General features: G+C 48.3%; 3 protein-coding genes across 6 annotated transcripts; 2 read left to right on the top strand and 1 right to left on the bottom strand.

Annotated features, from left to right (window-relative positions):
- Positions 1-5,290: 5,290 nt before the first annotated feature.
- On the top strand, positions 5,291-6,214 carry LOC311308793 (dexamethasone-induced Ras-related protein 1-like; the record flags this gene model as incomplete). The annotated part of the gene is made up of 2 exons (XM_084437839.1): positions 5,291-5,564; positions 5,688-6,214. Exons 1-2 carry the CDS (start codon positions 5,294-5,296, stop codon positions 6,212-6,214), a joined length of 798 nt encoding a protein of 265 aa, XP_084293965.1. The 5' UTR covers positions 5,291-5,293.
- A 17,284-nt stretch (positions 6,215-23,498) lies between these two features.
- LOC311308960 (ubiquitin carboxyl-terminal hydrolase 22-like) lies at positions 23,499-56,471 on the top strand. 4 transcript variants are annotated; one of them, XM_084438068.1, is made up of 14 exons: positions 23,499-23,832; positions 24,863-24,895; positions 42,129-42,261; positions 44,081-44,194; positions 44,306-44,407; positions 46,552-46,718; positions 48,227-48,386; positions 49,386-49,491; positions 50,646-50,804; positions 52,939-53,065; positions 54,508-54,599; positions 55,056-55,118; positions 55,524-55,673; positions 55,866-56,471. In XM_084438068.1, exons 1-14 carry the CDS (start codon positions 23,713-23,715, stop codon positions 55,906-55,908), a joined length of 1,569 nt encoding a protein of 522 aa, XP_084294194.1. In that variant the 5' UTR covers positions 23,499-23,712; the 3' UTR covers positions 55,909-56,471. The 4 variants fall into 4 exon arrangements, with proteins under 4 accessions (XP_084294194.1, XP_084294192.1, XP_084294191.1 ...); XM_084438067.1 differs by lacking the exon at positions 23,499-23,832 and adding an exon at positions 24,683-24,742; XM_084438066.1 differs by lacking the exon at positions 24,863-24,895.
- A 6,303-nt stretch (positions 56,472-62,774) lies between these two features.
- On the bottom strand, positions 62,775-63,881 carry LOC311308583 (somatostatin receptor type 2-like; the record flags this gene model as incomplete). The annotated part of the gene is made up of 1 exon (XM_084437562.1): positions 62,775-63,881. The coding sequence occupies one exon, from the start codon at positions 63,879-63,881 to the stop codon at positions 62,775-62,777; it is 1,107 nt and encodes a 368-aa protein (XP_084293688.1).
- Positions 63,882-71,910: the final 8,029 nt, after the last annotated feature.

Raw genomic sequence — 71,910 nt, 5'->3', positions numbered from 1 at the left:
AATGAATGGCTCCTATATTGAAGGACCCTTCATTCTATAACTCCCTCCTGGATACATTGGTGGGCTGTATCCAATTAACCCACTTCCCCAAGTTTCCAATGCGTGATCCAATTCATGCTTGATTTGGACAACAGCACAATGAAGCACGAAACTAGACGTTGAAGGTGAAGGGTATGGGGATGTGTGTGTGTGTGTGTGTGTGTGTGTGTGTGTGTGTGCTTGAATGGTCTGAAAATAGTTGATGTGATGAGGCCAAAGCTCTGTCTGAAGGTTGACAAAGAGTGTGTGTGTGTGTGTGTGTGTGTGTGTGTGTGTGTGTGTGTGTGTGTGTGTGTGTGCTTGAATGGTCTGAAAATAGTTGATGTGATGAGGCCAAAGCTCCGTCTGAAGGTTGACAAAGAGTGTATTATCACTATATCATCAAACAACCAATCAATCAAACATTATCTTTAGGACTTTACACAGAGGCAACACAATGCACTTCACAGAAGGGGGGGGGGGTACTGATCGTGACACTCATTTTCCAGAGAAAAAACAGTTCACTCATGTCATTTGAGTCAATATAGTAGAGCTGTAAAAAATAATACCAGTGTACGTGTCTGAACCTAACTGAATATCACTCCTCTCTCCATGTATTCTCCTTGTTTTGAGAGTCACAGAATGACAGTTGTAAATTTTTTACGTTAAATTGTAACATTAAAAAAACAGTCAGCAGCGCAGTGATACTTTTACAGATGATTTATCATCAATATCAGCACGGCTCAGAATGTCTCTCGACGAATGACAGTGCACGGTCGGAACTATCTGTTGTATAAACCCAGGTGGTGAAGTAAGCGGTGCAGGTTTATAAGCAATCTCTACTGCCCCCTGCTGGCCTGCAACTGTATTTGCTACTCCTGATTGGTCTAAATCTCATGCTATGAACGGACACTCACACAGAAGGACGGACACAGATGGCACGTATAAAAGCACATATAGAAAAGCACATATACAGTACGTGGTGGAGAATGGCCAAAAAAATATAACACTTGGCTGAGTAATAGGCCTACTCATCCTAGACTAACTAAATTCTGAAGCTCTTTATCTGGGGTACCAAACCTGACACATGACGTCATTCCAATCAGAACTGCCCAACAGAATTGGTTCTGTGTATACTACAAGAAATGGGTCAAGGGCTTGAGATCAATACAAGCTTTAGCAGAAACAACGCAACCAATGGAACATTCACAGTAACATGATGTGTTATCTTTGTGACAGCCTGACACAAAACAACATTGCTGACCGAAGAGCAAAATACAGCAACACATGCTATTTTCTCTTTTCCACCATGTCCATAACCAGTACAGTTTGTTTGACCCTTGTTCCTGACCTAGCACTTACACAAAATGGGACTTTTAAAACATTGTGTTTTCTACTGAAAATAAAAACCTTTGAAGCCACACATTGGGATGCTATTGCTTTCATGTGTCATATGTTGGTGTGTGTGTGTCATATTTACTATGGCAGAAAGAAAGCTTGATGTACACATACCAAATTGTCTATGTTGATCAGCGATGACCGGGGAACAAAGAGATCCGATCAACCAGAAGCTTTGTGCTGTGGAGAAAATGGCAAATCTCCACCAGTAGACCTCCTACTCACCACTACGTTTTTTGTTTTGTTTACGTGAGGTAATAGTACCGCCATTGTTTCTTGAAAGAATCTAATTTGACCCTGATCTCCAATACATTCCACGGAATGGGCATTTTCTACTCTCTTCTTGTCTCTTGATAAGATTATTGTACACTTATCTGCGTTAGTTGGTGTGATAAATCCCCATTGAACCGACAGAGCTATCCCCCTGAGCTGGAAATCACCCAGGAGGACCTTGAGGAGGGAGTCCTGTGCTCTTTTTTTAAGTGACCTTTTCCTTCAAAATAGGCCAACGGTTGCTTAGGACATGTAGTGTTGTAATACTCGAGACCGGTCTTGGTCTCGAGACCACTTTTTGAAGGTCTCGGTCTCGGAATCAACCGCATTTTTACTCGGTCTCGGCCTCGGACACAGGACTGGTCAAGACCACAACTGTGGGGATGCCTGTGCATTGTGTAATTTATTTGTTAACATCATTACTGTGTTTGGATGTAAAACTCCCCGATTCAAATGCAACGAAAATGGCAAATCTCCACTAGTAGACCTTCTACTCACCATTGTGTTTTTTGTTTTGTTTACGTGAGGTAATAGTACCGCCATTGTTTCTTGAAAGAATCTAATTTGACCCTGATCTCCAATACATTCCACGGAATGGGCATTTTCTACTCTCTTCTTGTCTCTTGATAAGATTATTGTACACTTATCTGCGTTAGTTGGTGTGATAAATCCCCATTGAACCGACAGAGCTATCCCCCTGAGCTGGAAATCACCCAGGAGGACCTTGAGGAGGGAGTCCTGTTCTCTTTTTTTAAGTGACCTTTTCCTTCAAAATAGGCCAACGGTTGCTTAGGACATGTAGTGTTGTAATACTCGAGACCGGTCTTGGTCTCGAGACCACTTTTTGAAGGTCTCGGTCTCGGAATCAACCGCATTTTTACTCGGTCTCGGCCTCGGACACAGGACTGGTCAAGACCACAACTGTGGGGATGCCTGTGCATTGTCTAATTTATTTTTTAACATCATTACTGTGTTTGGATGTAAAACTCCCCGATTCAAATGCAACCAATAACCTGTCACTAATTTGAAAAAAATTAACGGTTGTGTCATCAACCCGCCTCCCGCGCTCAGTCTAATAAAGTGACTGAGGATGAATTCATCCATCATAACATTTGGCTACGTAAATCACAAGGAATTTTTGTGCAAATCTGCACTAAGAAAAAAGCACAGAGCAGTGTGTAAATACTGTGATGCTACACTTACAAAGACTGCTGGGACCATGTCCACTTTAATTGTGTGTGTGGGTATTCTTCACTTGATAAAGAAGAGTGTGTGGTTTGTTGGTTGTGCTGGGTGTGTTTTGCCACAAACAAAATATTTTAGGGTCACCAAAATCCTAGGCCTCTGGCCTGGTCTTGGTCTTGACTTGGTCTCGCCCAGTCTTGTTCTTGTTCTTGACTCGTTGTCAACCCCTAAAAGTCTTGTCTTGGTCTCAATATACTCTGGTCTTGGTCTTGACTTGGTCTCGGGTTAGATGGTCTTGACTACAACACTAAGCACCTGCAAATTAACTTGACAAACACACAGCTCTGCTTTTATGAATCACTAGCTCTTAATAAATATTACTCTGCTGTTGGCTCCACTTCAGTTCACACATCAGAAGAACACTAGTGAGCTGTATACAGAGAACCTCGTCTCTGAGATGTTCTTCAGTCTAACATGCTGGTCTACATCCAGATAATCACACGGCAGTATATATTTGACATGAATGTGAAATGGCACACACATGGTTAATGTCCTATCAAAACAAGGGGAATGACCCAGAGTATTCATGTCATATCATATCATATTGGTCAGTACGGTGAACAGGTGAGGCCTCACTCACAAGCAGCTGGGACCTAACCTGTGGGCTCAGCGCTGTTCTCATTTGTGACCAGGTGTGAATGTGCAGAGATCCTCTAATCTCCTGTCCTCTCTGTCCCGGGGATGGTCATCGCGACGCCTCGCTAAAGAAGCTTGTGGCACGTGTCCCTGTATGCATCACAACACAGTGATTGAATAACTGACCAATGATCGTGGCCTTTGCCCCGCTCCAGCCCGTCGTGGTTACACAAACCGTAGTCTCATCCTATCCCACACACACACACACACACACACACACACACACACACACACACACACACACACACACACACATACACACACACACACACACACACACACACACACACACACAAAAACAAGACAGACACACACACAGACAGGCAGAGCTGTGTCCCAGGTAGGGAGGTGACACAGAGGCAATGACTGGTTAGTGAGTAAAATTGTCAAATGGATTCTGAGTCACTGATGCCCGGCTCTATCTTTAGATGTCTGTTCGGTGCTTGGATCCACACACAGGGTGGTCAATACTCATCAGATTGCAGGCTCTGAGGTAGTGGAAAGATACTCAGCACTAAGTTTCACTGTGACCTCAGTTCACTATAGAACCCCCTCACCCACCGGATGGGTTTCGATGAGTGGAAACAGAACCTGAGCCCAGCCAGTCTCCATCAATCAACCTGGTCTCCATCTACCCAGACTGTGAAGAGTATCTATTCATTCTTATGCACCCAGGCTGTACATAATCTTTTTTTTTCCTTTCATCATACCTCCCTCTCTACCCTTGCCCCAGTACTTCCAGCCATGCTCAAGTCAAAATAGTGTAAAATGAACAACAAAATAGAGTCAAGGTAATGATAGCATCAAACAACAACAACAATGCAGAAAAAAAATATTTAGAAGAAAATACATGAATAAAAGTACATGCGTTAATTCTGATGAAATCCAAGCGTTCCACACCTCTGTTCTGGTGCAGAGAAATACAGTCTCAACAGGCAGCTGAAGCTTGTAAGTGTGTCAAAGCGCCCTCCCGCGGTGGGAAGTGTCATAGCGCCCTTCCCACGCTCCCGTGGAGGCGCTGATGCAGACTGACTGCGAATACTGCTGGCTTCAGAAACTGACGACCGGTGCATGCATGTTACTTTAAAACTGTCACGAGACGTTTGAGAGTTTAAGCCTATATGAATGTCAGCATATTGTATTAGTAGCCTATTTTTGGGTGCACAAGCTCCTCACCATCATCATCACCACAACAATCAACAACAATATTGCCCTTAATTGGCTTAGTTAATTCCAAAGGTTACACATGCACAGAAAAGAATTACAAGGAAACAAAGGACTAAAAATGAATTCCCTCGCCCTTGCCTTTATTAATTTCAAAACACGCACGCAATTCACAAGCGAATAAGAAAAATATAAAGTTTGAGCTCCAAATGTGCCTATGCATGTGCAAATAATATTTTACGCATGCCACAAATGGGGTACGTTTTTGAAAACACATTTAAGTTCCCATCAGAAAAAGCATTAGGATTATTCATCACTTGCTCTAGGGTCCGGACAGGCTGACGCAAAATCAAGACCGCATATTCTAATTAGAAGACTTTCTCTCCAAACCCGATACGTAAAAGGATGACGCGCTGGGTAGGAGTGGTCACCGTTGGTCATATAAATATATCCAGCCGTCCCTTGGTTAGTCAGAGCAACTAGTGGGAACCGAACAGGAGCTATACTCAGTATCTATCTCGCTATCGCACAGTAGGCTACCCTTCCTCCTGGTGCAAGCATGATCAAGAAAATGTCTCCTTCCGAGAACGAGTTTGACATCCCGGCCAAGAATTGCCACAGGATGGTAATCCTGGGCTCCACAAAAGTTGGCAAGACAGCCATCATCTCCCGGTTTCTGAACGAGAGATTCGATGACCAATACACACCAACAATTGAGGACTTTCATAGAAAATTCTACAGCATCAAAGGAGATGTGTACCAGTTGGACATTTTGGACACCTCTGGGAACCACCCCTTCCCCGCAATGAGGAGACTTTCTATTCTTACTGGTAAGTTGCAGTAGCCATAGCCTATAGCAATGCATATAATATATCCTGTATCGATCTCACGCACTTATGAATGCATATGCAATATCGGTCGTGGTATTGACTGCCTTTCCTTTCTCTTTTCAGGTGATGTGTTCATCTTGGTGTTTAGCCTCGACAACAGAGATTCATTCCATGAGGTGCAGCGCTTGAAGCGGCAAATTTACGAGACCAAGTCCTGCCTCAAAAACAAGACCAAGGAGAACGTGGACGTCCCGCTGGTCATATGCGGCAACAAGTGTGACCACGAGTTTTACCGGGAGGTTCAGGTGGAGGAGATCGAGCAGCTCGTCGCCGGAGACGAGCAGTGCGCCTACTTTGAGATCTCGGCTAAACGGAACACTAATGTCGACCAAATGTTTCAGACTCTCTTTACCATGGCCAAACTGCCCAACGAGATGAGCCCGGACCGTCACCGTAAAGTTTCTCTGCAGTACTGTGAAGTACTCCACCGAAAGTCGTTCAGAAGTAAGAAGTTAAAAGACGGACACGCGTACGGGATTGTGGCACCTTTTGCACGGCGACCAAGCGTGCACAGTGACTTGATGTACATTAAAGAGAAAGCTATCGGTGGCAGCCAAAGCAAAGAGAAAGACAGGTGTACCATCTGCTGAGGAGCCTAATGTGCAGGACACTTGCTATGAGATGTGCTACAAGCGACGGGGAGTGAATCCAACACTGGCGTCTTGTTCTGAAGCTAACAATCCTGAAACATTCATGAGTTGTGCCAGCGCTTTTACGGAGCACGGACAGAGATCAGGGTAGCCTACTACCTGGCGCTGTGGCTCCAGAGAACTTGCAGAGATGTGTTCTCGTCAATGTTGTAGGTTGGCCTATAATCTGCCTCTACTGAATGAAACATGTAGCTTGCCAACGAGATGGCACTTTGTGGACGCGTTTACATTTTTGCTATTTTTCTATACGGGACAGAACTTGAATGACGTGGTGCATTATGAACAAATCTGATGAATGTATATTTATTCTTCTTTGTGAATAGTCACTTTTTTAAAGGAAAATACGAATGGAGAAAATAAAAATGATTGAAAAGTATAAACCTGTTTGATCTTTTTTTCAATGATTAGCTGACAATTACATTAATCATTTAGCAGATGCTTTTATCCAAAGCGACTTACAATATGTATTGCATATATCGTAGGTAGCCTAGTCAGTGCAGGCTAATAGGCTACTCTCCAGAACTCTCACTTGTTTAGAGGTGAGATACACTAAGAGCATAATCTAGTGAAGCCCAAGTGCAAGGAAAGCAAAATATAAATAGCCAACAATAGGTGCTAACAAACTCTGAAAATAACACCTAGCACATCCAATGAATTATTGCAAAAACACGATATCACACCTCAAATCAAGATTGGCAGATGCTTTAGATGTAGCCTGAAACTAATCAGTTACTGACATTAATGGAACAGTGCCTATGCAATATTTTACATTAGGGTTAGCTTTGACTGTTTAAATTAGGCCAATAACTTATCTATGGAGTTACAAATTGACCCTCTAATGAAAAACAAACTTGATCTCTGCAGACCTTATTTTATTTTTTTACACAAAAAGTAGAAAAGGGACACAAAACGATAAATAGCTATAAAAGAGCCGGCCGCTGATTTAATAGCCTATGTTAGGCTATAAAATGAAGTCCGCATTGCTGGTATTGCTTTTCATTTGACAATGCCAAATGATTGGTAAATTCACAAGCTTGAAGATGCAGAATTCCATAATTGAACCATTTAAATAAATCAATATGAACTTGGACGTTTTCGCGAAACGAGGCTCATTTAGCCTAAGTGTTCATCAACATTCGTCATTCCTTGTGGAAATAAAAACCACCCCCAACCCGCCTGTCTGAGTCTTCCCAGCAGTCCGTTCAAGTCTTTCACGATGCTTTGGGTACGTCAAACATACACAGGCTCTTGTACTTCTGTAACAACTGGTTCTTGGTGCGAACTTGCTCCCTCAGAGTCGCAAGCTGCTGCTGCTGCTCTCCTGGGCTGGTGTCTATTCCGGGCATGGTAGAGATCTGCTCCCGCGCCTCTTGGATCTTTACCTTGAGCTTGGCCAGTTCTTGATGCACATCCTGGCTATCTTTGTCCATGCTTATGGGATAGACGGAGAAACAGGCATGATATTCAGCTGTAGGAGAAATAGCCTAAGAGTAGACTGCCGTCTCATATGTCCATATGGTTATTATAGCTAGCATATTACGATACCTAACCCACACTAGCTGGCAAGCTAGCTGTGTCGAATCATGTCTGCATAAGTAAAACACAACGGCCCACGGCCAGTAACTTTAAATATACTAAAAACATTATACAAATACACGTATATCCGAACCTTACCATTTTATAATGTCATGAACTAAAGGCAGTAAAGAGCAATCCTCGCTTTCCTTCTCTCTCTTTGTTTGCGCCACCGCCATCACTGTCGCACTGTATGAACCGGCGCTTACAAAACACGTCATCAAGTCAGGATGCTGAGGAGAATGGTCAATTTTCAGATTTAATTTTCACTAGGATAACAGACATATAAAACATTTGGATGAGCATTTCCGTTTTTATATATTGTTAAAGCCTTTTTAATCTAACTGAATTCCAGTGTCAAACATTTAGACTTATAAGTGACTGAACAAGGCTTTGTGACACCAAATGCACAATGCCTGAGAATAATTGCATATTGCAGTCACAATACAATCATATCCCAGCCCATATCACTTTATGAGCTTTATCCTTTATGCGAAGAAAGCATATTCCTCATCAAATCACTATAGAAACCATCAGTAGCCTTATTTGAACACAGATGTGTGAGCCATGTCTGCATCCCCCTACCGTTCTCTTTGCTCTCATGCAGACTGGTCCCCGAGCCGGCCTGTGCAAACACAGCCTGGGTGAAAATGTGCAAGTTGAGCATGAATATATAGGCTAATGCTGTGCAACCATCCACCAATGTTTACAGTTTGGATTGGTGTAAGTGTTATATTGAGGTCATGCGAGTGAAGGTGCACTCAAGCCTGCAAATATAAAGATGAATGTTGTCATTTATTAAAGAAACAAGCGATAAAAGGGAAAAAAAGAGACGGGCGCGTGTGTGTCTGGCATAGAGTTACGTCAGACCCCTCTCTTCACGCCGTGTGTCTCTGGAGAGCTGTTGGAGTAAGATACCAGACATGACCCGGTAACCTTATCATTATTGCACCTCTTGCTCTTACCGAGTACATATACAATTGCAACACTATTTGTGACCAATATTAGCCTACCTGCGTTCACCTATCTGCACCCACTCACATCCTCCTAGACCTTACCCTCTGCGGTCAGGTCAACGTGACAAACTTATCTTCAGGCCCATTCCAAGCCTAACAATTGTTGAATAATGCTCTAATCATATGTTTGATGATTGATAACAAGGGGTGGTATTGTTACAGCATCAGCTGGTTTGTGGTTAGCAAATGTAGTGTTCCTTTTTTCGGCATCTGCGTATGAGGATGATTATGGGTGTGAACACCCAAGCTAAGTGGTAAAAGATAGGTTTGCCAAAAGAAATACATCTTGCTCCATGATTATGGATAAGATAACTTTTTTTTTCCAATCCCATCTTTATGGTGAGGTATTTTGGTTGCACTGGAAAAAAAACTATTTTTACATTGACTATTCTGCATTTAAAGTAATCATCAATCATCATTTATGGATGGACTTGGCTTGGTAAAAACCTGATATACCCGATATCATCTGCTAACTGTGTCACCATCATTAGTCTGTACAAACCTATAGAGAGATCTGGACAAGCACTTGTTAAGCCACAGGTGTACCGCAGGTGGGCAGTCGTATGGGATCATTATTTTGTCCTGGCATAATCTCTCAGTATTCTCTTCATCCTGCCTGACCCATATCTGTAGAACTGCCTGCTCTAATTAGCACAGGGAAAAGATCACACACACACACACACACACACACACACACACACACACACACACACACACACACACACACACACACATACACACACACACACACACACACACACACACACACACTCTCTCTCTCTCTTACATACACACAGACTCACATACACACACACTCACACACAGACACACACTCACATACACCTGCTGGGGGTTATAGAGAGCAGGCCTCATACAGTACACACATACAGTACACACAAACACACTCACACACACACACACACACACACACTAATGCACATAGACACTCACACACTCACATACACCTGCAGGGGGTTATAGAGAGCAGGCCTCATTAGCCATTCTCTGCACCATAATATAGGAGCAGTAAGTGTACAAAGATTACAATAACATGTCTCTGCCTGATTCAGACTGTATGTTGACATACTGTATTTCTATAATTTCAACTGAGCAATTTTGAGATTGTATGATGGTATGATTTCTCTCTCTCTCTCTCTCTCTCTCTCTCTCTCTCACACACACACACACACACACACACACACACACACACACACACAAATACACACACACACGCACACACACACACACACACACTGACCTAGATGTGATCGTGCATGGCATTTTGTTATCCAAGATGCATTTTGTTCATCAATGTTACTGGGACGTGTGACACCACTATAACCCTGCAGTGCAGAGTGTAGAAAGAGTAAAATTATATAATTATATCATTATATAACATTATGATATCCGCGATATATGCGCACACGCGCACACACACACACACACACACACACACGCATGCACGCAAGCACACACACAGATTCCCACTGTGACCCATATTTTAGGATGCATGGCATTACAGTATGTTACACAAGATGCATTCTGTACATCAATTTTATCGGAAACTTTGACACCTTATAACTGGGTCACAGAATTCTCTCTCTACCTCCACATACGGTCATTGCACAAAGGCATAGCCAACACTCATTGGATTTATTATTTCATAAAGAACTGAAAGGATTTGACCTAATCTCTAACCTTGCACACATGTCTGAATTAACCCATTTACTGGTCTTAAATGGGCCCAGGAAGTGTACAGTCTAACGTCCAGATCAAGAATCTGAAGCACAGTTAGAATAGAAACGTGTCACAAATTGACAATAACATACTGGAAGAACACAATATAATTCTCATAGCTTATACCTTTCTGATTAAAATGAACTTAATTAAATTGTCATTTAGAATCACGGCTACAGTATGTGGCAATGTTCCTTCAGTGCACCTCAGTGCATTCAGGGAATGTGCCAAACCCTCTCTCTACTGTACAGTAGGTCGTCCTCGGACATGCCCTCCGTTGGCGCTTCCATCCCGATCCTCCAACTTTCCGCTCCTGCATCCTTCTTAAGTACGTCCATGTACGTACAGTATGTCCATGTATGTTATTGTGGGACGCCCTCGTGATCGATGCCCGTGTGTCGGCTCTCACAGTTTACTGGCTGGGCGTTCCTGATGTCTCTGGCAGTGACCAGACAGCCTCATTGTCCTGGCTGCTATTTTCTCACTCACCGTTGGTGACCCCCCCCCCCCCCCCACCCCACCGTACAGATCCTTATTGGTAACATGCTCATTCTTATACCGCGCGCGACATTCTGGTGTAGCACCCATCTAGGGACTTCTGCAGGGTAGGCTTCAGGGTCCAGCATTCACATGAGAACAGACTCTACCGTCGTGTTGAAGAGGCTGAGTTTGATTTGTCGGGTTCCACACACCGGCCATGCTGTTCAAAGCCTTCCACGCAAGCCCCTTCCTCACTTTGAGGTTTTGCTTGGATGAGTTGACCCATGGGCCCAGATATTTGACGTCATTGACTTCCTTCAGAGCAGTGCCTCCTGTTGTTGTTAGTGGTGGATGGTCCGAGTGAATATTGTAGACTTCCTCGGTTTTCTTGGCATTTAGCCAAAGGCCAACCATGGCACACTCTGTCTCCATTCTGGACAGGACTTCCTGTGCTTGCTCTACGTAGTCGGAGAGCAGGCTGATGTCATCCGCGAAGTCCAATTATGTTAGAACTACAGCTGGGTGTCATCTCGACCCTGTGCACATGGTCTCTATGGCCCGGCGTAGATAAAGAGGGACACTGTTGGTATCTTCATAATTTTGGAGTTCACTCCCATTGTCCGGGAATACCCTCTCGTGTTTTTGCTTCAAAGAATGACTGAAAATGTATATGTCCATGGTATACAGTATATAGCTTGGTTTTGATCTTGAGAGTCTGTCTGTTTATCTTTTAATTCCAACACAGCAGTTTTTACTTGGTGTAGTTACCTGTGATAGACACTGACTATGGTATTACAATAAAACTGTGTTTGTAAGATTGAGTAAATGGTTAATTAAATATAGTTAATACATAATCTATTAACTATCAGGGAACATCTCACTAGTACTGTAGATATTTTTGTCATCTGAGTATCTGGTTGTGTTTTCCAGGCTGTGTTGATGGACAACACATGAGCTGTCATCAGTTTGCTTACTGTAGTCCTATCACATAAACTTAATGAAATCCCTAGTCAGCTGTGAATCATTTACAGTATGAAAGGTAGGCTACAGCTTTTCATTAATGACACCTCCGCTGTGATCTGCGTAGAGGGTTGAATCAGACAGAACTGAATATAGCAGTGTTTTTCTTATCTCTATGGTTCTAGCATTTTTTCATAAAATCTCTGATATTCATAAAATCTATTTTACTACTACAAAATCAGACCTGGAGGACGTGAAGTGCAGACAAGAGGACATTTGAGAGAATTAAAAGGCAAATGTTTAGTGAATATACACCTGCAAACATGATCCATATCAATCACCAAGGCTGTTGTTGTGACATTATGTACAGTAATATGTCTCATGAGTCGGGAAGGATTTCTAAATGCACTCGTCGGGGGAATTCCGACCCCCTGGTTTAAGGGCTGCAGTGGCCTGTGGAAATGCGTAGGAAGCCGAGTGAAACGGAACGTCCTGTCACAGAGCCCAGATGCTGCGCGTGACGTCTGTCAAACTACTGGAATCAAGGCAGCGTCTCGAAGCCTGGACTTGGCTGCGTGAGTGAGCAGAGAGAGTTATAACCAAGCCACTTAAGGTCAATTTGAGGTGCTTGTCTGTTACAGCAGCTTCACTTAAAGGAGTAGTAAAGGGGAAATCATGTTTAACCCTGTTTTAAGGTTACTTATGATCATATATAATGGTTCAGATCAAAATGTTTCAAAAACTAGCACTTTTAAGAAAGTCTGATAATTGCTCTACCACCTTTTAGGTCATACAATGGATGTGGGTGGGCAGCGTGAAAAATCATTAAAAAACATTTTAAACATGTTAAACTCTCGATTTCAAAGACAAGAAGCTCACCGAGGGGGTAATTGGTGTCTGTTGGTCTTCTGACATCAAATTCGCCGCAAAGTATGAATCCTGTAGGGTTTTATTGATCATTTTATGAAATCCATTGACTTGTATTGAAGCGACCGTTGTGTGTAGATCAATCCGCAGAGGGGATTCAGGAAGCGGAACTACTTCAAGGCATTGCGCGAGATCGGAATCAGTTCAAGCGGAAGTTTACACACGTGTGTGCTGCGACTAAATAGTTATATGCTAAATATTTTTAAAAAGTCTTTCCAGATGAACTAGAATCTTACTTTATGGCAAATTATATGTCAGAACGCCAACTAACACCTCGGTGAGTTTCTTGTCTTTGAAATTGAGAGTTTAACATGTTTTTTGAATGATTTTTCACGGTGCCCACCCACATCCATTGTATGACCAAAACGGTGGTAGAGCAATTATCAGACTTTCTCAAAAGTGCTAGTTTTGTCAACGTTTTGATCTGAACCATTGTATATGATCATAAGTAACATTAAAACAGGACTAAACATGATTTCCCCTTTACTACTCCTTTAAAAGTTGACACCAGTCCCTATTTCTTATTCCCTGTGCGGTGAAGGCAGGAAAGTGGATCGTGAAAATGCATCTCGGCGCTTTTCTCAGCATGTCCCCTCAAACATCCTGGCTTAGTGTCGAGGTGCTGTACGGTAGCTCATCCCTCAACACAATCCCTCGACACTCCCAAGCGTGGGAGTTGACCCAGGACGCAGAGGGTCGCAGAGAGCTGCGTTCTCTCACCATACCCCAGGGGGTCTTCGGTTCCAGCGCGTACATAACAGCCCAGTTCACAGGGGAAGCCTCCCCTCCCTACAGTAGCTAGCCCCTCTGCCCCCCCCCCTTGTGCCTCTCTCTCGGCTGCGTCCAATCACAGGGGCCGCTCACTCGCCAGTGGTCGCCCTCAAACTCCTCCCTCTCTGCAGCCGTGGAAGTGAGGCGCGCAGTCAGCGCTGGTAATGTGGTGTGACTGTGATAGCAGCTCTTAGTGTTGTGAGGAAAACATCACGAGAAACTTCTGTCATATTGTACCATCCCACCACAAAAGAAAGTGTTGATTGCTTTGATGATGTGGGACCGTCGTGGTCCAGTAATACCCACCCTGTGTTTAACTACTTTTCTTCCAAGTAAAATGACTCACTCCCTAAACTGCCTTCAAGACGTCAGCTGGAGACTTTCTGTGTTTGTGTGCGCAGAAGGAGTAAAACCCATTTGATTGTGGGGAGCAATGGAAATACATTTAGCCTTGTTGAAAATGGTCGTCGCATGACACACACACACGCACAAAACAAACCGCAAGCAAAAGAGCCAATAAAACGACAGCTGTCCATATGATTAGCTTTGAAACCGGCTGCCCGGTCGGGATGCGTGTGATGGCGCCTGCCTACTGATGGGTTATTGAATTGGAGCAGGCGTCTGTGTTGGGGGCCAGGCTGTCGTGTGCACAATCAGCTGGGTATGCCCCCCTGGGTCCGCTATAGCACATGATTCAGACCAATAGCCCACCATGACCCCAAACCGCATTTTTCCATCATTTTACCACCGACACCTTTGTGGGAACACAATCTGCATGACAATGTCCCTCCACTCTGATATGGTAGACCTGTGTGCGTGACGCTGATTTACATGTCTGTATTTTCGTTGACGTTCATTGATAAGTGGACTCTTTTTGAAAGCGCACACGTCTATTGCCTAAGGCATTCAGCGGGTCTGCATCAACTTTACATCCGTAATAGCAGAAATGTTCCTTTGTTTTTACGAGTCAGTTGATTAATCGCGCCAATATCCATATGTCTATGCGTTTTCATAATGGGTCGTTTTATTGTTCCATGTAGAAGCGGTTGGTGAGTTCATCCAGTGGAATCCATAACCGCACGTCCCACTTAATGGACCCTCATTCTCAGCCGTTTACCTAAGCTGTCGCTCTGGATTCACTGTTCAGAGAAAAAACTAATTGTTAAGAGAAGCTGGTTTGCCATGGTGTGATTGACCGCGGTCCTCTGGTTCTAGCTAGTTTCATTCTTTGTCTCTTCCTCCCCCCAGGCTGGGCACTTGGAGCTACAGTAAGTAGCAGAACAGTCCTATTAGTATGAAAGAACATCCTTTCATCTGACACAGAATTAGGCCTACTGCTTCCAGCACACATCCATTCAATTTGAATAATATTTTACCACAAAACGAATCTGTCAAGGAATTTGAATGTGCTCATTCATTATACACAGGGTCATTTACATTATGAAACACTGTCTCCTGGAGTTTTCAGTTACTGGGTGACTGGTACCACAGTTCAGTGTTCAGGACTTTGAGATCAGGGGAGCACCGGCTGCCTCTCCTCCGCCATCTGCTCCTCGTTCCTGCAAAGTGACCCCTCCTCTGTACCCCCTCCGTCTTCCCCTCCTCCCGTCCAGCCCTCCTTCCCTACCCCCTACCCCCCTACCCCGGCTCCTCCCGCTCTCCCCCATGTTCCCACGACCTGGCTGCCCGGTGTGTCTCCAAGTCCAGCCTCGTGTCTGTCCCCAACCCTGTCCCCAACCCCCCTCCCTGATCCCCAGCCCTCAGACACCTGCCTCTCAGAGGCTGAGGGAGGGGAGAGGCCAGAGGGGGGAGGACGATCAGCTGTGGTGGTTCATTGTCAAGTTGTGTGCTGCGCATATGGAGGGGAGGTCCAGGGTATGTCATAGCTCTGGTGCCTCACTTCATCTTGGCCAGTTTGGTCTCACGTCTACTACTTCAAGGTTTGGTTGAAGGGCGTGAGAGAAGGGCCATGTAGAGGAAAACTGTACCTGGGATGGCAGTTTGCAAAACTAGAGCGAGATTTATGCCCAAAGCAAGTCACAACACCTCTCAATTAAATTTCCTCACACATAGATGACCACAACAAACCGGTTTTAACCAGAGAGATGGAAAGCATATCATCTTGTGGAGAAGGTTGCTTTTCCTTGGAACAGAGTCGCTAGCAGCAAGCTGTGCAGGCCAGCGGGCTTCAAACAAAATAGTGTTTGTGGAGTAACCTTCCATTTTCACTGGGCTCTCCGACTTCAGAGACGCTGTCTGGGAGGTGCGTCACGTCGTCCACATGGTGACGTGTGTGTGTGTGTGTGTGAGAGAGAGAGAGACAGACAGACAGACAGACAGACAGACAGACAGACAGACAGAGAGAGAGAGACAGACAGACAGAGAGAGAGAGAGAGAGAGAGAGAGAGAGAGACCAGTTTGAACAGAAACTATTCCAGTGGACTCTGGTTAAAGTTTCTCTTTGTTATAACAGATGTTGGGAGGTCAGTCATGTAATCATTGAAAACAATGGTAAAATGACGTGTGCGAATGTGCCAACCTTGGGTTGTCGAGCACAAAGAGTATAGGAAGAATTATTATATTTATATGATTCATATATTATTATTCTCACTGGATCATGCTTTAATATTCACACCAGTGACAGCAAAATAACCAACTGTTCAGTCTTGATGACTCGGTTTCAAAACACTGCAATAATTCTAAGACAACCTTATTCCCTGAGGGAATAATATATCTCCATAGTATATCTCCACTTTTATTCAGCCAATGCTGTGATATTCAGTGACATTCAGTTTCATATCAAAGCTGAGCAACAGGCTAGGACACACAATAAGTCCAATTGTCCTTGAGGCACTAAGGCAGGTCGCTATTATGACCTTAGAAGAAAAACGTGATATTTAGAGGAGAGATGAGGGTATCTTCTTCTATGGATCAGCATTCTGAATCAATAACACACCACATTCAACAATTACAATGACTTGTTGTGAGTTGTACTTTCAACCTTTCAGTAAAAAGTGGGTCTCTCATTCATCTGTAGACACATTCCACATCGACTGGCTGCGACGTATTTCACACATCAACTGGCTGTGAAGGCTACGAGACCAAAGAAACATTCCAAATAAATGTCTCAACTGTGCAGAACTATGTTCAAGTGAAACGTTGATAGTATGCACAAACAACTCTGCAGTAGGAGCCGGGTTCCATCTAAACAAATTGTCCTCACGACTCCCCCCTGACCCCTTGTCCATATGGGGACTTGGTGACCTTGATTCGGTCCCTTTGTCTTTCTTCATCATTTGCTAGAGGGCACTGATGTATGCCGTTGAAGCTGTCGATCACGGATGTTTGTATCTCAAATTCCTCAGAACCAATGTTGATTGGCAAGATCGCTTTCCGTTTAATACGTTTAAACGTTTCTCTATTGAGAGTATCCAGACTGATTTGCGATTAACAACATGAGCTCGCGACATCCGGATGGTCTCACCAGGCTAGTTTTATTCCCTACTGGCAATCTTTTCCTACTGGCAAGTGTTCAAAATAAGCACAGGGATTTCCAGCTTTGTTTAGCAAAGCCAAGGGCAACGATATGTCCCAGAGACTCTTTCCTTTTTTTACAAAACCTTGAACAACAACAAGTTACACAACATGCGTCCCAAGAGTAAAACTTTGATGTTTTAATCTGTATTTATTTTTTCAGCCTGGGTGCTGTGCAGGCTCTCTGAGCCCAACCCTTTCATATATTCCAAGGAGACATTGCAGCTCATATCAATTCGCTTCAGTCATCGTCTCACATCTTATCAACCACACATCCAAGTCACACGTATTTCTGTGGCCTTGTGGTCATTTCTGTGCCAGGAGAATGAACAGTTTGTGTATGTGTGTGTGCGCGTGTGCATGTGTGTGTGTGCATGTGTATGTTAGTGTTTTTGTGTATGAGAGAGATAGAGTGTGTGTGTGTGTGTTTACTCCTCAGCCTCCATGTACACTGTGCCCCGTGGAGAGGGCTCCTATGACCTGCTCCATCGATGACTCACCCCCTCTTCCACCCACAATGGCACTGCCCCTTAAATTATACATCCAATAAGTAAGCTAGCATACAGGTCGACAGATACACTGATTGGACCCTAAGTAATGAGTATGCATTGTTAATGAGTTGTGCAAAGATGTGACTGGCTCTCAACAACAAAGACGGTGCCATACCAGCGTTGCTAGAATCCACCATCTTGTGAAAGCTGTGACTAATACCCATCCAGATGGTATGAAAGCCTAACCCTCCAAACACTGGCTTATGTGTTGATCTCTAACTAACCGAATGTGTTGCGTTACCTATCAACCCAAGCACAGCACCAGCTACGTGACATGCAGACAACTTTCATATGGGCGTGGCACTACTAGCGTGCATCCGGTTATTACCAATGGACGAGCTCGATCCTGGGTATCCTGAATAAATTAATAATGCAATTAAATCGTGTTTATTTGTCACGTGATAAGGGTTCCATGTACAATGCAATACACAGTCCTTAATACCATTGTTTAATCTACGCCTATATTACTGCACACTTTACAGATCTGCCTTTTGATTTGGAGGGGAGCCAATGACTAGTCGCTCAGACAGTGTCCTTGCCTGTGACGGCCTCAGGCCTTGTCTTACTGACGGCCGACGGCTCAAGGCTCTTCTCTCAAGGATATGTGCACTCACCAGACCTCTGCTTGGGTGTATAAATAGATGCTGTTTTGTCTGCCTGTGACTCGAGGCCGGGAGGTTATCGCTGCCACGATCGCTACCCCGAAGCCTGGCACGATTAACGCGATGGGCGTGGCTGTGGCTCAGGAGGTAGAGCGGGTCGTCCAATGATCGTAGGGTCGGCGGTTCGAATCCCGCCTCCTCCTGTCCACATGTCGAAGTGTCCTTGGGCAAGACACTGAACCCCAAATTGCTCCCAATGAGCAGGCTAGCACCTTGCATGGCAGCTGCCGTGAATGTGTGTGTGAATGGGTGAATGAGAGGCCAATGGGTAACTACAGTATATACAGTAAGTGTAATCCATTTGCCATGTACATGCGGGGAGATAGGCCTATATCCTATGATCTTTCAGTGCTCTCACAATTTACTGTGACACTTAAAGGTGATATAGACCCCTTTACCGCCCCGTTTTACCCTTGGCTCTCTGCTTTCTCTCTCCCCACCTCTGCTTTGCGGCATTCTCTATGAGCCTGTTCTGCTAAGTGCTTACTGTACTTTGTTATATGATTCACTTAAATATAATATTAGAGATTTCAGGGATAGCTAACACATAATGGCCTACCATGTAAGCAACTTCTCTGTAACTATTTGTGCACTCTACTGTTAGTCGCGTCTCTTATGAAGTATTTAGCCCATGTTTACTGCACTGTTTATGACCTTAGCCAATAGACAAACATTTTCCAGGAGCTTGCTCGATCGTCTCATTGAGAGAGGTCAGGGAATAATTTTTACAGCTCACTTTTCTGGCCCATGGGTGAAACTGTTTTTTTGCTTCCCTCTGGAATATGTAGGAGTGGGACCTACTTTGCTCTCTGTAAAGCACATTTTGTTGCCTCTGTGTATGAACTGCGCTATACAAATAAAGTTTGATTTGATTTGATATAGATTTATAGATAACATTTCTATGTAGACAACTCATTTAAAACAAAGCAAACAAAAAAAGCAAAAAAAAAACTCTAACAACGCTTGTGGTCGGCTGTAGCTCAGTTTGTAGAGCGGGTCGTTCAATGATCGAAGGGTCAGTGGTTTGAATCCCAGCTCCGACTGTCCACATGTCGAAGTGTCCTTGAGCAAGACACCTAACCCCAAATTGCTCCCAATGAGCAGGTTAGCGCCTTGCATGGCAGCTACCGCCATTGGTGTATGAATGTGTGTGTGAATGGGTGAATGAGAGGCCATTGTAAAGCGCTTTGAGTGCCGCTAAGGTGGAAAAGCGCTATATAAGTGCAGTCCATTTACCATTTGTGAGCCAAGTGCTCAGTCCAAGTTCTGTTCAGGAACCGGACTGAAGAGCATCTGTTCTTCTGCATGTTTTTCATATTAGGTGTTTTGGGAGGAAACCCTTGTGAAAACGGGGAGAACATGCAAACTCTGCACAGAAAGGCCTGTAAACCTTCTTTCTGTGAGGTGACAGTGCTAAATATTGCGCCACCGTGCCACACGTGAGCGATTTTGGGGTTCAGGGTCTTGCTCAAAGACACTTCGGAACGCTGCCAGGATCTGGGATCGAACCGGGGAACTTCCGAGAGGAGTGAACATGGAATGGGATCTGGAACCTGAACGTCACACTTGCGTGATGTCTGTCAATCTGCTTTTAGATCTTCAATTGAATTATCGTACACAGAGTAGCTGAGCCTGGAACCTCTTCTAAGACAAGCCCTGATTCATAGTAGCCAATATGTAGAGGCCCTATTGAATCACAGCTGATTAAACACTACTGTAGTCACACCGTTCAGAAACCAATTTAAGCACAGGCAATGGGAAAGCAAAGTGAGGATGTATGCATGATAAGCAGTTAGTGTGTGTGTGTGTGCGTGTGTGTATGTGTGTGTGTGTGTGTGTGTGTGTGTGTGCGCGCGCGCGTGCATATGTGTGTGTTTATTGGATCACTGTTTATTAAAGCGTCAGTGGAAATTTTAAGCATACTTGTGTTATCGCTTCTCTACACCTCATAAAAAGCTATAAACACACACACACACACACACACACACACCTACACCTACACCTACACCTATACCTACACACACACACACACCTACACCTACACACACACACACACACACACACACACCTACACACACACACATATGTAAGGCAAAAGCCGTGTCATGAGCACCCCTCCATAAAAGTTCTTTCATAAGTACTTAGCTGAACCAGTGCAGGGAGGACAGTTCCTCTCAGATCCCCTGGCCAACACATCAATGGGAAACAGATGACAACCATCAGTACACAGAGAAACAGACAGGCACACTGTGAGAGAAAGAGACAGATATAATAAAGATTGTCATTCTATAATCTGAGCCTTTAACACTGTCTATTATACCCATTGCTCAACCAACTAGAAGAAGCAATGTTACAAGTAAAAGGCCTACTGTATATGCATTTGCAATTTGCAACTGCTGAATCCATCCGGAGTGGGAATGAGGTCTCTTGTGACGTGTCCTTTGATTGCTGAATAAAAATCAGTCAAGCTATCTGTCGAGCTTCATGCCTCACATCGCAAATCCTGCAATGTTAACACCCCGCTCCGTTCAAATCCCCTTCCTACTGTATCGCATGGAGCGGTTGGTTTGAGATGCAGGTGTTATACTTTTAGAAGTAAGAGGCAAAGGAAACCTTTCCTGTCATCACGAGTCAGAAAAAGCTGTTTTTGTTATTCACAGAGAGAGTGCCACAGACGATTTGTCATTTTTGAAATTATTACACTCATCTGCTGCCATGTGCAAATAAATCCATGGAGTCTGGCTGCAGCAAGAACTTGTTCCCAGGCTGATATGAAACACATCCCCTAATATTACTCAAGAGCTCGCCCTTCAAAAGCCCTCCTCAGAGAGTTCACAGAGATAAAAGCATTTTGAGGCCTGTTTGCTATACGGACAAGCAATGGCTTTGCTTGAAAATGTGCACTTAATTTGGATCATTTCAGACTTGATGAGCTCTGAACATAGAGGAGTAAGATGTAGTGCCATCCCAGCATGCCCTAGACCTCCCATGATGGGCAGTATTCAGAATTACATAATGCTGCAGTTACAAAAGTTGTACCATATTAAAACATCAATGTACGGAAGTATCAACTATAGACAAACTATATATCTGAACTCTAGTGTCTTTGACATCACATGGCCCCAAATGTTGTGTGTGTCCAATGGAGAGGTTAGCTATTATAACACTTTCATTTAACTGATTTATCATTAACTTATGGCTGGTAATATTGTACTCCTCACATCCCTTCTGTTCTTACTGTCTTACACAACATATCCGGTCTGTTAGTCAATGAATACATAAATACATGACAGGTGACATGTGAGTAAACATTCAGAAAGGGTCGTTCAACTTGCCAGGTCAATTGCAAGAGCCCCGCCCCCCGGATAACATTGTGCCGCTAATTACTATTTCCATTTCCTTTGGTAACTTTGCCCCTGGACCACATGATTTCAGGCGTGCAACAAGGCTGCTGAAGTATATTTTCCCTCAGATGCTAATACCCCAAGCATAGACCCAATAATTATAACCATTGTAACTTAACAAAACAGGCAGCACTAAAGGGTATTCTAGGACAAACCTCCAGCCACTGCACATGGTTTGTCTAAGGCCTGGTAGAGCAATAAAACTGTATAATGTAGGTTACCACACATTGTTTGGTAGCCTAGTGTTTATTTGACATAAACGAGCTGCCAGGCCACTGATCAGTGGTCAATATCAAGGATTTGGCCATGTATACTGTATACTACTCCTAATGGGACGCTGAGAGATTTTGAAACAAAAACAAAAGCTTGATCAATCTACATGTTTAATCTCAATCTATTATGTTGAATCTCTATGAGCAATGAAGCAGTCTCACTTGCCCCAAACTATTTTTTGTTCGTTTTTTTTTCCAGCTGCTCGAAACTCTAGATGCTGTAGGCTACAAATGCTGTAGATGTCAGTACTGTTTTATTATTGTAAAGCAGCGGCGCACTCTAGTGGCACATAAGCATGAATACACCATGGGGCACATAAACTGGGCAGTCTAACCGTTGGAAACACAAAATGAGAAATTCTTTCAATGATAAATTGCTATTTTACCAGGTACAAGTTCGAACATGGCTGAGCTCATTGCAATAGAATGGTCACTTTTACATCTGGGATGATTTATCTCATAATTAAATGTATATCATAACAAAAGGCGGACACATAGTGCTACCACCTCGGCTAATGTGGTAAGTGATATGGGACCTTTAGTAACCTTTATTCAACATCTCATATGAAATAACGCACCTTTGCACAACAATGTCCCACTCCCCATTCATTTCCCTGCATCTTAATTTCCCTGGATCACTGGGATAAAATATGCCCTCCACGAATCATCCAATGTGCTTTAATGCAATGCAGTATCCAACCACTAGATGTCAGTCTCTAATGAATAATGCAGTTGATGGTTGCTGTCACTGATTGTTCTTTTACGATAATACATCATTGGGTTGTAGACCAGAGACCATTGACGATTTCATCTTACATTGAAATGACAATGAAACATAGCAGTATAACTAATTATTATAATCTGACCGCATGTCACTTAAAATCATCAGAAAATGTAGCCTAGCTGATATCTTAAATTCTCTCTAATCGGAGAACGTGCTAATTGATCAATAAAAGGGGGGAGCTTGTCAATCATATTACAAAAAAACACTGACATAACATACAAAAATGACTGACATAACTAATGAGCAATACGGCCTTATTATAACTCAGCTATTGGTTGAACAAGACCGGTAAGAACGCCTACTCTTTGAATTGACACCTCTTTTCACCAATAGAAATCGTATTCTTGCTGCAAAGAGGCGTGGCTTTAACGGGAAACGTCTGCCGAAACCCCTTTGTATCAGCAAATCACGGCTGGCTTTGGGCGGGATAAGCGGAGCTTGTGCTGTTGAAATCAGCACAGCCCAGCTACTATTAAGAAAAGATAGCCTGCGAATCGTGTGTTAAGTGTCTAAGCCAAGATTAAAAGGCACATGTTAGGTAGAAACGGGAGCACATGTATGAATTCAGATACTATAGCTAATATAGTGCAAGTAATACAAAGTACGTATATGTCAGATGTCCGACTCCAAGTCGTATTTTGGATATTGCTGCGGCTGTCCCATTTCCAAACGGAAACCATCTCTGGACAGCCAGCTCTCGCTAGCTTGCTAATTCTTTAGGACAAATTTCATCATTTAAACAACAAACTGAATGTTGGTTTTGTCATGAGTCCGGCCGGGTGCTCCCATGTGAACGGTTATAAGGTGGACAATTGGAAACAAAACCTGCGAGTCATTTACCAGTGCTTTGTTTGGAGCGGGAGTGCCGAAACCAGGAGACGAAAGGTAAAAACAACAGCAGTGCAAAAGCTGGGAAGCAAAACATCAATATTGCACATATATACAGATAGAAGGAGCAAATGTAACTGTGCATATGACGCCCCACACAGTTTGAAGCACTCAAATATTGGACAGAACCATGATGAGCATCAATGCTTTGCTGAATGTGTGTGACTGCTAGCTGGCTTTTGGGGTCTGCAATCAAGGATCAATGAGCTAGCAGGCTAACTGCTGCTCTGAATCGCTTGATTAACGTGGGTATCTTCCATCTCTGGCAGTGAAGGATGCTAAGATAGCTAGTTAGCTGCTCGGTTAGCCAGCTAGCAACTGCAAGCTACCCCACTATCAATTTGACGTCCAGTCCATTTGTGTATCTAGCTAGTGCTACCGCAGATGCCTGTGTTGTACTAGCCTGCTAGCTGGATAGCCAGCCTACTAGCTCGCTACCTGATAGCTAAACACTCGTGGGCTTCAGGGTGCAACATAGCTAACGTTAGCTTGTTATAACGTGAAGAAGGAATGCACTTTAATAGCTATGCTCTTAAGTCGAAGTAGCTAGCGTCTAACGATAGTCCGTTGGACCCGAAACGGAGTCTTTCCCATTGCACTAAGATAGCAGGCTAGGTAGCCAACGTTAGCTAACTTTAACTCACGCCCTGAAAGGTTTCGATTTGAAGCTAGTTAACGTTAGCTGTACTTAGCCAAAGCTTTTGTGCTGCCCCCCCCCTCACATTGTTCAGTGAGACGGACACCCCCTCCCAGTTCTCTTTCTTTCACCCAAGAGTGTGAATGCAGGGGGTCGTAAGCTCCGCACACTTCCCTAGCTGTTTTCTTCCACCATCTGCGGAATACAACCCTCTCTGTCAATTGAAGCATTCTTGTGCAAGATTTTTAGGCTTAACTAAAACACCCAAATGTAAGCTGCTTTAACATTGGTATCATATGTCATCATAGTTGATTTATCATTTGTTTTCACTGGCAATCCCAGCACATCTTACATGTATCATACATTTTTATTTCGTTGTTGATTAAATAGGTGCTTCAGAATGATGCGGGATGGACATCATTGGTGAGTTGAACCCCCCCTCCTGCTTGCACTGACACAGAGGTCAAATATGACTCATACCGCTGGATTGCTTCCTCTCTCCTCACCCTCCCACAAATGTCTTTCCCAGTGCCATGCCTGTCATTGTGTTTCTCCAAGGACATTTATCCCTGCAGGACTTGTTGCCAGCCTGTGTCCTAGACAGATACAGTGCAACACCGGAGGATGTGTGGGTGGGTGCCTAGCACAGGGACGCGTCAGCACGCGGGGTTGAAGCTATAGCTCAACCGCATTGGTCGTAATGACCGCGATCGCAGCAGCGTCGGCCTCGTTAAAGCAAACGGCTCATGCAAGGCTGGTCGATGACCCTTTTGTTTGTACAGTACTGTGGTCACCGAGCCTGGCTGTTAACACAGCGCCTGCTCTCTCTCTCTCTCCATTCTCCTGTACATCATCGTGATTAACTTTGCTTTTCGCCCCACGGTCTCCCGAGTGTCTTCTCTCCAGAAAGTAATTAAGCGGCGCTTCCTTCGGAGCCTGCTGCGTGCTGCTGAGTACGAGCGGCGCTCCCAGTGGTACCGGCTAGGCCGGGGCTGCAGCAGCGCTCCCAGTGGTACCGGCTAGGCCGGGGCTGCAGCAGCTCTCCCAGTGGTACCGGCTTGGCCCGGGCTGCAGCAGCGCTCCCAGTGGTACCGGCTTGGCCCGGGCTGCAGCAGCGCTCCGACGAGCCCGAGACTGGAACCAGAGTCGGGCGGGGAGGGGAGAGCAACACAGCGTATGGATTCCGCTGGTCCCAAATGCATCAAGATCGTCACGGTCTCTCTGTCTCACAGGCCCATTAGCCAAGACCTGTCCTCAATCAGATACGCGTGTAGTGAGGATTATATTGCGGGCATTGGTATATTACCCTGCCTATGAGCTAGACTCGGAAGCGCTGGCTTGTGCCAGATAGGTGGGTGTGAGCACTGTGCATTGGACTTGACTGACATCATCTCGGTTCGCTGAAGCTCTCTAGTTCCCCCTCTCTCTCTCTCTCTCTCTCTCTCTCTCTCTCTTTCTTTCTCTCTCTCTCTCTCTCTCTCTCTCTCTCTCTGTCTGTCTGTGACTGTGAGGCTATTAGCTTTTGGCGTCCACCACTGAGTTTGTCCAAATGAATCGGGGACACTGCCCCTTTCAGTCTTGCATTATTGTGCGGCCAGTTAGAGGAATTCCGACTCATTGTCCCAAGTTCCCTCGGTGCCATGGTCAGTTTTGAAAGCCTCGCTGTCCCTGTGCTTTGCCCCCCGACCAAACACTGCTGTCTTGTTTATCATCAGGATTCTCAGAATTATGTAGCCTCTTATGCAAACAGGACAAGGCAATGAAAGTAGACAAACTTCATAGTGGATATTTGTCCTTATTCAGGTTCAAACTGAGGGGAGTTTCAACCCTGTGTCTAGAGAGAATTCTTAAGCTACAGTACTGTCCAATTTAAGGAAAGAAACTCCCTTTTTTCGGCATTAGGACAGGCCTTTTGGTAACCTGGATAACTGCCCAGTTTTGCTCAGGGTCTCTGTACTACTACTACTACTGTAATACTTTCTCATGGATTCCTCAGCGTCATCACCACTCGACTTCCCATCCCGAAATCTCAGCTTGTAGCTAGTTTTGTCACTGATGTGCCTCTGTCATTGTCATGACTCATGGCCTAAATGTTTATCATGACAACAGTAACCAAAATAGTCGACTGAAGAACATTTTAACAATGGGACTAGTTGCACTATAGTGTGGAGGACATCCTTCACAGTTACAAAATGTTCTCTCGGGGGTGGATCTGTCATCAGCAAGACGCCGCTGTCCTTGCGAGTGTTTGATGGAAATGATTGTTCTGTCACAGTCGAGCCACAGTGAGTTCCATTGTTAATGTAAGGTAGCAGGAATGCCAGACCTCCTCGCGGATGTGGGTGTGGGCCGCTTGTATACCCCCCTAACCGAACGGCCGTATGGCGAGGGCCGCCTCTACCCTGTCACTTCACAGTACACCTCACTCTCATCTCATCTATTTTATCCCTTCACAGCCTGCATGAGAACCAAGCCCTGAGGCACACTAGGCTCAGAATCCGCCAGCGACCCGGGACTCCCTTCCCCCAGGCTAGCTCCTCTTTTGGAACAGCGAGGACCACTGCAATTTTTTGCACGTACGGCGTGACGTATAAAGCAGCGCGTGGCCACAACGCGCGGCTTTGTTCTGTTCTCGGCCTACAGCGACAGACCGACAGCCCGGGAGGCAGGCGAGGACCGGGTACGTCGCCCGCTCGCCTCGTCTCCGCCGCGCCCGCCACGCCTGCTCTGCCGGCTGTCGTAGTCAGATCTCCGGGGCGAGCGTCTGGTACTAGGGGGGGCCTTTTTTGTTAAACAGCTGCCCGACACCTGTTCCTGGGCTAGGCTGGTGTGCCGCTGTGGGGGGGGGGGGGGGGGGGGGATGCGGATGGGTGGAAGGAGGGAGGGAGGGAGAGATGGAGGGAGGGAGGGTAGAGAGAGGGATCGCAGGTGACGACGGCGAGGGATGGTTTCTCTCCGTCACTCAGCACAGTTGAGCGGCCGGGCTGCTATAGATGAGTGTTAGCAAGTCCTCCCCCCCCCCCCCCCGCATCAGTTCATTTTCACACCTAGCCGCGGTGACACATCTCTCTAGCCTTCTACATAGGACATGCACTTACTGATACTGCATGGATATTGCCTGATTTGGGCCCTTAAGCCGAGAGATGGCACCTCTGCTTTACACGCGTAGGGCTGTGTTATTGGTTTGGTGCCTCTTATTGTGGTGGTCACCTTGAGAGCTGGCTGGGAGAGGGACTGTTTGTATGTCACCTGACGCTCGCTGAATTCCCATTTCGTTTGCCTTCATTATTCAGTCGGAACAGGCTCCCATTGCGGCTGTTTTCCGTAATGGGCGTTGTCGAAGGCGTGCTCAGCGATTAGCTCGCCCCCTAAACAAGCACGCCGCGCAGTTTAATTCAAAGGACGCTGTTCGGCCTGACTGGAATTCCAACCAAGGGATCACTCCGGAAGAGAGCCTTTCCAGACCCCGAGACGCATTTTGAAAATTCAGATTCCGGGGCTGGAGCCAGGCTATTTTGTATGTGTGTGTGTGGTGTGTCAATGTTAGCTCCGATGAAAGGAGATCGCCACAATCACGACTATTTGAATGCACTGAGGTTCCAGGAGACCAAAGGACAGTATTAAGGAAGGTGAGTTAGGTTCATGCAAGTTTCTTTAATAAATCGACTGCTAAGCTTTCGGTCACAAGACCTTCATCGGGGCAAAGGGGCTTTGGCTTTTCCCTGATGAAGGTCTTGTGACTGAAAGCTTGTTGGCACTTGATTTATTAAAATTGCATGGACCTGAGTGTGCAAAACCTCCTTCCGTAATGACGTTAGCCGAGATGAAAGGAGAGGAGAGGAGGGTGACCGAACGGAATCCAACTCCAGCCCTTTGCGCCCTCTCCGGCGGTTTTAACTGTCACACATACTGTAGTTGGCATAGTCAGTGACATATGGACCTTAGGACTGCACAATTAATTGTGAATTAATCGCAATTATGACCTCCGCGCTTAACTAATCGCAAAAGGCCGCAATTAATGTGATTAATAATTTTTGCTTTGAATTGAGTGTGCTAGGACTACACGGACGAATCACAGGCACTTATGCTGTCTGACCAATCACATGCTTTCCCGCTGAGTGTGCTGTGCGCAGCAATTTCACTGAGAAGACAGAGCAGTAGGTCAAGACAAGTGTACCTGCAGCCGTGAGTAGTGAAAAAATGAGCAAAAACTAGGTCAGTTAGTTAGTAGCAAGAAAGGGATCAACGTCCGTGATTTGGGAGCATTTTTGTTATTATATATTAATATTATATAGGCTATTAAATATTAAACACAAATATTAATCGCAATTACCATTTTGAAGCAAATAATCGCTATTATTATCTTTTGTCATAATCGTGCAGCCCTAATGGACATTGCTTGAATCCCTGCTCGCCCCACTTGTCGCTCTCTCTCTCTCTCTCTCTCTCTCTCTCTCTCCTCCTCTCTCCTCTCTCTCTCTCTCCCCTCCCTCCCCCTCCGTCCGTCCACACCAGCCTCCCCGTGAGCCGTCGTCCTCCCCGTCTCTGGCAGAAATCAATTCTCGGTCGATACAGGGGGCATCGGTGGTGGAGACTCTTTCACCTGTTCGGCAGGTGGGCGGAATTAACACCGGGATGACGGCAGATCCGTATGAGCCCGTAGCCATGACAACGCGGCACATCCAGCAGGCCACGCGCCCGCGAGGCCGTACACGCACGCACGCACACACGCAAAACTCATCACATCAGTAGCTATTCAGGTAGCCTGTTCCTGCAGCTACTTAATTTCCTGTGTCAGGTCGACGGGGTTCTCGGGCATACTGATGACATTGTGACATCACAAGCGAAGTCGGCAGCAGCGGCGTCGGCCCAGTCTTTGCAGATCTCTTTGTTAGCTCTAGCGGTACGAGAACCTGATCCAGATTCCGGTCCATCCATCACGGTCCCCTCCACACACACAGGGCCTGTGATGATGTTCGACTCCAGAGCAATCTCCACGCCCTGGTGCCCCGAGGCTAGAACAATTAAAGCCAATTGAGCGATGCATAAAAGATGGGCTATTGGGGAGGGGGGGCTGACAGAGTAGCTCCGTCCTCGGCTGTGTTAATCGGCACTTTTTACGACGGGCTACTCAGTCGTGTGTTTTTTCCGTTGCCCCCCCCCCCCCCCCACACACACACCATTCTGTCTCCATCCTCCTTCGTCCTCCCCTTCCCTCCGTCTGTTTTTAGCCGAGGCTCGTCTTCAGGCGAGGCTCTGAAAGAGCGTGGCCGGGGAGCGCCTCGCAGCCGTAACCGGGAGAGTGATGCTCTGGTTTGGGTGGGGTGGGGTGGTGGGGGGTGGCCGGGGGGGCGGGGTCTGTGTATTGCTCAAACACTTCCCCTTTTAGAGAGGCACCAAGGAGGAAGTACCGCCTTTCTACTTCTCTTAATTTCTACTTCTCCCTCCTCTACCTGATTAGTTCCTCACTTTTACCCCGCCCCCGGACTCTCTACTTCATCTGGTGTGTGCTGCGCGCGCGTGTGTGTGTGTGTATGCACGTGTGTTTTGGAGCGTGTGTGTGTACGCGTTGCGTCGCCGGCGCGCCGACCGACCTGTTCTCTCAATCGACGTACGCTCCCCCCAAACTCGCAGCGCGCGGGGTCTCGTCTCTGACGTCCGGGGGGGGCGGCGTGATAAACGGATCCCAGCCGAGCGCGTGACGCAGAGCGGACAGAGAGCGGAGCGACGCCCCCCAGCGGGGTAGGGCAGTGATCCTCGGCCTGTTCCAGAAGGTTCCCACCTATTCATCATTTATAGTTTATGAATGGGTAAGGAGAAGGGAGGGAATATTCATGAAGGGTCGCGGTTATTTATGCCGCACGCTCTCTCTCTGTGGGTCGTCCTCGGACGAGCGCTCCGGCGGCGTTCCCGGTCGATCCTTCACGCTTCACAACCTCCTACGTTTTATCCATTTGGGGGTTCTTTCGCCTCGACATCCCTGTTTTATGATCTCGACAAAACGCATCCCTCCCTGGCTTACTTCGAAAACGACAGATCTCATACGGTAGCCGCTTAGAGGGTCGAGCGCTTTCGGGCCGCGTGTCCAGGTCGGAGGTCAGAGGGGGGAAGGTTCCGTCGGGAGAGGATCCCAACGGGGGCCCTGTGGCTCTCCTTCACGGGGGGGGGGGCGTGTCACCAGAACTGCCGTCGCAGATGAAACGCCAGTGTTGGGAAATCTCTGGCGTTCGAAACCACAGGCATTATCCTCAGATGAGTGGACGTGTTTATAGTTGGGGGCGGGATGAGATGAATGACGGCGTTTCACAACCTCGGCCACTTGGGAGAAGTCGCCAGTACCGCTTTGAAGGGTCGGAACGCTTCGTAACGAGAAACACGACGCCGCCTGACTTTGAATGTTTTTAATAAATCTGCTACGATCAGAGGAATGATAACATCCCACCACACTGCCACATCACTCTCTCTCCCTGTCTCTCTCTTTCTCTCTCTCTATCTGAGGAACTGAAAAGAAAAAACGATTACAGCAGAGAAGCAGAATGCAGCGAGAGCGCGAATGTGTTCCCGTCAACAATGACACAGCCACTTCTCTTCTCCTCATCCGTTTATCTCTTCATCTGTCACACTTCCCTTCTCCCCGTATCCACCTGTCCTGTGTTCATCCCTGCAGACAGACGGTCCTCTTCCTCTTCCCTGCATGTCCCTGCATGTCTCCGATCTGACCACCGCAGTTCCGTCATCTGGACTGAATTAGTTTGAAGCATCATGATCCATGCTTCCTTAGTCTGACTCCCTCTGTCCTGACCCACTTCTTTCTCCTTCTCTCCTCCCTCCTCCTTGCTTTCTTGCATCCTTCCTTCCTTCCTTCCTTCCTTCCTTCCTTCCTTGCTTCCTTGCTTCCTTGCTTCCTTCCTTCCTTCCTTCCTTCCTTCCTTCCTTCCTTCCTTCCTTCCTTCCTTCCTTCCTTCCTTCCTTCCTTCCTTCCTTCCTTCCTTCCTGCCCTCTCCTCCTGCTCCTCACCCTCCATCCTCTTCTCACCTTGCCTCTCATCCTTATTTTACACTCCCCCTCCATCCCGCCCCCTCCCCTCTCTCTAACCCTAACCGAAAGTGTCCGGGCAGCAGCTAGCGGGTGGCTCGTGCGACGTGACAGGCTTTGGTTTCTGGCCGCTGTCCAAGCCTTTCCTCCATCCCTCCCTTTCCTCCTCCTTTCCAGTTTCCACACCCTCCCTCCCTCCCTCTCTCCCTCCCTCCGCGTCTCCCGGATCCCACCCCGTCCGGCCGAGGGGCTGACATGGTCTTGGTCTGATGTGGTTTTCAGCCGCGCCTCTCTCTCCCCCGAACCAGCCTGTCGCCGCAGTCAAGCCAGCCAGTCCCACAGCCATCTGTCTCCACCCTGCCCCCTGTGAGCTAGTCAGTCCGTCCCGCAGCGTCCTCCTGTCTCTCCACTGTCGTCCCCCGTCCCCCCCCCCCCCCACACACTCAGCTGGGCCCCACACCGGCGACGCGCTCCCGAGCCCCCCCCACACCACCACACCGCTCCTCCTGACGCCTGCCCAGCCCAGTCGTCTCGCACCTCTACCCCGGCCCCTCTCCCAGCAGGGGGGGGGGGGGGGGATACGGGACGTCCAATATTCACAGGGTGCACTGATCCAGCTAAACTGGATACGGGCGAAAATCTAGCGGACGCGCACACGCTGATTTCCTTGGCAAGAGAGGACATGTGTCCTCTGTCCTGCCTTATTGCTCGTCCAGCCTCGTCTCCCCCCCCCCCCCCTGCTCTCGGACGAGAGATGCCAGAAGAGGAGGAGGGCCGCGCGCCGCGTGGGAACGGCCTATTTGGCGCCCGGCCCGCGGGGCTTTTGTCCCGTCTGCGGCCGCGCTTCGGCGATCCCTCCCGTTCCCTCCTGCGGAAGAGAGCGGGACGGGACGGGACACCGACCTGGCGGACGGAAACCCCCAGCGAGCGCGAGGCGGACGAGGGGCGGCGGCCGCGTCCTCGCTGATTGGTCGGCGTTAAAGTTAGCCGCGGGGAGCGGCGGCGGCAGTCGGAGGGGAGCCTCGCGAATACGGCAGGGGCGTGTTTTAAAAACAAAAAAAATTAAGCGTGCTGGCAGCTGCGGCCGCGTGCTCCGTCTGCGCTGCGTGCGCCTTTTGTGTGCGAACACAGCGCCACGGCCTGCTTAGTACGCCGCTCCCATAGACGGGGATGCTCCATGCATCCGTTCCTTCCGACCAGAGGAGATCATGCATCATGAAGCCCCCGGGAAGTCATCAATGTCACTGCAAAGCATGCTGGGAGTGGCCAGCTGACGGGCCCTGCTTTTCAATCCGAGGGCCCGTTTGGATTCTCCCCCCGTTTTGACGCAGCCCTTCCTTCCTTCCTTCCTTCCTTCCTTCCTTCCTTCCTTCCTTCCTTCCTTCCTTCCTTCCTTCCTTCCTTCCTTCCTTCCCTCCCTCCCTGGTTAAATCACTGATCAGATGTGAAAGGGCTGGTAACAGCTGCACAAGAGGAGCAAATACTTTCACCTATCCGCTCGTGTTAGATCCGATATTAAGCTGCTTCAGGGAAAGGGAGAAAGGACGTTTTCCCTTTTTTTTTTTTTTTTAAATCTTTTTTTTATTTTTTAGATCGTTTAAACAGGGCCAGAGCCCCTCCTTGCGCCGCCATCTGGCTAATGACCTGTCAATCGCTCCTCGGGGAGGGAGGGAGGGAAGGGGGTAGGACCCCAAAACCAAGGGGCCATCCATCACCTCCTGCGTGCGGACAGTCCATTGCTCCCCATTGTCCCCGCTGCTCCGGAGCCCGCTGACCAGCGGCCCGCCCTGGACCCATTGTTGGGAGCCGGCCTCTCTCTTTCTCTCTCTCTCTCTCTCTTCCTCTCTCTCTCTCTCTCTCTCTCTCTCTCTCTCTCTCTCTCTTTCTCTTTCTCTATCTCTCTTTTTCTCTCTCTCTCTTTCTCTCTCTCTTTCTCTCTCTCTCTCTCTCTCTCTCTCTCTCTCTTTCTTTCTCTCTCTCTCTCTGTGTGAAAAATGGGAGGGTAGCGATCATTAGGCCCATAGCTTATGGGTTCATTACAGCCTAAATACTGCAGCTTCTAAAGGCGGCCGAGAGTGTTAATCGTCCCTCTAAGGTATTGGGCCACGGCCGGGCTGTCTGTTTTCTCGGATTACCCCTTCCTGTTTGGGGAGCTCTGGGGCTCCTGATTGGTGCCTCGGGGACGGCCTCGCTGAGGGGGTTTGTGTTTGGCAAGGCGTTTTTTTTGGTCCGCCGAGCGGACCCAGGCGTTTGCCCGGGGTTTGTGTCCGTTTGTGTGCGTTGTGTGTGTGTGCGTTGTGTGTGTGTGCGTTGTGTGTGTGTGCGTTGTGTGTGTGTGCGTTGTGTGTGTGCGCGTTGTGTGTGTGCGCGTTGTGTGTGTGTGCGTTGTGTGTGTGTGTGTGCGTTGTGTGTGTGCACAGGGGACAGTTTTGTTTGGTGGGGGCATCTGGTAACTCTGAGGCTCGACAGATGATCACATGGCCTTTGTTGGGGCTGGACTATTCAGTGTCTGTGTCCACACACACAGACACACCCACACAGCACACACACACACACACACACACACACACACACACACACACACACACACACACACACACAACGGGTCTACTGCTGTCACTGCCCTCTGCCACCATCCCCACAGCCAGAGAGAATATTTGGGTTGTTGTCGTCATTGTTGTTGTTGTTGTTTGTGTAGCCTTGGGTTTCAGGCTGGAGTTAGTTTCCGCCCCCCAGATGAATTGGATAAATGTAGGTCTGGTGTCGACCGTCTCCTATTCCTGACCTTTCACAGGCTCGCCGCCGCGCCCGGCTGACTGTCGCACGCCAGCCATGCGTTCTGGCGCAGGCCCGCGGTTTTCCACGGCAACCAACCCATACCGGCTGTACGATTTAAGGGTGGGGAGGCGGAACGCGCAGTCAGCTCACATGATTGGTTGTTTCAGATTCAGGGCTCACGTGATTGGTTGTGTCAGATTTAGGGCATGTCTGTTTACCCGGGCTTACTGTGTGTAGCCTAATTGGCCTAGCTTGTGGTAGCTAGTAGTGCAGTGGCAGCCTCTCCCCGACTACCCCTCCCAATATGTAGAGTTCTCCCTTAATGAGACGACTCCACTGCTTTGGGTGCTCTCTGACGCACACACACACACCACACACACACACACACACCCTTTTCATCACCCACGCGCATCACAGGCTACACCCATCCCCATCACAGCCAGCCATGAGAGTCGCAGGAGGATCAACTGCTGTTTGATCGTTGCAGCATCAAAGCGTCTCTCTAAGCAGCTCTGCACACCGCTGCTCCCGCTGTGAGCCCATCCATCCATCCACCATCCACTCATCCATCCATCCATCCATTGGGGGGGGGGGGGGGGGGGGGGGCTGTGGATTAGGAGGTAGAGTGGACCGTAGGGTCGGCGGTTCGCATCCCGGCTCCTCCCGTCCACATGTCGAAGTGTCCTTGGGCAAGACCTTGCACAGCAGCTGCCACCATTGGTGTGTGAATGGGTGAATAAGAGACCATTTTGAAGTGCTTTGGATAAAAGCTCTACATAAGTGCAGTCCATTTACCATCCATTCATCCCATTATGTCCCCCCACCCCCCCGGTCTGTAGCTAGTGTGGCTTCTCTTCTCTGGCTAGGCCTGTAGGGACACGCCTCCTGGGTGTGTGTGTGTGTGTGTGTGTGTGTGCGTGTGTGTTTGTGTGCGTGTGTGCGTGTGTGCGTGTGCGTGCGTGCGTGTGTGTGTGTGTGTGTGATGGACAGTATGGGGCCATGGTGAACATGTTCTCCCGTTTCTCCTCTCTCCTGCCCCCCGCAGGGCGGAAGGTTACCAGCATCTGTGGTGGGTGTGTTGGGGAGGAGGACTTGCAGTGGAGAATTGGAGAGAGAGAGAGAGAGACTGTGCTGCTTAGTCAGACTGACGAGCCAGGCGTTAGGCACGGGGGTGAGGTGGGGGGTGGGGGGTGTCGTCATCTGGCCCCGGGAGTCAGCCCCACCCCGCACGGCGCTGGAGCCTCATCAGCAGCAGCAGCAACATCCAGCAGCATCCTCTTCCTGCCTCAGCCTCCTCCTCTTCCTTCTCCCAGCCTCAGCCTCTACCTCTTCCTCTACCTCTTCCTCCTCTCTTCCTCCTCTCTTCCTCTACCTCCTCTCTTCCTCCTCTCTTCCTCTTCCTCCTCCTGTTCCTCCTCTCTTCCTCTACCCCCTCTCTTCCTCTACCTCCTCTCTTCCTCTACCTCCTCTCTTCCTCTTCCTCTCTGCCTGGCTTCATCTCTGCTCTGCATCCACCCCCCTCTCCGCTGTTAAATATAGAACAGGAGGCGAGAAGACAGGAGTGTGTGTCTGTGTCTGTGTGTGTCTGTGTGTGTGTCGAGTTTGAGCATGCTGTGAGCTTACTGTATGGTTGTTCAGTGAGAGGTGTGTGTGTGTGTGTCTGCGTGCGTGCGTGCGTGCCATGTCTGAGACACATTATGGGGTTATTGCATGTGAAGCAGTGTGAAAGCAGTGTGGTGAGTCACTGCCCTAGCAATGGTCTGGCCTTCCTGGCGTGCGTGTGCGTGCGTGCGTGCGTGTGTGCGTGCGTGTGAGAGAGATCAGTGTGAGCGTGCTCAGCGCGGCCAGGGCTCTGTCCACATCGCTCACCCGATGACACCGCCAGGTTGGTTTGGATGAATATATTAGCCTGGACGATGACAGAGGATGTGAGCAGCGCCCACTTCAGCATTCACTGTGCGTGTGTGTGTGCGTGCGTGCGTGCGTGAGACTGGACCTCATAGCCTAGGTTAGATGAGTGTCTGTGTAGGTTTATAGTCGAGCTATACTGGAGTTATATAGCGCTATACTGGAGTTATATAGCTCTATACTGGAGTTATACTGGAGTTATATAGCGCTATACTGGAGTTATATAGCGCTATACTGGAGTTATACTGGAGTTATATAGAGCTATACTGGAGTTATATAGAGCTATACTGGAGTTATACTGGAGTTATATAGCGCTATACTGGAGTTATACTGGAGTTATATAGAGCTATACTGGAGTTATATAGAGCTATACTGGAGTTATATAGAGCTATACTGGAGTTATATAGAGCTATACTGGAGTTATATAGAGCTATACTGGAGCTATACTGGAGTTATATAGAGCTATACTGGAGTTATACTGGAGTTATATAGCGCTATACTGGAGTTATACTGGAGTTATATAGCGCTATACTGGAGTTATATAGCGCTATACTGGAGTTATACTGGAGTTATAAAGCGCTATACTGGAGTTATACTGGAGTTATATAGCGCTATACTGGAGTTATACTGGAGTTATATAGCGCTATACTGGAGTTATACTGGAGTTATAAAGCGCTATACTGGAGTTATACTGGAGTTATATAGAGCTATACTGGAGCTATACTGGAGTTATATAGAGCTATACTGGAGTTATACTGGAGTTATATAGAGCTATACTGGAGTTATACTGGAGTTATATAGAGTTATACTGGAGTTATATAGAGCTATACTGGAGCTATACTGGAGTTATATAGCGCTATACTGGAGTTATACTGGAGTTATAAAGCGCTATACTGGAGTTATACTGGAGTTATAAAGCGCTATACTGGAGTTATATAGCGCTATACTGGAGTTATATAGCGTTATATAGCGCTATACTGGAGTTATACTGGAGTTATATAGAGCTATACTGGAGTTATATCATCGGGAAACATTTATAAATACCGACTATTTCAGTGTCTCAATATCGATTTTACTGAACTCCGCCAAGAAAGGTAGCTCGTAAAACTATCACGTCGCTATGGAGTTTCAAAGCGACGAACAGTGAGCCATAGCGACCAAAATAATCCTCCTGACCAACCTAGCTAGCCATGAACGAAGTGTAACCTACCTTTGCTGTGCAACTGCGAGTTGCAAAAGCGCTGACGATAAACCAGAGCGGTAGGCTACAGGACGGATGGAACAACTCAAAATTTACATTGGATGTTTCCAGTAATAATTGGCGCAGTAATATTTCACACAGAACGGTAAAGAGGCTTTGCCCGTGGTATATCGTGAATATACAACGCCTCTTAACCAATCAGATCGCGAGGTCGGAACTACCCGTTGTATAAACAGCTGTGTCGGAGTTATGTAGAGCTGTATTGGACTTGTATAGCGCTATTTTGGAGATGCAGGTTCCTGCTGATGCTCAACCTCTTTGTCTCTTTCTCTCCACCTCTCTCTCTCTCTCTCTCTCTCCACCTCTCTGCCAACCTCTCTCTCTCTCTCTCTCCACCTCTCTGTCCACCTCTCTCTTTCTCTCCACCTGTGTCTCTCTCTCGGGGCTGAGCAGAGCAGCCCACTAGCCCGGCTACAGTACCTGCACTACACTTGTTTCAGTCACGGGGGCCAGCGGCTGATCAATACCTGATCTAATAGGACATCAAACGCCTGGGGAGAGAGAGAGAGGGAGGGAGAGGGAGGGAGGGAGAGAGGAGTGCTGACATTGAGGAATACAGAGCCTGGGAAACAGAGAGGTGTGGTGGGGGTGAGAGAGGAGGGGGGGTCGGAGGATAGATTTTTACACCCAGGCAAGAGGGCGCAGGGTGGGGTAGTGGGTGCGGCGCTGGCAGACCCTCTTGTTTTTGACTGGAGCCCTGGTGCAATGCAGGAGATTGCTGAGAGAGGCCAGCGCCAAAACACAGAACCAGAGGAGAGGCCTGGAATGATGATGGTGATGTGGAGGGGGACTGCAGGTCTCTAATATTAGGTCTGTGGGCCTGGCCTGTGTGTGTGTGTGTGTGTGTGTGTGTGTTGACTTTCACTCTCTCCCTCTCCTCTCTCTGTATAGCCCGTCTCTTCATCTCTCTCTCCCTCTCTTTGTCTGTCTCTCGTCTATGTATAGCTCTCTCTCCCTCTCTCTCCCTCTCTCTCCCTCTCTCTCCCTCTCTCTCTCTCCCTCTCTCTCTCTCTCTCTCTCTCTCTCTCTCTCTCTCTCTCTCTCTCTCTCTCTCTCTCTCTCAGCACCCATTCATCCTGCTGGAAGCCCCGCCCACCCAGGCCAGACTGAATGAAAACAGAGCTTAGTGTCTGCTGCTCTGAATGTCCCATGTCCTGCACTGTCATCACAATCCCCCAGCCACCCCATGCCCAGCCAAAACAGCCCTGTCTGTCTGTCTCTGCCTGCCTGTCTGTCTGTCTCTGCCTGCCTGTCTGTCTGTCTGAATAGAACGTTTATTTGCCATGTGTCACAGGTACATTGGAATTCTTGTAATCGCTTGTCCTTACAGTATCTTATCAATGCTAATCAGTTCCTCATTCCAGTCCTAGGTACTCAGCTAGACATTTAAAGCTTCCTAAACTGGCAATTTACTATCCGTCGTCTATCAGTCTATCAGTATCATCCTCATCTACTTATCCGATCATGGGTGTCTGTGTCCATGATGTAGGGCGCGCAATTAAATAATGTACGTCTCTGTCTGTCTCTGTGTCGGTGGTGTGCGTGTGTATGTGCGTGCGTGTGTGTGTATGTTTGTGTGTGTGTGTGAGACGGGGTCTGCTTCACATCAGCGAGCATGACTCAGCTGTGCTTATTTATCCGTATCGATTCCAATCCATCATCTATGGGAACCGTCCGTTGACGGGCAGCTGCGAGGACACGCCCCTATCCCTCGTGTACACATTCCATTCGCCGGATCAAAAGCTCGGAGGAGCCCAACTTCTCCCGGACGAGCCGGGACGTCCGCTCGCCCGACGAGAGCAACAGAGTCGGTTTGCTTTCAAAAATATCGCGGCCGCATTCTGCACATGCTATACGGTCAGAAGGGACAGCGACCTCTATGCATTTCCTATCCACGTTCTGATAGGCTGTCCGGCGCGGCCTTAGCGCCCGCCTGTCACTGTCATTCTGTGTGAAGGGGTGCGCTTAAATTGCCTCCCATCACCCCCCCGCCTGCGCTACCGTCTATATTCAGCAGAGAGGGGCTGTCTGGTCGCAGAATTACTCAGGACTCTGAGGAGACTGGAGAGGAGTGGAGGAGTGGAGAGGGCTGTTCCAGCTGCTTCTCTTTCTCGCCACTCCCCCTGCTGGTCACCAGCGGAGCTACAGAGCGGGCTGTGCCTCTGATGCCCAGCAGCACCATAGATATGAGTGCGTTTTCCTTCCATTAACATATTCTTTGGCTGGCACAAATAACTATAATAACCCCTTAACAACGTGCGCAGGCCTAAGCTATGTAAAAAAAATAAAAAAGGAAGATATTGGAGTGAAAGATTGAGATGGAGTGAAAGGTTGAGATGGTGGTTTTCTGTAGCGAGGCGGAGCAACGCTAGTCTAGGAGGAACACCCTCCCTCAGTGCCACATAGACAGTATGCTATAGGATTTACAAGAGGCCTCTTGCTGGGGATCTGGCCAATGATTCACTGTGAATATTTCCTTGTGCTCCCACTAACCACATGGTGTGTCACACCGAATCACACACACACACACACACACACAGGGATGTGAAACTGAGAGGGTGAAACTGACTGTATAAGTACAATAGCGCTCCATGTTGTGAGAATGGTGTCGGGTTGTCCCATTGTGTCCCTGTGCACCAGATGGTTACTAGCTTTTGTAGGTGTTCCTGTGATACCCGGGGTTGTGGGGTTCATGTCAGGTGATATTAGTGTGTGTGTGTGTGTGTGTGTGTGTGTGTGTGTGTGTGTGTGTGTGTGTGTGTGTGTGTGTGTGTGTGTGTGTGTGTGTGTGTGTGTGTGTGTGTGTGTGTGTGTGTGTGTGTGTGTGTGTGTGTGTGTGTGTGTGAGAGAGAGAGAGAGTGTGTGAGTGGACAGAACTTTTCCACACAGTTTGAAAAAAGGCGTGGGTGCTGCCTAAAGGGATGGCTGTCGTGAGCTATGGTCGTCCTATTCCGTGCTTCTCTTTTCAACTCTCTCTCTCTCTCTCCCTCTCCATCTATCTGCCCAGTCATGGTGACGAGTCTGCACTCTGATGTGCTTTGGTTAGACCTCTCTCTTTCTCACACACACACACACACACTCTCTTTCTCTCTCTGTCCGTCTGCCTCCCCCTCTCCCTCCAGGCAGGCAGTCTTCTCTAGTCTAGTGTATCTGCTACAGTCTGCCTCTCGGGCGACTATGGGATTTGCCCAGGACACTTTTATCACACAGTCCAGGGCTTGGACCCCACCCCTGTTCCCCAGACAGCGCCATCTTAAACCCAGCGGGCCGGCCGGGACCCCCACCCAGGCTGCTCGGTGGTTAAGGCTAGCCCACCGGGAACGGGCGTGTCTGCAGCCAGACTGTCCAGCCGTAGCAGGTCTCCGGCCTGGCCCGGCCCAGCCCGGCCCTGGGGCCCGGTCCCTGTCTGCATCCATTAGCCTGAGTGCCCGTCAGGCCCTCTTGTCTGTCTGGGTTGGACAGCCTCAGTCTGAAAGAGGGGGGAGGGTGTTTTTGTAGTGGGGTGTTATTTAGTAGCGTTGATGACTGCAGTGCTTTTGTAGCTTCCTGTATCATGTAATTATTACATGCGTGCGCACACACACACATGCACACACACACACATGCACACACACACGCACACACACACACACACACACACACACACACACCACACACACACACATCACCAACACCATATCACATTCCTCTCCAGGAATGCGTACTGTGACCCTGGTTCTTCCTTAGAGACGCCTCTCCTCTGTCTGCGGCCTATTCTCTCTCTCTCTCTCTGTCTCTCTCTCTGTCTCTCTCTCTGTCTCTCTCTCTCTCTCCCTCTCTCTCTCTCTTTGTCTATTCCTCTCACACGCCTCTTCCCTCTTTCATTCCAAGGAAAACCTCAGACTGTGTCTTGGGTGTTTGTACACTGCCGCTCTCTCCCTCCATGCTAGGGCTGCACCATATCCTCTCTCATCCCTCAGTCACCAGACCCCCCAGCACCGTATTTGAGCAAATTATACGCACTGTCTCCTCAGGCTGCTGTCAGTGGGCGTCAGACACACTCCCTCCGTCCCTCTCTCTCTCTCTCTCCCTCCCTCCCTCCTTCTCCCCCTCCCTTTCTCCCTCCCTCTTTCCCTCCCTCCTTCTCTCCCTCCTTCATTCCCTCCCTCCCTCCGTCCCTCACTCCTTCCCTCCCTTCCTCCGTCTCTCCCTCCTCTCTCCCTCCCTCTCTCTCTCTCCCTCCCTCCCTCCCTCCCTCCCTGGCGGACACACCATGCGTGAAATCCAATCACGGACATGGTCTCGGCGCGCGCGCGTGTGTGCGCAGTATTCGGCGCGTTGAAGCAGACCATTCCTCTTTGCCTCCGACCACATGGGGTTTGGTAAAGGGCCTAGGCTTCCCTACGCCTGCCGCTCTGTCAGTGTGAAAACTAATGATAGGCCGAGTGAGACCACCACCAGCCCCTCCCCCCCCCCCCCCCCCCCCCCCGCGGTGTCTGATCTGGTCACGTGGCTGTAGGGGATGAGCGCGTCCAACTCGGCAGGGAGCTGTGCTGGCGTGCATCACTTCACACCAGGGTGTCATTGTGGATTCTGTTTTTACTGACTCTCTCTCTCTCTCCTCCCTCCCTTTTCCTCTCCCCTCTCCCGTCCTCTCCCTCCTGCTCCTCGTCCCCCTGCCCCCCCCCCCTGCAGGCCAAGTCGTGCATCTGTCACATGTGCGGCGCCCACCTGAACCGCCTCCACTCCTGCCTCTACTGCGTCTTCTTCGGCTGCTTCACCAAGAAGCACATCCACGAGCACGCCAAGAACAAACGGCACAACCTGGGTGAGACGCCCCCGCGGGTTTAAATACTAGGGGAGGGTTACCCTGGGGGGGGGTGACACTGGTGGGGGGTGACCCTGGGGGGGGGGGGGGGTGACCCTGGGGTTTGGATATTGTTCCTGTAGTATAGCAATGAGGGGGTGGGGGGGGGTGCTAAGCTTCTCGCAGGGGCGTGACGGGATTTAAAGGGTGGCGTGGGTTAAGATTTAGGGGCTTTGTATTGCACACACACACACACACACACACACACACACACACACACACACACACACACACACACACACACACACACACACACACAGTGGGCGTCTTGTCTGTCTGTATAAGTTTCTCCCAGCCCTCTGGAGTGTCTACAGTGTTAATTAGGTTAGGGGCTTCCACTGGAGCCTCCCTACCTCTGCTTCTCTGCCACCGCGTGCACACACACACACACACACACACACACACACACACACACACACACACACACACAGGTCTGCGGATTCCTTCACTCCTCGTCTCCCTCTCCTATGTCGTGGCCTCTTATGTCGTCTTCCCCTCCCTCTGTGCTCGCCGCCTCATCCACCCATTTTTGTCATCCTTGCCTCCCCTCCTCATCCCTCTCCTCCCGATCGTCTGCTCATCCTTCCCTCCGTCTTTTCCTCCTCCTCAGTCATCGCCTCATCCCTCTTTTTGAAATCGTCTCATCCTTCTCTCCATCCTTTCCTCCTCCTCCTCGTCATCCTCCCTCTCTCTTCATCACGTGTGTGTGTGCCTCTTGTTTCTCCGCCAGCGGTGTCACACAACCTCAGATCCTCACCAGTGGTCTCTCTCTTTCTCCCTCTCTATCTCTGTCTGTCTCTCTCTCTCTGTTTCTCTCTGTCTCCATCTCTATTTCTCTCTCTCTCTGTTTCTCTGTCTCTATCTCTATTTCTCTCTCTGTCTCTCTCTCTTGATATCGCTTTCTCTCTCTTTCTTGATCTCCCTCTCTTTCTGTCTCTCCCTCTCAGATGGCCACAGATGAACTTCCTTTCTACCCCCCCCCCCCCCCCTTCCTACCATTCCCCCAGACTGGGGGAGAGAGAGAGAGAGAGAGAGAGAAGAAAGAGAGAGAAGAGAGAGAGAGAAGGGAGAGAGAGAAGGGAGAGAGAGAGAGAAGAGAGAGAGAGAGAGAAGAGGGAGAGGAGAGAAGAGAGAGATTTACCAGTGTACCAGGCCAGCCACTCATCCCTTAAGAGACTTCACATGAAGGGACAGTCACTTTCATGTTATGTCTTATTATGTTCTCAGTCACACAGCCAGTTATGCTGCAAGACTTCTAGCTTATAGGTATGGTCGTGTGCGTGCGTGCGTGCGTGCGTGCGTGCGTTGATGCCTGCGGCGTACCCTGGTTTGCGTTCCCTTGTCATTCAACTTGGCTCTAGTATCAGAACAAGCGAGGGTCTTTTCGGACTAAAAATAGGTTGTCACGGCAACAGGACCCAGGTATTGTTGCCTTGGAGTTTGAGAACATGGGGGGGAGGGGGGCTTTGAAAGAGCAGTGGTGAGGATGGAGACACAGACTGGTACACACACACACACACACACCACCTGTTATTACATTAATGGCGCCCCTCCCATCTGTGGTAATTGTTCAATACAAGGCGATGACTTGGGGAGACGAAGTCCAGATCAATAGTGCGAATCAAGAACGGAGCGAGCCGCTCAGAGAGAGTATCGTCTCCAGGCGGCCCGGAACCAGGATGAGGCCACACAGGAAATAAAAACCAAAGGTGTCGTTCTGCTGCCGGAAAATCCATTTCTAATTACTGTAACTCTCTCCCTCCCCTCTCCCCCCTTCCAGCGATAGACTTATTGTACGGTGGAATATATTGTTTTGTATGTCAAGACTACATATACGACAAAGACATGGAGCAGATTGCCAAAGAAGAACAGAGGAAGGCCTGGAAGCTGCAAGGTAATGAGTATCGTCCAATAAAGCCCCTCCCCATGCAACGTCCTGTGTTGCCGCTAATGCGGAAAGGCTGCTTCATGTCTCCTCTGCGTGTGTGTGTGTGTGTGTCTCCAGGCATAGGTGAGAAATACACAACGTGGGAGCCTACGAAGCGCGAGCTGGAGCTGCTACGACACAACCCAAAGCGGAGGAAAATCACTACAAACTGCACCATAGGTAGGACTAATGACGGCTCTGATACCTTGGAGCACACGATCAGCAATTAGCCGTTTAGTCCATTATACCCTCCCCACACACACACACACACACACACACACACACACACACACAGAGCCTGAGATACGGATATCTGAACCGGACGCCATAGAGAATGAATGGGGAAGTGTGTTTTTGCTCCTACTGTAAGTCCCATCTGAATGGCGGGTCAATGGCCGGTTATTCCCCCGTGTTTATAACCACACCAATCTACTTTTTTTCAGTTTGGGAATCCCACAATCTCCCCAAAGCATTACTAGTGTTGGCTCCGGCTGCTTTATAACATCACGGGATCCCCAAACGGAATAAATACCACGCATATAAACACATACTGCCTCGCTAGCTCAATCTTGTTGTAACTAAGATATCTGTTGATTTATTTTTTTCTCCATGGACATATTTAGCTAAGACAAACTCAAATTTCACTGGCATTTTTATTGCTAGTCCAGTAATCAGTGGCGATTTTATTTTTTTCTCCATGGACATATTTAGACAAACTCAAATTTCACTGGCATTTTTATTGCTAGTCCAGTAATCGGTGGCGATTCCGAGGCAAACAAAACAGGAATGCGAGCGCGTCACTTTGGTATAGCAACAACAGACCAGCACATCGCCCCCCCAGACACAATTTGGCATGACTGCTCCCCTCCCCTCCCCTCACACACAGAGGCCGGCACGCCACACGTCATTGTTACAAACTACTGTGTGTCCGCGTGATTGTGTATGTGCACCTGTTCATAGGTGTGTGTGTGTGTCTGTCTGTGTGTGTGTGTGTGTGTGTGTCTGTCTGTGTGTGTGTGTGTGTGTGTGTGTGTGTGTGTGTGTGTGTGTGTGTGTGTGTGTGTGTGTGTGTGTGTGTGTGTGTGTGCTCTGCATGATCGTGTGCGTGTGTGTGTTTAGAGGTTAAGAGACGGTGCCTGTGGGGTGTCGGCTGTACTCTGTAGTCCAGGATTACTCATGCATTTAAGTAGGTCACCAAAGGTCAATTGGAGCGATGAACATGACGCGCCGGCCCACTGGCTGCCCACTGGGAGAGACGGAACACACTGTTCCTTCAGGGGCCGGTCCTCACTAGGGCAGGCTCTTCCTTTCTTTCTGTTCTCTCTCTCGCTCTCTCTCTCTCTCTCTCCCTCTCTCTCTCATCTTTCTCTCTCGCCCCCCCATATTTCTCTCTCTTTCTCCATCTCCCTCTATCTTTCTCTCTCTCTCTCTCTCTCTCCCTCTCTCCCTCGATCTCTCTCGGTCTCCATCCATTTCTCTCTCGCTCTCTCATCTCTCTGTCTCCCTCCCTCCATCTCTCTCTCTCTCCCATCTCTGTCTCTCTCCCTCCATCTCTCTCTTTCTCTCTCTCTCCCATCTCTCTCTCTCTCTCTCTCTCTCTCTCTCTCTCCCATCTTTCTCCCTCTCTCTCTCTCGGCACTGTAACAGACTGGCTTAGAGGGTTAGCAGCTGCTTGGGGCCCGGGTGCTGTGCTGTGTGGACCAGGTCCAGTCCGGAGCGTTTAAGCTCTGGCTGAGCCCAGCCTCTCTCTCTCTCTACTGGACCCTGCCCAGAACCGTGCTGGCTCGCCCACCTGCTACTCCTGGAACCACTCAGTACAGGACCTCAGCTCCCAGCTCAGCTCGGCGCCCAACCCCAACCATCTCCTCAGCTTGCTGGCTGAAGTCACCATCTCTCTCTCTCTCTCTCTCTCTCTCTCTCTCTCTCTCTCTCTCTCTCTCTCTCTCTCTCTCTCTCTCTGGTGTCGAGCAGAGCGAGCGTGTGATCTCTCTCTCTCTCTCTCTCTCTCTCTCTCTCTCTCTCTCTCTCTCCCTCTCTCTCTCTCCGTGTCTGAACAGAGAGACAGAGTCGTGGGTAGCTGCTGCTGACTCATCTGCTCTCCCTCCGGGCCCTGGTGAATTGCTAATGAGCAGTTTGGCCCGACTCGCGGCAGAGCTGTGGCTGTGAGCGAGCGAGTGTGTGTTCCGCCGATGTTCACGTCCGCACTGCAGGATACACACAGTGCGAAGAGAATCCCTCTCCCTGTTCAACCTTTCCCCCCTCTCTCTCTCTCTCTCTCTCTCTCTCTCTCTCTCTCTCTCTCTCTCACCCCCCTATCGTTCCAGGTTTACGAGGCTTGATCAACCTGGGCAACACGTGCTTCATGAACTGCATCGTCCAGGCCCTCACCCACACCCCCCTGCTGCGCGACTTCTTCCTGTCCGACAGACACAAGTGCGAGATGCAATCAAACTCCTGTCTGGTGTGTGAGATGTCCCAACTCTTTCAGGAGGTAAGACCCCCGCGCGCGTGTGTGTGTGTGTGTGTGTGTGTGTGTGTGCACGAGAGGGAGTGAATGTGAGGCGTAAGTGTGTGAGAGTGGTTGTGAGAATGGAGTGTGTGTATGTGTGTCACTGTGTGTGTTTGCGTCACTGTGTGTGTGTGTGTGTGTGTGTGTGTTACTGTGTGTGTCACTGTGTGTTACTGTGTGTGCGTGTGCACATACACCTAAAGAGATTGTGGCCCACTTTGGAGGAGGGAGGGAAAAAATGCCCCGAATGAATAGAACGAAACAGAGCTCCCCTCAGCCGAAACACGAAGAATGCTCCGGCTCCTCTCCCGTTCGTCAGTGGAAGAGTGTGCGCATGTGTTCCAGCGTGTGCGTGTTTGCGGTATGTGCGTTCTGGTGTGGGAGTGAAATGCTCATCTCTGACAGCCTTGTCTTCTGTCTCTCTCTCTCTCTGTCTCTGTCTCTCTCTCTCTCTCTCTCTCTCTCTCGCGCAATAAAACTCATCGCCCTCGGATCTTGCGTAACTCTTACTCAGGTGCCTGTCTGCTCTTTTCCGTCTCTCTCTCTCTCTCTCCCACTCCCACTCCCTCCTGTTCCCTCGCTCTCTCTCTCGCTCGCACTCTCAACTTTCACGCCGTCTCTCCCACTTCCTCTCTCTCTCTTTCTCTCAGCGTCTGGTATATATAGGCCCACAGATGGCGTGTTATGTTTTAACGGGGTTGACTCATCCGCGATAAGTGGAACTCCGGCGGAGCCCTTGCTGAACCGTCGGGCTACAGAGCTGACCGGCCGCTCGCCTCCTAACGCGCACTTCAGTCGAGACCCACGTCATCTGGCCGGTCCCGCCCTCTCCTCCCCCGGCCGACGCCCCTCTCCCGGTCGCGTCGCTCCCTCCCTCTGGCCCGCCGCCCCCTTTGCCGGGCCCTGACTCCGCCTCCCCGCCCAGTTCTCCTCTCCTCTCGGCCAATGATGCGCTGCCGTCGCCGCGTTCCTCTCCTGACCTCTTTGTCGCGTCGTTCTGCTTCCAGCGGCGCCGGGAGGGCCGAAGAGTCTCAAAGAGTGTGTGTGCGTGTGTGTGTGTGTGTGTGTGAGCAGAGGTCATCACCCTCTACCAGCTGTGTGGTTCTCTCCATCTCCAACCCAGACTGTCTCGCTCAAACAGTCCCCATAACAGCCTGGAGACTCGCCGTCAGATGGGGCCCCTTCTTCTCCTCTCACGCCTCTCTCTCCTCTCTCTCTCTCTCTCTCTCTCTCCATCCCTCCCTCCCTCCCTCTCCTGTTCTCTGTCTCCTTCTCTCTCCCTCCGTCCTGCTGGAGAACTCAAACAAGTGTCCTGTGTGAATATAAGGGACTCTCATGCCTTAAGATGCTTGCGGCTAGTGTTAGTGTACTCAACATGGCCGTTATGGTATATATACCTAACAACATACCTAAAATCTCTCTCTCTCTCTGTATCTCTCTCTGTATCTCTCTCTCTGTCTCTCTCTTTCTCTCTCTCTCTCTCTCCTCAGTTCTACTCGGGCCACCGGTCGCCACACATTCCCTTCCGCCTGCTGCACCTGGTGTGGACTCACGCGCGCCACCTAGCGGGCTACGAGCAGCAGGACGCCCACGAGTTCCTCATCGCCGCGCTGGACGTGCTGCACCGGCACTGCAAGGGCGACACCACCCGTAAGCCCCGCCCTCCCTCCCCCGGGTCTGGTCTGGTCTGGTCCGATACCTCGCCGTCGGCCCCGTAGACAACCGACGGCGTCGGAGCTCATGGGGGGGGGGGGGGGGGGCTGGAGGGGTGGGGGTTGAATGGTCATATAAATAAATAAATAAAAAATCATGTAACATAGAAATGAGACTAGAAAATCTTAAGTGTGTGCTTTCTGGAAGTGTATCCTCAGAGCATCATTGATTTTCAGCCAGCTGGAGAGGAAGGAGAAGAGGGGGATGGGTGTGCGTGCGCGTGCGCGTGCACGCGTGTGTTCGCGCGCGCGTGCACGCGTGTGTTCGCGCGCGCGTGCACGCGTGTGTGTGTGCGCGCGTGCGTGCGCGCAACGAGAGAGAGAGATGGGAGGCCCCGGGGAGGGAGGGGGGGGGGGGGGTTGGGGGGCGGTTTGCCATGATGCCAGACCTAGCTTTCGCCGGGAGACTCGCTGTCGTCCGCCCCTCGGCGGAACGGCACCAGAGGTGACTGACAATAGCCGCACGCCGGGGCTCGACGCGCAGAATGGTAATGCGCCCACTGCGGCACCACGGCAACAGAGCTGACGCATAGAGGGGGCCCGGGCAGTGAGGGTGGCCTGTGATTGGCCCTGCCGAGAGGAGCGAGCGTGTGATTCTCTCTCTCTCTCTCTCTCTCTCTCTCTCTCTCTCTCTCTCTCTCTCTCTCTCTCTGTGTCTCTGTCTCTCTCTCTCTCTGTCTCTTTCTGTCTCTCTCTCATTCTGTCTCTGTCTCTCTCTCTCTGTCTGTCTCTCTGTCTCTGTCTGTCTCTCTCTCTCTCTCTCTCTCATTCTCTGTCTCTCTCTCTGTCTCTCTCTCATTCTCTGTCTGTCTCTGTCTCTCTCTCATTCTCTGTCTGTCTCTGTCTCTCTCTCTGTCTCTGTCTCTCTCTCTGTCTCTCTCTCATTCTCTGTCTGTCTCTGTCTCTCTCTCTGTCTCTGTCTCTCTCTCCTCACCAGGAGAGGACAACGGGAAGAAGGCCAACAATCCGAACCACTGTAACTGCATCATCGACCAAATCTTCACCGGCGGCCTGCAGTCGGACGTCACCTGTCAAGTCTGCCAGTAAGAGCTGCTCTCAGAGAGCGTGTGTGCGCGCGTGTTACAGGGAGAGACTGAGGGTATAGGTCGTATGCGTCGCGGCTGCTAAAATATCAGCGTGCCCGCACACACACGCACACACGCACGGCCATCCCTAAGTGAGTGAAGGAGTGAGCGAGCCAGCTAGCCACAGGCTCCGCCATCTCTCCAGCCCACACCCCAATTGAGAGGCTCCCTGTGGAGCTGCCTGGAATGGAGGCGGTTGTCTAGACCACATCGGCCGCGCCCCGGCGCACCGCACGCCGCCGGCCCCTCCCACCCGCGCCGCGTCACGGCCGGCCTTCGCTAACGCGTCACGCTAATCATTCGCCATTCATTTTCGTGTTTTGCCCTGAGGGGCGGGTCGGGAGGCAGGAGCACGGAGTCAAGAGCCCCTAATGCGCCGGCTAGCTCTGCTCGAAGCTCTTGAAGCGGTTTCCGCGCGTCGAAACCTCTCGCAGGCCAGAGCTACGCTACGCTATCGTGGTGGTCCGCCATGCCTGACTCCACACGGGTCCCTCTGTATGGAAGTAAACACAGCAGGGCGAGCGCCGGCTCCTCTACCTGTCCCTCCGGCCTCAGTGGACACCTACTGGTCAGAGAAGGCACTGCAGCACAATGACTCATCTAATAAAGAATTGTAATGCATAGGGGTGTGTGTGCGCGTGTGCGTGTGTGCGCATGTGTATGTGTGCGCGCATGTGTATGACGGGAGTGTACATGCGCGTGTGTGTGAATGTTAATGCGAGTGTGCGTTTGCGTGAGAGACGCTGCATTGAACGCATCTGTTTCTCGGAACCCTTAGGCCAGCGCTGGTGCCGGATGACAGCGTCACACATTCCTTAAGTAGCTCCGTCTGACGGAACCCTCGGTCGAATTGCAAATCGGAACGGAGCAGCAGTGTGTTTTGTGCGCGCACATCGCACACACACTCGGCTTAGCATGATCCCAAACAGACAGAAGTGTGTATGGGATCGCAGCTCACGCATGATATAACCCTCGGCCTATCCTTTTGCCATGACATGACCAAGAGAGATGCACGCACACACACACACACACACTTCGGCCCTTCTCGCCAGTCGTGCTCAGGAAACGACGCGCACGCTCATTCTGATTGGATCCTCCTCTCTCGTCGCCAGCGGCGTGTCCACGACGATAGACCCGTTCTGGGACATCAGCCTGGACCTGCCGGGCTCGTCCACGCCCTTCTGGCCCCTCAGCCCCGGGGGGGACGGCGGCACCGTCAACGGAGAGAGCCACCCCTCGGGGGCCACCACGCTCACAGACTGCCTACGGAGGTACGACGCCGCCGCCGCCACCACCGTCGCCACCGCGCCCGTCTCCCTCCGTCTGTCCTGGCTCTGCCGTGCGCCTCCCGCTGTCTCTCTCTCTCTCTCTCCCTCTCTCTCTCTGTCTCTCTCTTCAGGGGTCACAAATGCGGGACTTGCCACGGCCTTCTAATCTTACCTTCTGTCCCTTTGTTTGTCTCCGTCCATACTGGTGCTTCTGTCCTTTGGCGTCTCTCATTCCGCTCTCTCCACCTCCCACTCTCCTGCTGTCTCCTCGGGTACCCGCTCATATCCCTCTCATATCCCTCTATCTCCCCATCTCTCTCTCTCTCTCTCTCTCCCTCTCTCCTTATCTCTCTCGATCTCCCCATCTCTCTTTCCTTATCTCTCTCTCTCCCCATCTCTCTTTCCTTATCTCTCTCTCTCCCCATCTCTCTTTCCTTATCTCTCTCTCTCTTTATCTCTCTCTATCTCCCCATCTCTCTCTCTATCTCCCATCTCTCTCTCTCTCTCTCTCTCTCTGCCCCATCTCTCTCTCTCTCTATCTATCTCTCTCTCTCTTTCTCTCTCTATCTCCCCATCTATCTCTCTTTATCTCTCTCCCCATCTCTCTCTTTCTCTCTCTCTCTATCTCCCCATCTCTCTCTATCTCCCCATCTCTCTCTCTCTCTATCTCCCCATCTCTCTCTTTCTCTCTCTATCTCTCTCTCTCTGCCCCATCTCTCTCTCTATCTATCTCTCTCTTTCTCTCTATCTATCTCCCCATCTCTCTCTTTTTATCTCTCTCTCCCCATCTCTATCTCTCTCTCTCTCTCTTTATCTCTCTCTTTCTCTCTCTATCTCTCTCTCCAGACTAAGGTTGTCTGAGCAGCGTCTCACCCCCTGGTTCCTCTTTCTTTCACCTAATATTCTACCCCGTGTCCTCACTTACACCTCTCTCTATCCCTCTCCTCTCTCTCTCTATCGCTCTCTCTCTCTCTCCGTTTCTGTCTCTCTCTCTCTCTCTCTCTCTCCGTCTCTCTCTATCTCCGTCTCTCTCCTCTCTCTCTCTCTCTCTCCATCTCTCCATCTCTCCATATCTCTCTCTCCTCTCTCTCTCTCTCTCTCTCTCTCATTCCATTACTCTTACTGCAGACTCACACCCTGGTTGCTGCAGCACATCTCTTAAAGGCACAGGGCTAAGTCGTGTGTGTGTGTGTGTGTGTGTGTGTGTGTGTGTGTGTGTGTGTGTGTGTGTGTGTGTGTGTGTGTGTGTGTGTGTGTGTGTGTGTGTGTGTGTGTGTGTGTGTGTGTGTGTGTGTGTGTGTGTGTGTGTGTGTGTGTGTGTGTGTGTGTGTGTGTGTGTGTGTGTGTGTGTGTGTGTGTGTGTGTGAGAGAGAGAGATACCGTGCGTGTGTGTAGTTGTTGCCAAAGCCTTTTGTGGACAACTAAAGGAAACGGCACAGCAAAAACCAAAAGAGCATGCATATACAGCACGCCATGTAGCTATCCATCTGTGGGATTGTCGTCCCTCCTCGTAAGCGGCTCCCTGGGTTGACTGACCCCCACAGCCATGCGGGCTGGAGGACCCATTCAACGGCAAACTGGGAGATGAGGGTGACATTTCGAAATTGCTTTTCTAAATGAATGATGCACTTTCACTGCAAGTGATTTCGGTGGCTACCTCAGCAGGTCACCCAGACAGAGCTCTGCTCCCTGTTCCACAGCCATGACCAGGCCTCGTCTGAGAAATCAAAACAACAACACCAGTGAAGAGAACACACACACACACACACACACACACGATGTTCAGTCGTGTCATCATGGAAACATAGCTGCTTGTTAAATGTTATTGGACATTTGAACCTCAAGACATAATGAATGAATTAATGATGTTTTGCGTTCTACTTTGTCCCATACTTCCTTCTCAACCTCAACCTCTCTCTACCTCCTCTACATATCTCTAACTGTGCTCTTCCCCTTTTTCTCTCTTCTCCTCCTCCTCCACCTCTTCTCCCCCCCCTGCGCTGCTCTTCCCCTCCTCTCTCTTCTCCTCTTCTACCTCTATATCTCTCCCTGTGCTCTTCTCCTCCTCTACCCCCCCCCCCCCATCTCTCTCTCTCTCTCCCACTCCCTCTCTCTCTCGTCATTCCTGTCCCTTTAGGTTCACTCGGCCCGAGCATCTAGGAAGCAGTGCCAAAATCAAATGCGGCGGTTGCCATAGTTACCAAGAATCCACCAAACAGCTGACGATGAAGAAGCTCCCCATCGTGGCGTGCTTTCACCTCAAAGTGAGTGATCAGCCTCGACCAATCACAGGAGGCCGGGCGACGACGAGGCAGCTGCATTCTAATATGAACCGACAGGATGTTTACAGTGTTGAACCAGAGAGCACAGGCCTCCGCCCCGTGAATGCATTCCGTTGGTGTCGAGTTGAAATGGTTCAGCTCACCCCTCAGTATGAATATCGCCAACTTGCACCCTCGGAGAGTAAGCTTTTCAGTGGCGTTACTGGGAGTGGTGTTTGACAGGTGGTCATGTGTGAACGCAAATCAGAGGACTGGCGCCTGTTAGATCAGTTTGTGTAGTTGTTGAATGTGTAAGTGGATAAAATAATCAGACAGTGATGGATGGATAAGAAAGCAGCAAGGTCTCTCCTGTCTTTCTCCCTAGGATGTCAGAGTTAAATAGGGGTAGGGTACAATCATACCTCAATAATAGATCGATCTTGACACATATTAAACGATAAACATAATTTACAAAAATAAACTCAAACTAAACTAATAACTAAAAAATGACAACACTGTCACTATAGCATAAGAAAGAACATGAAACATGATTTAATACAAAATACATAATATTATTCAACATCTAGTCTACTACAGCCTCTCTATTTCCTCTACCTCAACACTACACTACACTTCCTACATACATTACTACACTATAAACTACTCTGTCCAGCCTGGATTCGAACCCTGCTCTCCAGTATCCAAAGTCCTATGTTTTCCCACTACACCACCGGAGGCACAGTGTTTGCACGGCATCAAACTCCTGAGTCTAAATCCGAAAGTGAATGGGCAAGTTTTGTTTTAATTTGTGGATTGGCCCAGTGATTCGGATCCACTCCAGAATGGAATGGGTTCTAATTTGGCCCACGCAGCTGCACCCCTCCACCGAGGTTTGGGGAAAAGGTAAAGATTTGTGAAATGGTCAAGTCGTTTTTGCGTTAAAGAACCAACCAACTGCTGAAAAACCAACAAACGCATGCCACTGAAAACATATCCTCGGAGGCGATGATGAAATGCGTATGGAATATACGTATGGAATAGCACGTTATCACAGACATGCTGATGTCCCCAGACGGACAGAGACAGGGACAGGGCTCCTCCATCATAGATGTTTTTAGTCCTATCCACGCCACGTCCGGGCCATGCATAAGCTTTTGATGATATTCATGGGAATGAGTTATGATAGCGGCGTTTCTCCAGGGGGGATCCATGCTTGTCCGTACCCTGTGGTGACAGTTTAAAAAACTGCTCACAGAAGCCAGGCCACACAAGGCTCTTATCTCCACGCTCTAATCCCTGACTTGCATACGATGAAACGGGGACGAAGAGCAGCTCTAAATGCTTTTTTCCTAGCCCTCCCGGCCTCTTTTTTTCTAAATGCTTTCTCTCCTCCTCTCTCCCTCACCCCCCCCCCCCCCCCCCCCCCCCCCCCCCCGGGCGTTTAGCGGTTCGAACACTCTGCCAAGTTGCGGAGAAAGATCACTACCTACGTGTCCTTCCCACTGGAGCTGGACATGACCCCCTTCATGGCCTCCAGGTGGGTTACGACGCCGCCAAGAACGACGACAACAACGAGCTAAAGAAACGACCGCTCCACACACTGTATACATGCTTCTCCAGGTGCACCTCTTGATGCACCAAACGGATGTATCAGACCAGTAATACACCTGGGAGAAGCATTTATACCTTGTACAGACATTTGCTTTCTTCTTTGTGTGTCCGTCTGTCTCTGAGTGTGCGTGGGTGTGTGTGTTTGTGTGTGGCGCACTCCGGTCAAGCCCAGTGAGGTTATAGCCCCATTTCGCCTCAGCGCAGCGTCCGGTCAGTGCCGTTCGGAGTGGCGCTTGAGTGGGCTCACGACGGCTCTCGGCTCTCTCACCACTCAGAGCCAGGGGGAACCCGGCGCCGGGACGCGCCTGCCCCCTAGTGGTGTTGGTAGTGAATAGGCAGTGATGTCCCGGTCATAACCGAAGTGCTTCTGTGTGTCCCGCAGTAAAGAAAGCAGAATGAACGGCCAGTATCAGCAGACAGTAGAAGTATTAAACAACGATAATAAGTAAGTACCCCTTTCTTTCGATTTCACTCCGTTTCCACAGGTCACCACCGCTGATTCAGTGAGCTGTCGTCCAGTTCTTACAAAAACCCTGACTTGCGGACCTTTTTAGGAGGATTGTTACCTAACTGTTTCCATCGCAGCGTATAAGCAGCCACTAATGACCAGAGGTATCCTACTGAGACTGTACCGAATGAAATCGATTTCGAGCCCATTAAAAGCAGCTTAGTGCTCAGGCTCTCGCAATGGCTTTTATTTTCCAGGACATTTACCAGGTGCCTAATAAGAGGTAGAAGAACACTGGCTTGTCTTTGTACGGGCCTACTAGACTGCTGGAAGTTACTCCTCCACTCACTGTGCGTGTGTGTGCGTGCGTGCGTGTGCGTGTGTGTGTGTGTGTGTCTCCAGGTATTCCTTGTTTGCGGTGGTGAACCACCAGGGCACACTGGAGAGCGGTCACTACACGAGCTTCATCCGCCAGCACAAGGACCAGTGGTTCAAATGTGACGACGCCATCATCACCAAGGCCACCATCAAGGACGTGCTGGACAGTGAGGGGTGAGGAGGGGGACGACTGTTTGAGTCATCCGTCCGTACATCAGGGTCACCATCCGCTAGTCATCCTGGGGGGTCTAAACCCACCACGTTCAACACAGACAAAACGCATCGAGTGACGAGATGCACGCTGTATCTAGATGTAGACACGCACTCTGTAGTCAAATGCCTTTTTTTCTTGTTCTCTCTCCACAGGTATCTCTTATTCTATCACAAGCAGTTCCTCGAATATGAGTAGCCTTGGCAGATCGTGACAGTGGAGAAATTCCAACTGGAGACGCGAGAGGATGTACCCGCGGTGCTGGGGGGACAGAGAAACGAAAACACGAACACACAAACCTACCTGAAGCTCTGACGTCCAGTCTGCTGCCCTGCCTGGAACAGAGAGTCCACACAAATCATGACTTGTGAAACCATGCAAAACGTTCAAACATAGCACTGAGCTAGCGGCATCTACTTGACCTGACTGAACGGAGGAAGAGGAGGAGGAGGAAGAATCATCAGGGCGCGGCCTGGGCGGGGCCTCCCCCTCTAGTCTCCCCTCCCCTTCCTGGTGCAGGGGCGGAGCCTGAGTGAGAATGATTGACAGTTCAGTAGAGTGGGCACATGAGGACAATTACTACAGTATTGTATTCAAGATTTCCTTTATTCTCTCCCCCATGGTGCTCTTGTTTCAACTGACCAAGCATTTATCAAGTCACGATGGAGGAAGGACTGTGTTGTCATATGCATATGGAAATGAATGCAAAAAAAAAAGATTGGAAAAAAAAAAATATCTAAACTAAGTATGGTATTATAAACTTTGCAAGAACGTTTTTTTTTTTTTATAATATGGTTATGATTTTTATCATTTGTGAATTTAGTTATGAAATACTGTATGAATCTAGTATACATCTATTTTTTAAAAGAGGAAAAAAAAAACGTGGGGGTAACGGAGACACCATACATGCTAGCTGCTGCGGAAGCGCTACCATGGAAACTAAGCGAACTTGGATTGGACCTGAACACGCCCACGTTCCACCATCTTCTCCTTATTTCTTGGTTGTGGGCAGAGGGAATATCTATTTTTTTAGCAATTCATTGAATTATTGTTTACTGTTTATTTCGGTGTCCATGTTCTCTCCTTTTTTTTTGTTGCAGTGCAGTCATGTCCCTTGCTGTCATGGTCCTGAAGACATTTTGGGGCGTATTATTCTTTACTCTTGTAGAAATGTTGTCGGTATAATGACGATGGTGGTGACGGAAATTAAATTGGCTCACGAAAAAAAAGAAAAGAATGGAAGATGAGCTGTAGGTGTTCTACGGCATTATGGGGATACTGAATATGGCGGTATGTCCATGGTCACACCCAGACCCTCTGCTGGGCTCTCCCAAAGCTGCGGCCCTCACAGCAGACACCTCCAGTACCCAGAGCAAACCGAGGCCCTCCACACCCCCCTCCCACACACACACATACACACACAGTCTTAATCCTCTCCGTAATGCCCGGAGACCTGCAGCTCCTCATACCTGTCTGATATTCTCCATCCCTGATTTTGTACTGTAGTGGTGGTGGTGGTGGGAGGGATGGAGGGGGGGGGTGGGGACTGGGGTGTGGTGTTGCTCGTACGTGGGCGCTGTATGCTGCGTCCCCTATAGCCCTGGTCCAGGTCTGTGTACTATTCGGCACGCTACCCCGGTATACCGCCCTGCCAGGGACCATTCATTAATGGTCAGAATATTGTCTGTAGCTGTGGTAATGTAGAAAAAAATTATCTCATTGCTCATCGAAGTGAAGACATTTGAAGATGACAGCCTTTTCTCGTGGCTACAGTTGTAGCCTCCAACCTTTTATATTAAAAGCAACATTTTGAACATATCAGCTATTATGGTAACTGTTAGCCTGGCTTTGCGACCCTTATCACATGATCTCACGTGCTCTATGTGGAGTGAGATCACGTGATCAGGGTTGCGAAGCCAGGGTAGTGGACAACAGTAGATGTGTGTTTAAGTACAAAAACTGCTTTTATATTAAAAGTGGGGGACTGTAACTATGGCCACTTTGGAGAAAACACTTTCATCTTTTGAAAATAGCCTTCATTTTGGTGAGCAACAAAATAATATTGCCTATAGATGCAGTAATGCAGATCGAGTGAAAAAAGCCTATGGCGGCAGGGCAGTATACCGGGGGATAGTCAGGAGTAGTGTACTGAACCAGACCGGGGCTAGCTGTGTCCCGGCTTTGAATCCATCAGTGTTAATGTGAACCATGGCAGCGCGTGGCAGGCTGCTGGGGCCTGGTGTTACCCCACCCGGGCCGGCGGTGTGCGTTGCCTTGACAGTGCAGTTGGAAACCCCATTCAATCAGTATAAGTCTGGACTTTGATAGAAAGAGGGGGTTGGGGGGGGGGGGGGGGGAGAAGATATACAGACGCTTTGTTTGGTCTAGTTTGTTTGAATATCACAGATTGTGTTTGAATATCGCAGATTGTGTGTATGTCACAAAAATAGATATGGGGGGGGGGAACAAAAAATGACTCATGTATAAGATGAGGACCCAGACGGATCAGGCAGGGGGGAAAAGACAAAAGAAAAACATTGATACCACAACACCTGCTGGTGGTGAGCTGCCTGATCCGGTGAGAAGCCGGCTCATAGAAGACACACATCCTTTCATCTGCTGCACAAAAGTCTATTTTTGAACCTGAGCCAGAGAGGAATGGGGTGGGGGGGGGGGGTGTAGAGAAACTGCAAAATCACACACTTGAGAATGGTCGCACTAAGGCTTTTTGATGTATCATGGCGGTGACAACGTCACCCAAGGACATTCAGGGACGCAGCTGAAACGTAAAGGATGAGGAGACCTTCATTGTCTGTTTCAGTGAATAAACTCAGAACTAAACTGGAGTGTGCCATCTGTGGGTCGTTTATTCTGCTTGGTTTGTCCATCTTTCTCTCCTATAATACCCCTGGCTGGCTGTAAGGTTAAAGAGCTCGTTATGGGCCCTGTTTGCAGTGTTTCATTCGTTCTGACCTACTGTACCTTGGAAAATCACTGATCTAATGTGACAGGATTGCTAACAGCTGTGTAGAGGAACATGTGATTTCACCTATCCGGCCTTGTCAAATTAGAGGTTATTTAAAGGTGAGGAGGAAGAAAAAATGCATTTTCGAGAATTAAAAACTGCCATAGTAAGTTATTGAATGTCTGTGAGCACCTCTCAATGGCCGAATCATGAAGCCCGATGGCTTGAGGAGAGCTTTACGCAGAAGTTATATGTAATATCGTCTTCAAGCCACTTGGGGGCACTCTCACACTTTACCAGTTAGAGGAATGTTAGTAGCCTATTAGGATCCATTACCACCGCGGTAGGACTGGCCTAGGACCAGAGGAGGAGACAGGTAAACATATATAATGCAATGTATTTAATGAGCATTTTCAGAGAACGGCAAAAATATCAACTGTGAAACGTTTACTTTTACAAAAGCAAGACATAGGCTATAGCAAAATTATACAAAGTATGCCAGTATGCCTGCCACTGCCTTGAAAAATAGAAATTCCTTCAGGCAAAATCAAACAAGCACACAAATGGCAACAAAACATTTTCAGTTAAGATTCATTGGCAGCATTACACAATTAGGGTGAAGGAAGGTTACAGAGCAGTCCTATCAGAGCCCTGGAATGGAGATGACTAGGCTACGCTACCTGCACTCATGGGATAAGTCAACAATGCCCCTGCTCCCCCTAGAGTTCTGTAAGGTCTGCTCCAATCAAGCAGGTGGTGATTGATCCTTTATCGTTAGCTAACAATAACAGCAAAGTCCATTTTTGTTATGTCTACAAAGCTCATATGATCGCTCTTAAAGTCTAAGTCTAATATGAAGCCTAAATGAAGCGTGTAGCAACTAATAGTGTAATACATATACAACAGATATAGCATGGTTAGTTGATACAAGGTGCTTGGTTTCACAGCTCTGGTTGACTTGTGTTTCGACTGGTATACGTTAAATGCAATTACTGTAAGTCGCTTTGTATAAAAGTGCCTGCTAATTGACTGTAATGTAGTATAGGCTTTACTCTCTGGTCTCTAAATCGTTCTATATCTCAATGATGTCTCCTAACTTTTGCCTAAAAATCCCCCTGAAATCTACATTAAAGGAGTAGTAAAGGGAAAATGCATGTTTAGCCCTGTTTTAAGGTTACTTATGATCATATACAATGGTTCAGATCAAAACGTTGCCAAAACTAGCACTTTTGAGAAAGTCTGATAATTGCTCTACCACCGTTTTGGTCATACAAAAAATGAAACGTGAAAAATCATTCAAAAACATGTTAAACTCTCGATTTCAAAGACAAGAAGCTCACCGAGGGGGTAATTGGTGTCTGTGTAATTGGTGTAAACATGCATTTTGCCTTTACTACTCCTTTAATTTCATTAATTCATGAGCGTTTGTTATACATTGTACCTGTACCGTGCATATTCATGAGCGTTTCATTGTACATGTATCATGTACGACATAAACATCACTGGATCCTTGAATTCATCATCTAATTAATAGTATTAGATTAATATGCTTCTGGTTACATGGGATAACCTTATTGCTATGGTTACCCCAGGTAATTAAAAAGTAAAGTCATCATCTCAAACTCTAACTGTAACCGCTCCCTAGAACAGAGATTAGAGTAAGATGCCATGAGTAAATGCGTTTTTCACCGCACCATGCAAGACCACGTCACATGAACATAAAACTAGATAAAACATGAATATGTACAAGAAAGAAAGCATGCCACATCTGTCAGACACCGTGGGTTGTTTTTATACAACAGCCGCCATGTGTCTCATCACTCGGACCGGCTGAGGCTGTGGTGACTCACGTTTAGGCCTCGCTTTCACAGGATAGGTCGTGAGGTTTGGGGACTGAGGCTTTCTCTTGACACACACAGTAGCCTACACACACACACACACACACACACACACACACACGAGGAGTGTGGCTCGGTGCAGGGGTGAAAGGCACATAGCGAGTTATATCCATGACTGTCTTGGTGTAACAGTCCACCCTTCACGCACGAGGACAAAACCGTTGACTCCCGACTGTACAGCGTGGCCCACAGCGCCACCGTGTGGAACCCCAGGGTATGCCAGTAGGATTCAGGGAGTCTTAGGGGATTTGGTGGAGTGGCCATGGGTATTTGAAGGAACATTGAAACCCCTGTAGGATTGCGTGTTGCAGCCCTTCTCAAATTCTCTCATCTCTGGCTGCAGGGGAGAAACCCCCCCCCCTGAGTTCAGATGAGAGTCTTTGCCCCTGGAAGAGGGACGCTCTCATTGTTTCTCGAAACACAAATTGAAGCGATGCACGTGAGAGAAAAACAGTGGAGAAAAACACTTTCTTTTACAACAATGGGAAGGTTGACAACAGTTTTCAATGGAAGAGAAGCAAAGACATACTTCTGAATGACATACATATGAACAATGAATTCATATACTTTCAAAATGACCTAGACATAGTGATGGAGTGTATTTTCCTATAAAGAATAAAAAAGATCTACCTCAAAGTTGGTTAGAAAAATAAACACAACTGTAACATACTTGGCTGACAAGACAATAGGGTGCAAACAAGCTCACTTTATACTGTCTAGCAGCACCCTGGTTAATGGCCAGGATAAGTATAATACCATTACTGTACCATGACAGAATGGAACAGCAACATTAGTCCAGTAGATACGCTCTACAATTGTTCGCTTCCCCAGCAGAGGCTAGAAAATTGGCACACTTCCATTTTTTTTTTTTGTACAGAAAAAGACCAGATTGATGCTTTTCTTGTTGGAAGCCTTTGTTTAGTTGGGTACAATGTGTTTCAAAATTGAGCTGACCCAACAATGATGAGGTTTAAGAATGAAAAATATATATTCTATTAAGTGAGGAAATTGAAAGCGCTGTAATTTAAAAAAGGTATACTTATGCAAATTTTCCCATATCAGGTATTATTCAGTTTGCAAAAAAGTATACTTATTTTTACGTCTCTCTTCGAAAATTAACAATTTGTCATTTTTTGGTTGCTCATCCACTGGACTACAAATAAATGGAAACAACTTTTAATATTCTAAGCATGGGGATGGATTGAACTCCAATCACTCCCCCACACACAGAGAGAGAAACAGCTCACATATGAATTATACTGTAATCGATCACTCATACATCATTATGAAGGAAAATCATCAAATCATAACTTAAATCTGTGCCAGGGCCTCAACTCACAAACACTCATAAACCACTTTCCATAAGGGAAAGTACAGTATGTAGTCCATCCATGTCTTATTGTCGATGGACAATGGATAGCCAATCAAGCACTTTATTGATGTAAAAGTGAATCAGCCATTGTTTATACAGTATCTGAGCACGCACAGGTGATTGTGTGTGTGTGTGTGTGTGTGTGTGTGTGATTGTGTGTGTGTGTGTGTCCTTTCCCCAGACAGTGAGTAAGGTCCAGTCCTTGTTACTGTATGCTCCTCTTATCATTCTTTCCTCAGTGTCAATAAGCACTGTCTGTTCAGCTCACTATAATAACCACACAACTACAGAGTGATCTTGTGTTTTATGATCATATTACAGTGAATTAGGAATCCCCTAAGCACGTCTAGTTTTGGTTTATGAACAAAAAGTCTGACTTCCAAATATGATACAGGGTCTATTTTGTAGCAGTATTGATTTCTATTTCTAAACAGACCAATGGTTATTATTCCTCCTAAACAAAATAAATCAATATCCTCTTCAACCGACAAGGAGTGACTCCAGGTGATATGCTGGTTTGGTATACTCAGCCATCTGTCCACTATGTGAGTTCACAGAAAGGCTGTATAACTGGATGACCCATTATTATGCCTCCTGAAACATTGCATTGTGTGTGTGTGTGTGTGTGTGTGTGTGTGTGTGTGTGTGTGTGTGTGTGTGTGTGTGTGTGCACATTCAACAGTATGTGGGAAAGAGAGGAAGTGTGTGCATGTGTACCATTTACATGAGAGAGCATGAGTGAGCGGGTACCACGCCCGCTGGCGTGCGCAGGGCGCCGGCGCCGTAACGTGCGAGGACATACGAAGGACCGCGCCATCGCCGCCTCCTCTCAGATACTGGTCTGCAGGTCGCCGTTGAGCAGCGAGCTCTGGGTCTCCGTGGGGTCGTTCGTCATGCGGGACTTGTCCTGCCTGCTGTCGCTGCGCTCGACCTCGTCCAGCCCGCCCGCCTTCTGCAGGCACAGAACATTCTGGAAGCTCTTCTTGAAGTTCTCCGACAGGAAGGCGTAGAGGATGGGGTTGGCGCAGGAGTTGGCGTAGCCCAGCACCACCACGAAAGCGAAGGTGCTGCGCAGGACCGGCGTGGTGCTGATGTTGCCCGTCACCGACGTGACGTTGAAGACGTAGAAGGGAAGCCAACAGAAGACGAACACGGCCACCACGATGGACACCATGCGGGTCACCTTCCTCTCCGAGCGCTTCCGCTTGGTGGAGCCCACGCGGATCCCCGACGACTTGACCTTGATGATGATGAGCAGGTAGCAGAGGCAGATGACCATGAGGGGCAGGAAGAAGCCCAGGACGAAGGTGTAGAACATGAACGCCGTGTAGTACGCCTCCTGGGGCTCTGGCCACACGATGGTGCAGAAGCGGCCGTCGTGCTTGGTGATCAGGCCGCTGTAGATCACGATGGGCAGGTTGACCAGCAGGGACACGCCCCACACCGCCAGGTTGATGGTCTTGGCCATGCGGGGCTTGCGCCACCTGGTGGACCTGATGGGGTGGACCACGGCCAGGTAGCGGTCGATGGACATCACCGTGAGGCAGAAGATAGAGGTGAACTGGTTGAGGGAGTCCACGGTCATGACCACGCGGCAGAGCACGGGGCCGAACGGCCAGTGGACCAGGGCCAGCTGGATGGCGATGAAGGGCAGGCCCAGCATGAACAGGACGTCGGCCACCGCCAGGTTCAGGATGTAGATGTTGGTGACCGTCTTCATCTTGGCGTAGCGCAGGATCACGTAGATGACAAGGGCGTTGCCGCACAGCCCCACGGCGCACACGGCGAAGTACATGAAGGTGATGACCACCGTGCTGGTCCTGTTGAAGGTGGCGTCCGTGTAGTTGGAGCCCGAGGCGTCCGAGTCGTTGACGCCGTCGTACATGAACGGCTCGGACAGGTTGAGGGGCGCGGAGGGGAAAGCCGAGGGGTCCATGCCTGTCTCTCCGTCTCCGTTGCCTCTACTGATCCGAATTGCGACTATGGCATCCCACCTGTAGAGACACAGCCCAGGAAGGAACACATTCAACATCGCACCTGACATGCGCTCGCATCGCGTGACCTACTTTCACGGATCTGCCGAACCTAGCCTAGTCTCTGGCTTAGGAACGGATACATCCGCTGTGTAAATAACAAACTGTATTGGGGTGATTCAGTGTACAGCGTGGCTCGTTGAAGATATCGGAGAGGTAATTTACCCAGCTTCTTTCATGGGAGCAGAATGACGCAGAAGACGCATGTTGACTTAACTGATTGGAATACAATGGGTGTCCCCACACTTGTGCTTTAGCAATAAAACAATGCCTGTGATAGACATACAGTAGGCTACTACACAGTACAATAACCTTCCAGTATCCAGTAATGGACACAGTGGTATCAACCCGAGCACAGAGCAGGCAGCTACTGCCACTCACTTCCATGGCGGGGGTTAGGCATATTTACTCATGTCCTTATTCGACAGTGCAACCTGTCTAGACACGGACTGCAGTTCCTGGAAGTGTAGGAAGCCGCCTATGGGGTGACAGGATCTGCCTCAATCTCCCGGCCTTGGATCACATGAAATGAACTGGCCTTTGTCCGTCTGTGAAACCTGGAGCAAGTCGCTATGGAGCTACACGGTTCTCAAATGGGGGAATTAGAGGCTTACATGCACTGGGAAATGGTGCTTGAACGGGTGAGAGACACTCCGCGTCCCTCCGGGTTGTAGCAGTTTAAGCCTTTCATCAGCTGTCTGGCCGTCACTGGTGAACAACTCGCTCCGGCGGGAAATTAGTCCGCCGACCTCTGCAGCCACAATCCTGAGAGCTGCCTGCCCTCACAGCACCCAAAGGTTAACTACAATTCCACTTTACTGTGAGCAAATGTTTATTTATTAGGGGGTGGGCCCAGATGTAAATGAATCATGCCTAAGTAATTGGAAGAAAGGAAAAGACGTGCTTGGACCACTGCGCCGTGACTGAGTCGAATTGAAGTGCTTGTCATCCCGAAATAACCCTCAGGGAAGGGTGGCCTGATGACCAGAGATAATGTCAATATCATAACATGTTTTTATTACGCCAGTTTGTCATTCTCCGTGCATATATCCCTGAGGGACAGGACTGATGCAGCTGGTATTCTATGGAGCTGTTTTGTTGCATATGCAGCACCAGGTATGGGTGAAGGGAAGGGTTTGGGCACATAGGAAACTGCTCATGTGTTCTTCCAAGTCAGATTTAGTTGTTTAATCGCAAGTTACGTCTGTTATGTTTTATATGTACTGCAGGGCAGATGGTCCTAAATGGTCTAACCTGACATTAGCAGTCCAGTTATGTCCCCAAGGCGCAGCAACACGAGGAAACTGCGACTCTCCCCGAAATACTAAATTGACACTGGTATGAATTCAGGATAAACTAAATCGGTCAACAGGTGTATCTATTTCTGCAGCAGTCAGTCTGAAATTACACTGTTTTGGCAGCTTCAGACCACCTGTTCACAGTTCAGACATCGTCTATGTTCAAATATATCTCCCCTCAAGCTCTGTAAGATCATCAGTGTTTATGTAAACGAGAAAAAGGTAAATCTAATAGACTTATAGCTGAGGTCTGCTTTTTAACACGCTGCAATTATCCTTCAAATCAAACCACCTTCATGATCACTGTAAGAGGTCAGGAATTTAAATAATAGACCACGAGACCAAACACACTCAAACATATTTAAATCGTTTCCTTTGAAACTGACAATATGTGTAGGCTAATGTCCCCCTTTATATAATTTATTTTGCATGAACTGCATAAACATGTAAAATGCAAGACAAATGGATGCCACTACATCAAGAGGATTATCAAGTGATTCGTGAGAAATCCTAAATTGCTGTCTTAAATTGCTATTTTGTAATTATAAACAATTAGGCACATACTTTAAAATCTTATCCTATAAAAATAATGAAACACTGCTGATGAGTTATTTCTAAAGGTCTTTACTTGGCACGGCTAGGGTTATTCTGCCCAGATATTTGATCACAATTGGCTTATGTAAAATTAAATGAATCTATTTTCCTTACCTGCAAATAGATGTAGATCTAATCTCACCATAGAACTTGAATATGTCAATCAATAAAATTAGTTTTCATGAGAAATGTATTTCCGCATTTGAAGCTTCTGAACACCTGTTCTTCTATAAATTAAGTTTTGCTCAGTCGGAACTAGGTGAGAAAGCTCTTTGTTGTTCATAATAAGTTTTCCTTTGTAATTGAAAAGGCTTTGATAATATCCCATCTTACAAATACGAGGAGCGAAAAAGTCCATGAAAGACCAAGCCTGTAGAAAGACCGAGCGACACGACTGAATCTGAAATCACTGTGAGAGTAAATGCCTGGAGCTTTGAGTGACTGGCGTCGAGTGAAAGTGTTAAGCGCGCGCAGTCGTAGTGATCGAGAGGAGCGTCTCTGCACGCCGCTTCAGTTGCACTGTTCTCGCAGTTGGAGCTACCGGCATAATTATCCTACCATTTTCAATGTGACACGGAAGGCATCCACGTCGTCATAGGCAACTCTTGCAGCAGTAGTGATGGTTGCACCAATCAGCTTTAGGCTATTTTCTATAAAGCTCAGGCAAGTTACAGCATGTCCAGTGAAAAGCAATGAAAGCTGAAGTTTAGATTACTACAGGGACTGGTGTGTGTAGGCTTACACTGACAAATGGAAGTTGGGATGCCAGTGTACCACAGTTTTGAGGGGGGAGGCAGAGGACAGATGGCATGCCATTTCCTCTCATACAGTGGGTCTGACAGGATCAATAACAGAGATGAAACATTGAATCTTGGGCGCTAGGGACCAGCGGAACAAACACAAACGTTAAGTGCTCTCTCTGCCTGCAGAACAAAATGGCATTGAACCTCAATCAGCCCCGGAGGATTCATGCCCATGTCATTATCTTTAATGCTTCCTCTGACAGAGGGACCGAGCATCAAATATGGATCTCTAGATCATGCTGCATCACCAGTCTGGCATTGGAACTTGGCACAATATGTGTGTGTGTGTGTTGTGGCATGGCATCCACACTCGGGCCGCGCAGCGTGAGGCTGCCACCAAGGCGCGTCTCGGGGACACGAACGCGCCCCAGCCAGACCGCACCCTGCGTAAAGCTCAATTTCAGCACCACGGACAGTGCTTCACGCTGGAGACGGCCGGAGCCGCGGTCGACCTAACAACCCCGGCCCCGCCGGCACCATGGACAGCGGGGACAGGTAATCAACAGGGTCTACTGATCCTTCCTCGTTGCCAGAGCAACCATACTGCCCAGCTGCAACAGACCTCCTATTCAAAGCTGGGTGGCTGGGAGACCGGCTGCAGCCAATTTGCTTTTCCATGCCACAAAAGGCCTGGAAGGGGAAACTTTCGGTAGTCTATGGACTCAGTGAGTAATGGGGAACAAAGCGTGCTGCTTGAACTTCTATTTTTTGAAGCTTGCCAATGTTGTTTTCCCTCGCGCCTTCAGGAGCAGAAGCCTCTCCCCTAACCTTGCCCCACGCTGTCCGATGCGCCAAGGCGCGTGAGTGTGTGGACTGTGCTGTGCTCCAACCAGACATCCCTGCCTGGGGTTTTACTGTGTGTGTGTGTGTGTGTGTGTGTGCACGCGTGCGTGTGTGTGTGTGTTGTGACATGTGAGTTGTTGCTCACTGCCTTATGTGCGTCATCATTGGCTAGCACTCTGGACACTATTTCATGGTCATCTGATAAGCCACTAAGCATGGGCTGCATTTGTGACGCTGCAGAAACAAGATAACGTGTGTGTGTGTGTGTGTGTATATGTATGTGTGTGTGTGTGTGTGTTCATTAAAACACTTCTGCTCCATCACCATCGCCTTCTTTCTGTTACAATTGACATCCCACTTCCTCTCTCATTAGAACCTATCGCTGATTACCTCTTTAATTGTGTTTCTGAACACAGTCTCCACCAGAAATCGAATTGCCTGTTGGTGTAGGCTGTTTTCTATTGTGATTGTTACTTATTATATTGTTACAGCAAGGCTGAGGAGCCAGAATAGAATAGAAGAACAGAAGAATTCTACTCCCTTATACTGGTAACAACCAAATAAAGGAATCTTGAATAATAAGTCTGCCAAGACCAGAGCATGAACAGAATGATTGGTGGCTGGTGACTGTGCGACAGTTTGTCACTCATGTCTCTCTGATTAATTTCAGTCCCAGTGCCACCATCTGTCCCCCTACAGTAGAGCTCTTTGTCATGCGTCTGAATTGAGTATGCTGTTGTGTTATTCATTATTCACTCTTGTATGATGGAATAAATTGATGAAATTGGAGAATGATTCATGCATGAATTGAATGAGATTGCACATGGATGTCTGGTGTCTGTTGTTGCTTTGTGGTTTCTCTATGGCTGCTTTTACTCCTCTGAGGAATGTGTAGTGCTTGAAAAGTTTCCATTAGTGCTTTCTCCCTGGCTCTGATCTGCTACTGTTTAGAATCTTAAGTAGGTTTGTAGCAGGCCTGCTGGACCAAGGAGAGTGCAGCCAGATGTGGTCTCTTAAATCGCAAGAAATGAAAGTGGAGCAGAGAGGAAAGAGGCTTAGTTCCCCAAGGCTTCGGTGTTCAGGGGTGCAGCTGTTCTCTAAATGGTCAGTTTAGATTACCCCAGAATTGCAGTATAAAAATCCATATTTTGCTGATGCATAGTTAGGTCAGGTCCTAAGAATGTACTCTCTGGGTTGAAGGATTTTGACAAATACAAAGGCAAGACAAATGGATACCACTACATCAAGAGGATCGGGATTGATGTTGCTAATACCGAACACAGCATGCAGCATACACAAGACCATGGTCCACAGCTACGGTAGCATTCAATCAAATCGAATGAGTGTCACTAGTCTCTCACTGCAGCACAAACTTCCTATACAGTCAGGACGCAAAAGCTCCCAGCTATTATCAATATGCTCAAAACGATTGATTTACAGATGTTCTAATCTTTAGTGGTTTTCAAAGGGGATAGTGCTATTTATCAGCTAACAAGTGCACATGTAAACCCATTATGTATGTTCCCTTGTGGGGTTCATAACCTGTGAAACACATACAATACAGATGCAGCAAGAGCAGTCAGCTGATGAGGTTTTCATATGTCTGAGTCAATATGTGGAACCGTGTTTACCCAACTGAACGTTGAATGCAGATGTATGTCTCAGAGGCTTTGCCCTGAAGTAAGCTGAAGTTTCTCCTTTAATGCACCACAGCTGCTGCAGTCCATAAGGAATACATAAGGCTATCGATATTTGAACCCAGTACTGTAACTTACCATAGTAAAATACACTGGAGATGAGAGAGGCAGACAGAGAGAGAGAAAAAAGAGGACGGGAGTGAGCACGCACATCCTCACCCAGCTGGATAATCAGTTCCCCGGGATCGAACCCCTGCGTCGACTCTGCCTCTCCTCTGTCCTCGTTGCGGGGGTCATTTCATCAGCCCCCCCCCCCACCTCCCTCCTCTTGTTGTGTCTGAGTACGTCTAGCAGACCCGTCATCTCTGGGATGTGATCATACACCAGCTAGCCTGTGTTAAAGTGCTCTCCCCAGGTTTGACCCCTGTGCCCGGGGCTAACAGATGTCTTCCGGTGGCACAGTGCCATGGGCCGTTGGCATCATTAGAGTCGGCTCATTAAACAATGTTTTGGTTCAGAGGGCCTCGGCAGACCACCCACTGACATACGTACCGACTCTGTGAGGGTGTGTGTGAGCAGAGGAATGTGGTGCTGGATAGGAAGCCGCAGTCTACTTGAGAGACAGCAAAGATGATTATAGGATGTGTCCTTGTAGATCGTTTTCAATGGGAATTTTTCTGGAATGTTCCGAATTTCATATTTAAAAAACTAAAACGAGTGAAATATCTGAAAGTGGATCCCCTGGGAAGCTCTGTGGCTTTGGTTATGGGGCTCTGATTAGATTAGTCAAGTCAGGAAGCGTTATTGGCATGACGTTTGATAATAAAACATGTTGCCAAAGCAGAAAGTGATGGTCTGGGCAAATACATGAGCACACCCTCATGTATTCGTCATTGTCTCCTTGTCCTCTTCTTCCTCCTCTTCTACCTCATGCACACCCCATCGTTTCTTTGTATTGTGGAAACTCAGGGGACAGGGAAGACCACAAATGCCAAAATGGCACTGGCATACAGACAAGGGAGGCAAATTGTCCAAAATAGCCAGAGGTCGTCTCTTTAATAAACGTAACTTATACTGTTACAAACAAAATATCTCAAACAAAATCCACACATGAGGCAGCGTGCTGTCTGCCTCACCCCTCTTCTCCCAAGCTTCTTCTGGCCTGGGTTTTCCAGTTTTAGGTGAGCAGACGTGGCTGATTGCTGATCTGAGGCAGGAGTGGTCAGCCCAGATGCAGTCATTCAGCTCTCCAACCCACAGCCTGTAGGGTTCTGGGAGCTGTAGTCTCGCAGCTAGCGGCCATTTTGTGGTACAGGCATGGTACAGGCGACTATGACCGTGTCACAACCTCAAACCTTGTCCCATCTCCTAACTGTAGCAGTTAACAGGATTACATATGCCTGAAACCAGTTTGTGTTTATACAGTATGTGTACACCTAGACATTCATGTATTTGTCTCCTCCTGACTCTTCCTCCACAAAATGCCCAGCTGGACCCAGTGCTGCTATAATATTGGGTTTTACATTTTGATTAAATATTCGGCCAGTTGAAAATTTCTATCAAGCAATCTGTAGAAATGTATCTCTCCCTTGCTCCATCACTGCATCCTTCCCTCATTTACCCATAGCTTCCAAAGGAAAATAATCAGCATGTGTGCATTTGTTCAATTGAAATCAGAAGTATACATTCATGAGTATTCATTTATTTTCGATTTCCAAGGAGTGTTGGTCAGATCAAAATGCCTCTGGACACAATTGGATAGACCTACAACAGTGGGGAGGGAGTGGGGGGGGGGGCAAAGGGGCGCCTGCCCCGGGCCCACAGTCCTAAGAGGTCCACCTTGGGCCCAAGACTGAACATGCATTTTTGTTGTATAGTTGAATATTTGTAATAAAGTTTGTTTAGTGTATCTTGATTGTGGCAAAAAAAGTCAAATAAATAAAAATGTTTGTTTTGTCGTTGACACCCCCTTAGTAGCATACCCCCTCAATAGGGGCCCTGCCTATCTGAGACGCTCGTGAGCATTTGAGGTGCAGTGCTGCAATGATCTGTTACTTGAGCTGTTGCTGTAGTAGAGTTAGTAGTAGCCCTATTCTGTAAATAAAATGTTGAAAAGCAAAAAATACAAGTCAGGCGCACTGAAGCGTAAAGAGGAAAGGCAGAGGAAAAATCTGGTGGCCTCATGTGTTCCCCTGACAAATTCATTTTCCACTACTCAACCCTCCAAGACTGCTGCTAGCATTAGCCAAGCAACCGAAGCAAGGGATGTTAGCGAAGACGAGGAGAACACAGCAGCTAGCAATGTACAGGTAGCTGTGGAAAACATTGTAGATTCGGATGAGATAAATTTAGAAGACACAGATGATGAAAATGTTGTGATGATCCTGTGATCGTCCCGACCAATATCGGGTCGGCAGGGACTTAGTTTGAATGGTTGGATGACCAGAATTATCTACGAAATGATTGTTTTTGATATCCTCAGTAAATGTGAAATCATGTGAGCATGAAACCACTCAGCCCTGACTGTACAGTACAATTTGCCAATTTGTACCCGTCTCCCTTATCCAAGTGAGGAAAATGTATCACTCAAAAACTTTTATTATCCAAGGCCAAGGGATATATTTAAAGCAATTGTATTGGTGAATTTATTAAATAAAGTGTGAGAGTATAATGGGGTTCCTCCCTACTACATTTATTAAATGGATATTTCATGAAAATTGATTGCTAAAAAATATTTAAAAGTGGGAAATTAGTCAACTTTTTCCAGCTGTGCAGCTTTTTCAAGCTATACCGCTTTCTTTTGTGATAAAGATATAA

Source organism: Borostomias antarcticus, assembly GCF_949987555.1.
Source record: "Borostomias antarcticus genome assembly, chromosome: 5".
NCBI lineage: Eukaryota > Metazoa > Chordata > Actinopteri > Stomiiformes > Stomiidae > Borostomias > Borostomias antarcticus.
The sequence above is the reverse complement of the archived record's forward strand: the minus strand, read 5'-3'. Positions and strand labels throughout refer to the sequence as shown.

Coding starts and splice junctions, on each gene's coding strand:
- LOC311308960 (XM_084438065.1), top strand. CDS start 23,713: ATGAGTCCGGCCGGGTGCTCCCATGTGAACGGTTATAAGGTGGACAAT. Junction 23,833..42,128: donor CCGAAACCAGGAGACGAAAG/GTAAAAACAACA, acceptor CCCCCCCTGCAG/GCCAAGTCGTGCATCTGTCA. Junction 55,119..55,523: donor GTATTAAACAACGATAATAA/GTAAGTACCCCT, acceptor GTGTGTCTCCAG/GTATTCCTTGTTTGCGGTGG.